Source organism: Telopea speciosissima, chromosome 11 (assembly GCF_018873765.1).
Source record: "Telopea speciosissima isolate NSW1024214 ecotype Mountain lineage chromosome 11, Tspe_v1, whole genome shotgun sequence".
In the NCBI taxonomy this organism is placed as follows: domain Eukaryota; kingdom Viridiplantae; phylum Streptophyta; class Magnoliopsida; order Proteales; family Proteaceae; genus Telopea; species Telopea speciosissima.
Window position 1 is genome coordinate 3,155,207 of NC_057926.1, and position 72,089 is coordinate 3,227,295.

The 72,089-nt window shown below is 40.8% G+C and overlaps 5 protein-coding genes across 6 annotated transcripts; 1 reads left to right on the forward strand and 4 right to left on the reverse strand.

Annotated features, from left to right (window-relative positions):
* Positions 1-13,423: 13,423 nt before the first annotated feature.
* LOC122646213 lies at positions 13,424-14,272 on the reverse strand. Its single transcript, XM_043839715.1, has one exon. It carries the CDS (start codon positions 14,270-14,272, stop codon positions 13,424-13,426), a length of 849 nt encoding a protein of 282 aa, XP_043695650.1.
* Positions 14,273-26,058: 11,786 nt separating this feature from the next.
* Positions 26,059-28,820, reverse strand: LOC122646167 (pentatricopeptide repeat-containing protein At1g03100, mitochondrial). The gene has a single exon (XM_043839659.1). The coding sequence runs from the start codon at positions 28,681-28,683 to the stop codon at positions 26,305-26,307; it is 2,379 nt and encodes a 792-aa protein (XP_043695594.1). The 5' UTR covers positions 28,684-28,820; the 3' UTR covers positions 26,059-26,304.
* A 25,225-nt stretch (positions 28,821-54,045) lies between these two features.
* LOC122646570 (14 kDa proline-rich protein DC2.15-like) lies at positions 54,046-54,489 on the forward strand. 2 transcript variants are annotated; one of them, XM_043840148.1, is made up of 2 exons: positions 54,046-54,114; positions 54,184-54,489. In XM_043840148.1, the coding sequence occupies exons 1-2, from the start codon at positions 54,046-54,048 to the stop codon at positions 54,487-54,489; spliced, it is 375 nt and encodes a 124-aa protein (XP_043696083.1). The 2 variants fall into 2 exon arrangements, with proteins under 2 accessions (XP_043696083.1, XP_043696082.1); XM_043840147.1 differs by having other exon boundaries at positions 54,046-54,489.
* Positions 54,490-55,689: 1,200 nt separating this feature from the next.
* LOC122646528 (polygalacturonase-like) lies at positions 55,690-57,380 on the reverse strand. Its single transcript, XM_043840101.1, has 4 exons — positions 56,919-57,380; positions 56,511-56,800; positions 56,181-56,409; positions 55,690-55,911 (listed from the first exon to the last, which is right to left on the reverse strand). Exons 1-4 carry the CDS (start codon positions 57,354-57,356, stop codon positions 55,690-55,692), a joined length of 1,179 nt encoding a protein of 392 aa, XP_043696036.1. The 5' UTR covers positions 57,357-57,380.
* Positions 57,381-63,643: 6,263 nt separating this feature from the next.
* Positions 63,644-67,346, reverse strand: LOC122646214 (probable LRR receptor-like serine/threonine-protein kinase At3g47570). Its single transcript, XM_043839716.1, has 2 exons — positions 64,622-67,346; positions 63,644-64,072 (listed from the first exon to the last, which is right to left on the reverse strand). Exons 1-2 carry the CDS (start codon positions 67,344-67,346, stop codon positions 63,684-63,686), a joined length of 3,114 nt encoding a protein of 1,037 aa, XP_043695651.1. The 3' UTR covers positions 63,644-63,683.
* Between the last annotated feature and the right edge of the window lie 4,743 nt (positions 67,347-72,089).

Sequence of the window (72,089 nt, forward strand, 5' to 3'; positions counted from 1 at the left end):
TGCCATGTGGCATAACTTGGAGGCTAGTGTATAGAAACCTTCTACAATCAGTGTTGTAAAGGAGCCATTTGAGGAGACTGATCAGATACTCTTATATAAAAGGAATTCATGGGTTGGTGTCGCAATTATCAATGTGGCAGGAAATGATCAACACAGATCTTCTACGTCGCGCTGCCCTGTCCTGCCTGTGCTGCACAGACATAAGGCGGCGCGCATTAACTGCCTTATCCCTGCTCGGGCAATGCGCTCGGGCAGGGGTAAGGCAGTCAATGTGCGTTGCCTTGTGTCTGCGCCGCACGGCAGGACGGGCAGCCCGCGCCGTAGAAGATCTGGATCAGGAAATGATCGTTGGTACTTGTTATGCTAATCCACACCAAAGGAACATAATACTGCTGCTTCGCTACTTATGTTGCTATTTCTTTGCAGTCATAAATAATGCTTATTTCTTCTCCAAGCCCACATCTAATATAGTCTTTGACCTGCAAACAGGGAATCATAAGAAAGAACAATTAGGTAACTAAAGATTAAATAATCTAAGGCCTAACTCAAGTTTAACTAACTACAACTCATACACAAACCCTCCTACATCAGATTAGAACATATAGATTCACTGATCTCATTCTTGAGTAATCTACAAAAACAACCTAAATGTGAAGTGCTTTGGGGATGTAGATAGAAGAGTTTGTTTCGGAGCTAAAGTGAGCACAACCTCATAAAATAGGAATTAAGCATGAAGCATTGTGGTGATGAAACATTTTTTCTCCCTAGACTTCACAAAGGTACCTTCACCATTGACCAATCAATATAGACATTATAGAATATATTGTAAGACCCAATAGAACAACGAAAATCTCCCCCCAAGAACTAGTTAATGTTAGTGAATGGAAACCCACAATCCCGACCAAGATCCAGCCAGAACACTGCTCTGATCACATACCACACACCAAAAATTAGGAAACAATCAAGGAACCACTAAGATGGGTACGAGTTCACTTGTTTACAGACCTTACAGGCATTACCCTTGGTAAGGTATTAACTTGTAATGAAACAAAAGCTAGAGGAGAAAAAGGTCAAACAAAAATCATATCATATAATACAAACTCAGAAACATCTGCTAAATTTATTACGTAATTAAATTCCATAATCCTATTCAGCTCATTCATTCAACTCATTGTTCCCTGCCAATGATTCAGGTAATGTACATAATATTGTACCACATCTCAAGTGCTTTGCCAATTGAGCTACAGATTTGCAAGACCCTAGAGCATGCACACAGCCAGGAGAACAACAACATCCCCAAATGCACATGTGGTGAGCCATACCACCTTTGAATTTTTTATAATAAAATAAAATCATCACAAATATATATAGTTAGAAAGTATACAAAGCAAAGGTACCAAATCTGGCAAAAGAAATGGGCGGGGTTGCTATTAGACTTTCTCAGATCAGTAATAAAAACTGCTAGTATAAATGATCAGCGCTAAATTTCTCAAGCTAAGAAATAACAGCTTCTACCAACAGTTTCCAATTCCTAGTATGTGATCAAATTGTAAAGGACGGAAAAGTATCTATGGAGAATGGCAACACAAGTGAATTGAAGAAGGAAGACCATGCATCATAAATTCAATAGACATGTAATATCAGAGCAAACTGCACTCAAATCAATTAGCTGTGCGCACACAAACTAAAGGAATAAAGTGAAAAATTAGGGCTGCATTATAGAGAAAGAGCCAAAAAGATGGATTCATAGTCCTTTTTGCAAGTGCAAAAAATAACTTGAGGAAAAATTACTATCACTCCCCAATCCTTGCCCTATAATTACTCAAACACGCCTACTCATAACTTCTTTTCTGATTCCTCCAGAAAAGAAAACTTCCACACTTTAAAATCCTTAAATTACCCCCTCCAAGTCCCTTAACCTTCTTCATCTCTCCCCTGCTTTGTTTCTCTCCTCCCGGTTGCTCTGTTTCTCTATATGAACTACATGGTTCACATTCCTTCGATGCAGGACAACCAGCCAATGGACTCGTAAGTGGGGATGAAAGCCGAGGAGCAGTACATGGGAAATTCTCTCTTTACGGGAGGGTTTAACAGCAGCACCCATGTCCACTTCATGCACAAACACTCTTTGATGGTCTGGCTCAAAAAAAGCATTATATCATGGACCACCATGATTGCAGGATGCATTCACTCCAGCAACTTAGATCAGGTAATGGAACTTTTGGTCCACATGCATAAAGGAGTGGCTCAAAATGAGATCACAATGCTCAGTCTGGTTTTAGGGAGTGGGTCTGTGGGAGCTTTGGATCTGGGTACACAGTTACATGACTACATTCTGAGAAATGGTTTTCACATATCTGTTGCATTTGCCGCAGCCCTGGTTGACATGAATGGGAAGTATGGTGAGATAAGAAGTGCAAAACCTCTTTTTGATGACATGGGAAGAAGAGATATCATGGAATGGACTGCTATGATCACTGCATACATGTCAGATAAATGCCTTGATCAGCCTTTGAATATCTTTCTTGAATGAGGAACAAAGGCATCAAGCGCTATGAAGTAACCATGGTTAACCTTGTTTCAATCTGTGCAGATACAGCCATACAGGAGCCTTTGATTTAGGCAAGCGGATCTATGCTTACATAGACAAGCAAGGGACCCAATCAGATGACATTCTAACAAAAGCTTTGGTACACATGCAAGCAAAATCTTTTGACATAGATGGGGTATGGCGGCTATTTACTGCATCTACTTGTAGAGACATATGTATATGGAATGCCATGATGTGCAGTTTAGTCATGCATGGTTGTGATGAGGAAGCTCTGGAACTCATGACAGAGGCGGAAGCTCTTCAATAGAATGACAATCAACTTCAGGCTGATTCCTAAAATTGAACACTATGGATGTATGGTAGGCCTCAGTCAGGTGTGTGTGTGTGTGAGAGAGAGAGAGAGAGATTGCTGCGAGAGGGGCTGTGGGAGATGCATGGAAGGTGATGTAGATCGAAGCATGAAGAAGACCACACCAAAAAAAAAAGTTACTGTTCACGTGAACAGTAACTCGCGTCACTGTTCATGCAACACTGTTCACGTCAATAGTAATTTAGGGGCTGATATGGACTGCTGGCTTAGAGAGTTGATTTTTGGTGTTATTTTTATTATTAGATATTTAGTTTCCTATTTGAGTTGTTCTTCTAATTGGGAATCCTAGTTCTACTTTGAGTCATGTTCTGCGTCTATTTCCTATGTTATTTCACTTTCCTACTAAGTTTAGGCTACCTTATTAGTTAAGGATTGGGTTAGGCCTTTCCTTTTTAGTGTAGGAGTCTATTTTTGAGTCTTTTTATAAGGTTGTAAGGAGGCAAAGCATTGAACACGAATTTTGAATAGTGAAAAACTTTTTTCTGCTCTTCTTCTCCATTGAAGAATTTTGTCTAGTGTTTGATCAAGGCTGGTGGGATTGGTGTTTGATCCGATCGACACCTTGCGGTGGGAAGCCCGGGTGATTCGTTTGAAGGAATAAGTGTTCGATCCGATTGACACCTTGTGGTGGGAAACCCGGGTGGTTCGTTCAAGCTCTCTTTGTTCTTCAACACTGTTCAAATTTTGATTTTCAAGGATCCTCCATTCAAACAAGCTGCTGCCCAAGTACTGCTTAACAACAGTAAGTTTGAATCATCCCAAACCCTAGCCATTCTTCTTCCAATCCTCAAAACAACCAAACCCTATATATCCACATAATTCCCTTGTCAACAACCTAACCCTAACCCAACCAAACTTGCTGCTGATTTTGTTTAGCAACCCTAGACTTGTTAAAACTTAACGAGACCTTCACTGGAAGACTCCCCTACATCAACTTGACCTAACCCTACCATCAAACCCTAACCCTTTTTTTTTTTTTTTAACCCGAATAATATCTGGGACCCGGGGCAGCCTCTAGAATTTTATTAAGTTCCAAAAAAAATGAATGAATACACGGGGGGGACATGCCACCTTACCCCTAACCAAATAACGAATAAAGAATAAAGAAACATGACACACTACTGCCTGAGCACAGGCAAGCCAGACCTATCTTCCCTCAGGATACGTAGGAAGTCTCCTTGGGGCAAGTTGCCTTGACGGAACGTGGTGGATAGCCTGCCATCGCAAGCATGATTTGCCAGCCAGTCCGCAGCCCTATTGCTCTTCCTATATGCAAAAGAAATGCAAGGTTTGATCAAGTCAATCAGCAACAAAGATTCCTAAAACCAGTACCATCCCTGCCATAAACCACACCTTTTGAGGTTAAACATGCGCACCGTGGAGATAGAGTCTGAGTTAATCACCACCCCAACGAGACCCAACTCCTGACATAACTTCAAACCATCCCTCCAAGCATGCAGCTCAGCAATGGAGTTTGTACAGGGGCCATAGAAATTAGCGAAGGCTGCCAGGACCACACCCTTGCTGTCGCTTATGATCCCTCCTCCTCCACCTTCACCAGGGTTCCCTCTACATGCCCCATCCACGTTCAGTTTCAGCAACACAAATGGGGGGCACCAATAAACCGGGATAGGCCGAGCTATCCTAGGTGGAGGGGCTGCAATTCCAAAGATGCCAAGAATTTGTTGCCCCCTCATCGATGAACTTCTTCCAAGCTTGGAGGGCAATGGCAGGCACCTCACCCAAGCCACTATGCTGCCAATGATACCCCGGGCCGGCCTCATCCGTTCCCCATGCCTTCTATTACATCTTTCCTTCCAAAGCTCCCACACGATCAAGGAGGGCAGGAACCCAGCAATGTAGTCCGCGAGACTTTTGCAACTAGCCGACTCATGCCACATTAAAATCCGGCTTCTAACATCCTGTGCAAGAACGACTGGGACATCAAAGACCCCCGAGAAAAAACTCCAAACCCTAGTAGCAGTCCTACCAGAGACGAGACAATGATCTGTTGACTCCCTTCTAGGGCTCCCACAACAGTTGCACTTTGAAGCCAGGGGAATACCGACCTTCATAACCGATTCATCCATAGGTATTGAGCCATTAAAAAGCTGGCAAGTAAAAAAAGCAATTTTTGTTGGCAGAGTTTACATAAAAGAACTAGGTCTCAATTTTTGGTATGTATGAAGGTTGAGATCGATTCAGGTGCTGTTTTGTGATTTGGAGACTGATATTGTTCTTTCTTTTCTGAATCGATTTATTGGAGGGTATTTATTTTGCTGGCTGGTGTATTGATTTCACTACAAAAATCAATTCCAGATTTTTTCGTGGTTGATTGAAGTTCTTATCTTCTATGGTGTATTGATTTCACTACAAAAATCAATTCCAGAATTTTTCATGGTTGATTGAAGTTCTTATCTTCTTGCTGGCTGGTGTTTGTTGGTTGTGAGTGATTGAAGATCATATCACCCTGCTGTCCTACAGTTACAGAACTGTTTGTAATTTCAGAAGTATTTGCAAGTTGAGAAGTACTTGCTGTCCTCTGTCCAAGACTGCTCTGTGAATTTCAGAAGTGTTTACAAGATGAGAAGTGCTTGCTGTCCTCTGTCCAAGACTGCTCTGTGAAGAGTCAAGGTGTTTAGTTAAGCATGGGTGATGCAAAGACGACTGTGACTGAACTGTCCTCCTCTTCTCATCGCATTACCGAAAGGAAACTTGAAGGAATTTCTAATTTTCAGCAATGGAAAAAGGTGGTTCGATTGGCCTTGACGGGGCTTGATCAATAGGATCATCTCACCAAGCCAAAGCCTGAAGGTGACACAACATGGGATACAGTGGATGCACGCATATTGAGTCAGATGTTGAACTCAATGGATAATCATATTGCAGACCTGGTCACTCACATTGACACAGTAAAGGATTTATGGGAATACTTGAATGTCCTCTATTCTGGGAAGGACAACTTGTCTCGGATTTATGACCTGTCCCAAGCATTTTATAAAGTGGATCAGAAGACTTTGAGTGTAACCCAATATTTTGCGGAATTCAAGTGACTATATGAGGAGCCGAATTCCATTCTTCCTCTCACGTCTGATGTGAAGGAGATGCAGCAATAGCAAGAGCAGCTGGCTGTTATGGTATTTTTGGGTGGACTTCGAAAAGAATTTGAACTAGTACGGTCTCAAATTCTTGGTGGGGATAGAATCACCACACTTCCAGAGGCTTTTGCTCGCCTTTTCCAGGTTTCTCGTGAGAACAGCCAAGACTCCACCCATGGTAATGAGGGTTCAGCACTTGCAGCCCTTCCCAACCGTGGGCCTAGTGGTGGGACAGGTACGGACAGCAGTGGTGGTGGCCGTGGTCGTGGGTCAGGGAACAGTAAAGCACCCACATCTGGTACTTCAGAGACTTCAGGACAGGTGCGCACTTGTCATCATTGTGGCAGAGCTGGTCACATTCAGCGCTTCTGTTGGAAGCTTCATGGTAAACCACCTCAATTTGCGAATGCAGCCAGCAGTGATCTGGTGGTTACTCCTCCTTCCAAGCCTGAGGGTAAAACAGTGACTATGTTTGATGAAGATTATGAGCGATTTACTCAATTTCAGAATTCTCAGTCATCTCAGTTCTCCACTGCTACCCTAGTTCAGCTAGGTAATGCTATTGCATGCCTATCATCTACTTCTCGTCCCTGGATCATTGATTTAGGTGCTTCGGACCATATGACTGGAGCATCAGGTATCTTTTCTTCATTTCGTGAATCTTCTTCTGATGTTGTGTTAGCCGATGGGTCTCTTGCTAAAGTTCGGGGTTCAAGCATTGTGCATGTTACCCCCTCTTTGTCGTTGTCTTCCGTTTCTTACTTGCCCAAATTTCCTTTCAATTTATTATCTGTTTGAAAATTTACCAAAGCTAACAATTGTTCGGTTACCTTTTTTCCTGATTATTGTGAGTTTTAAGATCTCCAATCGAGGAAGATGATTGGTAGAGGTCGCGTATCTGGGGAACTGTATCTTCTTGACGACGCATCCACTGTGGCGTGTTCGAGTATGGCACTTCCTCATCAGATTCACTGTCGTTTGGGTCATCCTTCATTGCAGAGTTTGAAGATTTTAGATAGTCGGTTTCAATCCTTGTCTAGTTTGCAGTGTGAGTCTTGTCAGTTTGGGAAACTTCACCGTGTAAGTTATCCCCCTCGAGTCAGTAACAGGGCTGTTCAACCCTTTTCTTTAGTTCATTCGGATGTGTGGGGTCTGTGTCCTGTTTCGTCTGTGTTGGGTTTTCGTTACTTTGTCACTTTTGTAGATGACTTTTCCAGAGTTACCTGGATTTATTTAATGAAGGATCGTTCTGAATTATATTCCATTTTCTGTACTTCTGTGCTTGAAATTCAGAATCAATTTACTACCTCTTTGAAAGTTCTTCGAAGTGACAATGCAAAAGAATATTTTTCTGCTCCCTTTAATGAGTTTATGGTTCAACATGGGATCATTCATTAGTCCTCTTGTGCGGATACACCTCAACAAAATGGTGTAGCTGAGAAGAAGAACAGACATTTGATGGAAGTTACTCGATCTCTTTTATTTGAGATGAAAGTGGCTAAAGTTTTTTGGGCTGATGCTGTTTTGACTGCGTGTTATCTCATTAACCGCATGCCTTCTTCTGTTTTGGGTGGTGGCATTCCATATTCTTTGTTGTTCCCTTCCCATCCGTTGTTTGTCTTACCACCACGTGTTTTTGGGTGTATTTGTTTTATTCGGGATCATCGTCCTGGTCGCTCTAAGTTGGATCCTAGAGCTCTTAAATGTCTTTTCGTGGGGTATTCTAAAACCCAAAAGGGTTACCGGTGTTATTCTTTTGATTTGCGAAAGTACTTTGTTACTGCTGATGTCTCCTTTTTTGAATCTACTCCATTTGTTGCATCCTCACTGCCTGCTTCGGAGATGGACGATGATCTCCCTCTTTATGTTGTCGATAATTCTTCTCCTGTGCAGGATCCTTTGCCTACGGTGCCACCTCCTACCAAACCACTGGATGTTTTTCGTCGGCGCCCACCTGATGCACCGACACATCGCATTACACCTATGGAGAGATATAGTACCCAGGCAGCACCATCTACCACGTTATCCTCGCCTTCAGATCCTACTTTAGGTACTTCCTCCTCTGTTACTGTACCTCCTATTTCTGATCTTGATGTTCCTATTGCTACCCGTAAGGGGGTTCGCAGTTGTACCCAACACCCTATTGATCGTTTTGTGTCCTATGCTCGTTTGTCCTCTTCTTTTGTTGCTTGTTTATCTACTATTGACAGTTATCCTATTCCTAAGTCAGTGGTAGAGGCCTTGGCTCACCCTGGGTGGAGGGCTGCCATTACTGAGGAGTTATCTGCTCTGAAGGACAATCAGACATGCTGCTATCGGTTGTCGCTGGATCTTTGTGGTGAAGGTTAATCCTGATGGTTCTGTGGCTCGGTTGAAGGCCCGTCTTGTTGCTAAAGGCTATACCCAGGTGTATGGTGTGGACTATCTGGATACTTTCTCCCCGGTTGCAAAGCTTACTTCTGTCCGCATTTTAATTTCCTTGGCTACTATACATCACTGGCCATTATTTCAGCTAAGCGTCAAGAATGCGTTCTTGCATGGGGACCTCCTTCAGGAGGTGTATATGGAGCAACCTCCTGGTTTTGTTGCTCAGGGGGAGTCTGGTAAGGTGTGTAAGCTGAGGAAATCTTTGTATGGGCTGAAGCAGTCACCACGAGCTTGGTTTGGCTGTTTTACAGATGTTGTACTGGAGTTTGGTTTGACTCGTTCTGAGAGTGATCACTTAGTGTTTTTCAGGCAGTCAGATGCAGGGAAGATATTTTTGGTAGTTTATGTAGATGACATTGTTATTACAGGGGATGACTCTTTAGGTATTGAGAGCTTGAAGACATATTTGGGACAGTAATTCCAGACTAAGGACCTGGGACGACTAAAGTACTTCTTGGGTATCGAGGTAGCTCACTCAAGGAAAGGGATTTCACTCTCACAGCGAAAATATGTACTTGATTTACTTTCAGAGACAGGATTACTGGGCTCTAGGCCTTTGGATACTCCTATGGATCCAAATGTGAAACTCATGGCAGAGGATGGGGATGTTCTGGATGATCCAGAGAAGTATCGAAGGCTTGTAGGGAAACTCAACTATTTGACTGTGACTAGACCTGACATCTCTTTTCCTATCAGTGTACTGAGTCAATTTATGTCTACCCCTAGGACAGCTCATTGGGAGGCAGTTATAAGGGTGTTGAGATATATTAAGAAGGATCTCGATTGTCATCTCTTGTATTCTAATCATAATCATAGAAGGATTGAAGGATTTACTGATGCGGATTGGGCATAGAAAGTCTACTTCGGGCTATTGTGTCTTTGTTGGAGGGAACCTTGTTTCATGGAAGAGCAAGAAACAGACTATAGTAGCTCGGTCTAGTGCATAGTCGGAGTATCGGGCTATGGCTCATGGCACTTGTGAACTAATGTGGATTAAACAGTTGATGACGGAACTGCGATTTGGTGATGATTCTACTATGCTGTTGTGGTGTGACAGTCAGGCTGCTATTCATATTTCTGAGAATCCGGTGTTTCATGAGTGAACGAAACACATTGAGGTCGATTGTCATTTTGTTCGTGAGAAGCTGCAGCAAGGGTTTATTTCCCCTCGCCATATTCGCACTGGGGAGCAACTTGCTGATTTGTTCACCAAGTCTTTGGAAAGTATGAGAGTGAATTATATTTGTACCAAGCTGGGCATGATTAACATCTATGCTCCAGCTTGAGGGGGAGTGTTAGAAGTAAGGGAGAGAGGGGGAGTCGTGAATAGGGAATAGCGTCAGCCCCTATTCACGATTTCCCCTATTGGGGGTATTTTTGTCTCTTGCTATTTTTTGTCTTTTACCCTATTTATTAATATATGTTTTGGGGGCAGTCTTCCTTACGACTGCAGTCCCAACAGAGCAGTTCTTCTTTCTCCTTCTCCTCTCTTCTTCTTCTTCACTTAATCTAATACAGCCTAAGGGAGAGGCCAACCTCCTCCAGCAGTCTAATCCCCAATCCTCCTTCCTCCAGCGGCCTGCACACCTTATTCCAACCCACCCAGTGCCTGCGTTTTCCCCATTCCGAGTTGCCCCCAGAGGAAATCAGCCAGAATACCATAGATCCGTCGAAAAACCGCCTTTGGGGGCTTCAGAAAAAGCACATGAAGGGGAATAGAAGACAACACATGACGCAACAGGGTAACCCGTCCACCTGTAGATAGTAGCTTGCCCTTCCACCCAGCCACCCTACCTCTCAATTTGCCAATCAAATCATCAAAGAAATTGCTCTTCAGCCAGCCCGAATGAAGTGGAGCCCCAAGGTAGGTTAGACGAAGACACCGCCTAGGGAAACCAGTTACCGCACCAACCATACGGGTTCTAGCCCCCGAAACCTTGTCCCCCACCACAAAACAGCTTTTCTGCCTGTTGACCAGCTGCCCAAAAAAACCCTCATATCTGCTAATAAAACCAATGATCTGCTTAAGAGAGGCCTTTAATCCCCTGGTAAAGATAATAGTGTCATCCGCATAAAGACAGTGGGAGATGCCAGGACATCCAAGTGGAAGCAAGAAGAAGGCTGCCCGGCCTTCAGCAAACAAGTTTGTGATGCCCCTACTAAGAACCTCCTCAGCAAGAATAAACAATGTCAAGGATAGGGGATCCCCTTGTCGCACCCCCCTTGTAGACTTGAAGAAGCCAGACGCCTGGCCCCCCAGCACAATAGAGAACCAACAATTTTCCACCGTCTTCCTTACTAAGTCTATCCAGGCATCTGCGAAACCGAATCTAGCAAGCACCGAGAAGAGGAATTTCTACTCCAGCCTATCATAGGCCTTAGCCATGTCCAACTTCAAAACCACATTTCCCCCTCGTGTCTTCCTATTCAAGTCCAAGGTGACCTCCTGAGCAATTGAGATGTTATCGTGTATGCTCCGCCCCTGTACAAAAATATCCTGCTCCTTCGCAATCAAATAGGGGAGTAAACCTGTTAACCTGGAGACAAAGATCTTGGCAATAATCTTATATGAGAAATTACAGAGGCTAATGGGCCGTAGATCCGACATTACCTCAGGAGAGTCCTTCTTTGGGATGAGAACCAGATTAGCAGATGTGTAGCTTCTTGGGAGAACCCCACCACCAAAAAAGTCCTTCACTGCCGCCCAGACATCATAACAAATTACTTCCCAACAAGCTGTAAAGAAATGCCTAGAGAAGCCATCTGGACCCGAGGCACTATCGCTAGAAAGCGAAAAAACCGCTAACCTCACCTCCTCCAAAGAAGGCGGGGCTAGCAAAGCGGCATTATCCTCCTCTGACACAACCTGAGGAATAGAAGACAGCAACTCCTCATCCATAACACAGTCTTGAGAGGTAAACATGTCCGAAAAGTAGTTTACCGCGACCTCCAGCACCCCCTCCTGACTAGTGACCCAAGAGCCATTACTAGATCTGATCCTCCGGATCTCCCCCTGCTTACATCGAACACTGACCATAGTGTGGAAAAATTTAGAGTTCCTATCCCCTTCTTTCAACCAGGAAATTCTGGACTTTTGCTTCTAGAATATCTCCTCCTGCAACAAGACCCCCTCCAGGCCTTTCCTGGCCTCCTCCAAGGCCTCCCGAGTCTGAGGGCTTGCGTCCTGGTCCGCGGTCACCTCCGCCCTACTAACCGCATCCTCTGCATCCCTAACCTTCTGGTGAACATTACCGAACACCTCCCTATTCCAGGTACGAAGGGAACCCCTCAGGCGTTTCAACTTCAAAAACAATGCCACTAGAGGAGAGCCATCAATAGGAACCCCCCCAGAGTCTTAACAAACTCCTGAAAGTTTACATGGTGTAACCACATTTGCTGGAATTTAAAGCCTGAGAAGGACCGATTCCTGGCGGAAGAGCAGGAAAGCCAAAGAGGCGTATGATCTGAGCACACCCTGTTCAAGTGGGCCACCTCACACCTAGGGAACACTGACATCCATGCCGAGTTAACCAAAAAATGGTCTAGCCTTGCCAAAACCCTGCTTGCACCCTCCTGGTTGTTAGACCACGAGAACATGTTGCCTACATAGCCCATACCAATGAGACCTGCCGCACTGACACAATCTCCAAACTCATCCATTGCCATCAAGCATGCCGGCCTCCCCCCCCCCCCCTTCTCATGAGACGCCAAAATGGCATTAAAATCTCCTCCAACCGCCCAAGGGAGCCCAGTGCCATCAGAAAACTGAGCAAGACCATCCCACAACACTCTTCTCTCCACCACCGAGCATAAACCATGAACAAAGGTGACAAGGAACCGCACCGAGTTTACCATCAAACAGTCCAAAGAGACAAACTGCCCCTCCTCCGCAACCACCTGGACTTGTATTGAATCCCTCCAGAAGATCCAGATCCTCTCTGATAGGTGTACATAATCCATGCCAATCCTCCTCTGAATCAAACACGCTTTTAAAGGCTGTGCTTTTGGTTCAGCGATGGCAACAATGTCTACATTGTGCAGATTGATTAAAGTCTTCAAACACCTCGTTGTAGGCTTGTTCCCAACCCCTCTGGCATTCCAGAAGAGACAATTCATGAGGGAGTCATGGGAAGTGAGCCGGCCGGTCCCATGGACCTTGTGACACATCGCTGGCCCCCACCATGCTTATGCCGAGAGCCCCTCTTCTATTTCACTCTCTTATAGCCAAGCTGTTCCCACCGTGCAGCAGTAGGCAACCGTCTTTGAACGCGCAAGTGCCTTTTATAAACCTTGGCGGCGGAGTCCGTGGCCCGCTGGCCCCCCCTCCATTATAGGGGAGACCAAAGGAGCAGCAGCATCCTCCGCATCAGCTCTCCGTAGCGCCCTGCAAACCCTTCCCCCAAGAGAGGCCTGGAAGGCCTTGAAACTCTCCAGCAACGCCTCCCGATCCATGTCAGGCACCTGAACCTCATCCACCTGTGTGTCATCCCTGCCAGTGGGCACCCCAGAACTCCCTTCAAAATAAGGACGTGAGTCCACATCCACCGACTGAGAACGCTTGCCCATAAGGCCTCCAGCCCCACCAGAACACACCTGCGAGAGCAACAAATCTGTCATGCCATCCAAGCCGGCCAGAGCTGACGAAGACTCCTTCTCGGTACCCAGCACACCAGTGGTACAAGCCACTACTTTAACGGCCACAGCAGGCCTCCGTCCCTCCTCCACAGCACACTCTTGAACCTCCACTGCAATGGCAGCCACAGCGGCCCCCCTCCTCCTCCACATCACTCGCCCAAACCTCGACCACAGTGGCAGCCACACCTGGCAACCCAACTCGATTAACATCAGCATAATAATCTGTATTTCTCCACCTACCTCCCCTCCCACTGGAACCACCGTAAGCTGCTAACACCCCAGGTCGTGAGGGCCCCTCTCCTGTAGGAATAAAGACCCCCAAGTCGTTGCGCTCAGCCACCTTTATCGCAATAACCACCCCCTCGCAAGGAGCAGACCCCTGAACTCCTTTGGTACCCCCTGCGGAGCATGGCCAGAGAACTTTGACGATGTCTTTAGAGCCTTCCTGCAAACCTCTTTATCATGGCCAATCTTCGAGCAGATGCAGCAGTATGCGGGCAACCTTTCAAACACAATCTTCTGATGAAACCCGCCCGAGCCACAACCAACCCAAACTTGCGAGGGGAGGGAGGCCCTCAAGTCCACTTCGACACATACCCCCGCTGCCACGGTGCGAGTGCAGCTTACCGTCGCACCATCCACTTTGAGCACCCTGCCAATCGAGCCTGTAATGGAAGCCAGGAAATTACCCTGATAGAAGTTAACCGGCAATCCAGGCATCGAGACCCACACCGGCGAAAGCGGAGACTCCCAGCCTGGGGTGAAATTCGACGTCCACCTCATAAAACGTAGCAGATAGCCCTGGATATGGGCCTGCTCCTTCAACCAGGTTTTGACAAAATCAAAGGCGATCAAGAAATGCAGCAGAACATGTCGCCGATCCAACACCAAGACCACCACGTCGCCTTGAAGAAAAAATCTCTTCTGCAAGAACTCCTTGATGACGAAAAGAGTGGGACGCCCGTAGCTGCACTTAGCGATCAGAGAAGTGAAAGCACGTTCCGAGAGAGCCACCTCTTCTTTGGAGAAGAACACTACCGGAACCCCATAAAAAGATGCGGGCTTCTTCAACTCAATTTGAACCACAGGCGGAGCGAGGGACTGTGAGACAACAGAGGAAAACGAAGGTCGAGACCCCTCAGGGGGGCCCCCAAGCCTCGTCTCAGCAGGGCGATCCTCATGAGGAGGCATCCCCAAACCAGAAACCTCGAAAAACCCCAAGACCTAACCTACGCCACGGGAGCCAAACGTGCGCACCCCATGCCTCAAGAGATGGTGGAAAGGAGCTAGAAAGCTTTGACCATCAAACCCTAACCCTAATTTCACAATTTTCACCTATTTTGAACTAGCCGAACTACCTATTCAGATCAGATCCTGGTTGATTGGCTCCTAGTTTGACTTTTCAAACCTAGGACTACATTAGAGGGGGCATGGGGGTGAGGGGATGACGGGAGATGCAGGAGGCTGAGGGGCTCAGAGGGGTATTTAGAAGTACCAAGGGAGAAAGAGAGATGGAAGTTTGCTTTTTAAGGGAAATCAAAAAAGAATTTCTAGAATTACATATAATAAATACACCCAAAAAAAATTCTGAGCAAGGAAGTTTGAGTAATTATAGGTTTAAGTATTGGGGAGTAATAGTAACTTTCCCACAAATTAAACAAAACACCCATTAAATAGATTGGATTCAATTGAAATCCAATAGATATATGTATACAGAATGCCATGATGTGCAGTTTAGCCATGAATGGTTGTGATGAGGAAGCTCTGGAACTCATGACAGGGGAGAAGCTCTTCAATAGAATGATAATCATCTTCAGGCTGACTCCTATAATTGATCACTATGACTGTATGGCAGATCTCAATCGGGTGTGTGTGTGTGTGTGTGTGTGCGCGTGTGAGAGAGAAAGAGAGAGAGATTGCTGTGAGAGGGGCTGTGGGAGATGCAAGGAGGGGGGCCTTGGGGCTGAGGAGTTGTTGGGAGATGCAGGAGGCTGAGGGGCTCAGAGGAGTATTTAGAAATTTTATGTATCAAGGGAGAAAGAGAGGTGGAAGTTTGCTTTTTCAGGGGAATCAGAAAAAATTTTCTAGAATTAGATATGATAAATTCACCCAAAAAACAAAAAATTCTGAGTAGGAGAGTTTTGAGTAATTCTAGGGCAAGTATAGGGGAGTAAGAGTAACTTTCCCACAAATTAAACTAAACACCCATTAAATAGATTGGGTTCAGTTGAAATCCAACAGATACTCTAGAAGTGGTAATAAAATCTTGCAGGGACACCAAATTTATTGTTTGATTAATTACCAGATCCTAACATTTGCTGTCCATAATACAATATTTCATTGGCACATCCAATATGAGGGATGTTAAAAGTCTCTGTTAGTTATTGTCTATTGTAACTGGATATTTACAATAAAGTTTCTGGTTAAGGTACCCAAGGGGCTGTTTGTAATATTCTGACATTTTCTTATAAATAAAGGTGCTGGGAAGATCAGTAGAATTAACTACCAATTGCCTTTCTCTTCTCCTTTCTTTCTTCTTCTTTTTCTACTCTGCGCATGTGCTGGTTGTTAAGCTAAAAAAAATATGGTGAGTCTTTGGATTTAGCTTGAAATCTAAAATTTGGAACCGATACTTGAACCCAACCAGATTCAACAAAAAGATCTCAAGGATGAACTCAACACAAACAGAAAATTATGTAAAAAGTGATAGAAGAAACAGAAACATAACCCCAACTTGTGCATGTAAGCAAGGAACAAAAGCAGAAAAGCTTGACTTTTAGCAAATGAAACCAAATATCCAACACCACCATCACACACACACACACACACACAAAAGAAAGGGGAAGAAAGATAAAGAAGGGGGAATCAAAAAAGGGGAAACATGGTCAGAGAAACACAATCAACTTTGCACTATTCAATAGCAGGAAAGGGTAAGAAATTGAGAGACAGAGGGAGAGTCCGACCATTACCTGAGAAGAAGCAAGAGGTGGGAGATTGAAGGTGGTTAGATTTCTCCTGGTAGTCAATGCCCTAGCAGAGAACACCAACAGCCCTTGCGGAAATGCTTTGATTTTGATCAAATTGGGTGCTACCTTACTCCTTCCTGTCAATTCTATGATAATTCCCTCCAGAATCTTAGAATTCATCTTTCAACCAATGTGATAATCAGGGAAATTCTGAGCTCAGTTTCTAGAATTGATACCTAGAATCAAGGCAAACATGTCTCCATATCCATCCTATTCTGGTTCTTGCCCAGAATCCAGAATCAGAATCCTACCCAAAATTGACCTACATGGGAAAAAATGAGGTTTTGTCAACCTTAGTTCTTCAGATCTCAGCAATCATACTGGTGCAACACCCATAGTAATGAGCAAACCCAAACAAACATAGACCGTAGACTAAGTATCTCTAAAAATATCATACTCCCACCCAAACCAGGATTACATTTCAAGGGACAATTTGAATTACTATACACATTTGGAAACTTAAACTCACTACATGGCCTTTGATTTGTTTAAGCCAAAATAATATTAATAGTACCACTATGTAACTAAGCAAACAAAAAGTCCTAATCAGCTTTTGGTACTCCCAACTTCAAAGCAGTAAACATGGCAACCAGAAATCCAAACATTAAAAGCATTTACTTCCCCACCCTTCCACATTGAACCTTTACTGAACTCACTACTACTGTTATTCATACTACTATCCAAAACAAGAAACAATAAAACTGCAATTGCTACAACTGTTAATGCAACTATGAACTACTAGTACCACCACCAGGAAAGCAGACTCACCTATTTGTAAGCATCTCACAAGTATAGAGTGCAATGCATTGCAAATAACTCTTCAAGTTTTCCACTCACTATAGGAATTAGAAGATTACGCTAGCTCAGTCATAAAAAAGAAGAACAATTATTCCCTGTTAGCAAGTGAGATGTAGACAATAGAGAGCCATTTTTTGCAAACATGTACATAATCTAGTTACAATGTTATCAAAATACAAATCTGGAATTATAGGAATGGGTAAAATTTATCCCCTTGTTTGATAAATAACCTTTATTTCAGGATCAAAATCAAGTACAAAAACCTGCAATATGCCAGTTTTAATTCAGAAGCTTGGAAATCCCAGTTTTCAAACAAAATGGGTAGAGATTTCGACCCATTTCGTTCATTTTGCCTAGTTTTAATTCAGAAGCTTGGAAAGCCCAGTTTTGGTGCTTTCTTGGCCAAATCACTGTTGTATAAGGTTGGAACAAATACATGGGCAGGGACATAGTGAAAGCGACAATTTGCTGCGTTGTTGGAAGATCTGTGCAATATTCGAGCGTTTCTTCCGTCATACTATGACATGGCCAGCTTTTGTGATGCAATCGGAGGATAATTTGATTCGGCAGCAGCAGGAACATTCTAGTGGTTTTGATCCTGCTCAGAACTCATTTTGGTACTAGGAGTCTAGGACTCTAGGTAGGGCAATTGGGTGACCAGCATGTATTGTTGGCTCCGATATACTTGACTCTTTGTTATGAACCATGTATGATCTATGATTTATGAAACTGTTTATAATTTTATCCTATTCATTCCTAATATATATTTAAGTTGTATTACTGGAATTACATGTGTTCTAGTACTAAACATTGTGTGGAATAGGCCATATTAGAGAATGTAAACAATGTATACTACCAACCTAAGGTCTGAAGCCATACTACCATTTTGGGTGTGATTTTATAAAGAATCTAAGGTTTCCAGTATGTTTAGAGGGTCTAAAATTGGGTTTAAACAAGTTTCAGGATCTAATTTGGCCATTTGGCCCTTCAAATCCACCATTCAAAACTTGCTGGAAAAAGTGTCCAGGTAATGACCGAAATTTCGTTTTCGGTCGAAATATTTCGGTTTCGAGCCTGGTCAAAACCTGTCTAGAAACTGAAAGCTAGAACTTTGCCCCTTTCATATAGGGGTCTATCTAGGTGATGCAGATTCCAAGTGTTGCTGTTTATGCTTCCATTGCTCATATATTATGAGAATTCTTCATAAAGCAAGGTCAAGTTTTTTCTTCTTTTTTTTTTTTTTTTGGTAGACAAGTTTTTTCCAAACAGGGGGAGGTATGCAGTAACATTTTAATTTTAGCCTTGTTAGTTTACGACATTTAGAAGATACATTAATTAGTATTTTTAGTAAATATGAATTTTACTATTTTCAGTAATCCAATATTTACTTTTCATAGTATCCCAAACTTACTATTTATAGAAACTGCAATATTTACTATTCATACAAAATTTATACCTCAAGTCACATTAGGAGTTTAAGTTAGGAGTTAAGCGCAGCCCTCAAAGCATTATGTATTACTTTTTTCAAGCATTAGCTATTAGGAGTCCATAAACAATTAGAAGTTACCAAATCCCAGATGCATTCGTACTACTTGAAATCCTATATGCAACGTAAGGTAATTAGAAAAGGGATTTTCTTATTGACACCATGGTTCGAAAACTCATCTCGACCAGGTCGAGATTCTTGAGATCTCGGCAAGACAATGCATTTTGTTTTTTGGTTTCAGAATTATGTTTCGGTGGGCATTTGGCCATAGTTGGCTCCGAAACTTTAAGGGAAGCTTGTTTTAGGCTTAATAAACATATCTTTCAAATTAGGGGGAAAAAAAAAAAACCACCCAATTTGGTGTTTTGGATTTGCACCCTTAGTTGGCAGTAAAGGCTGAATCCGTAATGTAATATTACCTATTTTACACATTATTTGAATGATATGAGACATTATTGGGAAGTAAAACAAGTAAATTATGCAATAATGGATGAAGAGACATAGTATTGAATAATTATTTAAGAAATACTTAAAAGACTTAAAGTTTCTACTACAAACCACAAGATACAGTGAAGTGTTCACAATGCTTATTACATAGACATCCAACCCAAGTACAATGAATAATACATAAGTCATAGAAACCTTACTACCCTAGTCTTCCACGTCTCAACTCCCAAGTCCCAACAATACAATACCATGAGTACTAAGGAGGTCAAGATTCTCAAAATATTTGAGATTTCTCCAAGATTCTCAAATTTTTCGAAATTTCGGTTGAGTTATTTGAAACTGTGCATATTTTGTGTTTGATATGTCATCTCGTCTTGAGAAGCTCGAGATTCTCGAGATATTCAAGATCTCGCCGAGTTTTTGAACTGTCAAATAATTTATAACCTTACATTTTTCCCTTTTAGTATAAAATATATATTTTTTTTGAATGAGGGAAAATATTGTCATTTCACATGTGTATTCGGAAAATGTGCAAGACAATGACAACTTTTGACAATAACATTATGATCAATCACTTTAAAATTATTTTTGAAAACCCCTTCCTACCCCCCTAACTAAAAGAATTTTTTGGGACTAAGACAAAGGGCAATTAAAAGGTGTCAAATTCTAAATACACCTATATAGGTGTCACTTAGACAGTACCATTAGAAAAATATACTTAAAGTAATACACCATATTTCCAAGCTTAAATGAAATGAAAATAGGACAAGTCCAACACAGTTGCCTTAATTAGCATATCACTGAATCATCAATAACAGGAACAACTAACACCAGCATTTTGAACTGATTAGGTGTCCCCAAGCTGAGGCAAATTGAGACGATTCCCTGAATTGCTGATAGCCAAGGTAGATGCCACTGGTATGTTGATGACAGCTATCAGCAGACAAAGGAAATTGGAACAGAAGGTTGGAGAGACCAGATTCACTCAAGAAGTCACTGCGGTCTTGTACACTCCTAGGAAAATACAAGAATACATTGAGGGTCTAATTGAGGCATTCTGTTGAGATGGGCTACTTTACCCGATAGGGGTAACTTAGTCCTTATTATTTTAGTTATTTTATTAGTTGTTTATGATGTATTTCTATTTATGTTCTCTCCCCCCTATCCGATCTCTATTTTAGGGATTCCTAGTTGTAGTAGGAATTCCTAATAGGAATAGGACTGGGGGGGGACTTCTACTTTGATTATGATTTGAGGTTAATATAAATAGGGGGCTGGATGATTGATTAGATCATTCAAGCTATTCTCCAAATCTCTGTCTTCTAATATGGTATCAGAGCAGGCTCTCTGATCGTGCTTGTTTCTTAGCCCCCCCCCCCCCCGCCTCCTCTCCATTGTTCTCCTTTTTCATCCTCTTCCACTATCCCCTTCTCCCTTCCACTTCCACTCGCACTTCTCAGTTTTTTTCTGTTTTTTTCTTCTCCAATTAGGGCAGATCTAATGAGGTGATCTGTGATATAGATGCTGCCCTAATTAAATCACCTCTCCAACTGATGATTTAAGAAGAATTTGGTTTGGTAGCTGCTGCCCAACAGTCTGCGATTTTTTTTGGAGTTCTCCCTCTTGAAGATCAGTCTCCCTTTGGCCTTGAAGCTGGTTTTTCTTATTGGGATCCATCTCTGCAGGTCTTGGACAGCTGCTGTCTCTTTTTTTCTCTGCCCAGCAGTGCAGCTCTCTTCCCATATCGATATACTTTCAGGGTTTTTTTGAGAAACCCTGCCAATTTTCGATTTGGGATTTTTTCTGTCTGTGTGTGGACTGATTGTTTTTTAGCGCATCTTCATCAACATTCTCAGATATTTCTGCAGTATTTTTTTCCTGAAGACCCCTAGATCCCAATCGATTTTCTCCACTAGGGTTTTCCTCAAAACCCTGCTTATCGATTTCTGGATTTAGGGCTGCTTGTTTCTGCCTTCCTAATCCCTGTAGTTTGCTGCAAAAGGGATTCATCTATCAAGTTTTTTATTACAGTTTGCTGCCACTATTTTATCTACATTATGGGGGACTCAGATCTGACCACGGCCAACTCTGGAACTGATTCTCAGTCGCGGACAGAATTCCTCCCTTATGCTGCATCTTTTAAACTTGATGGAACAAATTATCTCATATGGGCATGATCTATCTCCTTGACTGTGGCTGGTAGGGCACTCAGTGGGCATCTTAATGGCACTTCCAAACAGCCTACTGCAGAGGGCACTGCCAAGACCCGATGGGCTGCCAATGATGCTATGGTCATGTCTTTTGTCTTGAATTCCATGCCGCAGGAGCTTTCCAGCCAGTATCTTCTTCTTGACACAGCTGCACAGATATGGGCTGCTGCTAAGGGTACTTATGGCCAGTTGGGGAATGATGCACAGGTGTATGACATTCGAAAGACACTCCAATCTACTACCCAAAAGGAGTTGTCGGTTACTAAGTACTATGCTATCCTAAAAAGTTTGTGGCAACAATTGGATCACTATGCCCCCTTTCAGCCCAGTACAGCTGCTGATGTTACTGCTTATTCAGCCTATGTGGATAAGTTTCGTGTTTATGACTTCCTGGCCGGTCTTAATGCTGATTTTGATCCCATCCGTGTGCAAGTCCTTGGTAGGGTGCCTTTCCCTACATTGGAGCAAGCCTTCTCTTATGTTCTTACTGAGGCGACACATCAGGCTGCCATGATGACGGGTCCTTCTGTTGAAAGATCAGCCTTACAGACTGCTGGTTTCACCCCTGTTACTTCTTCTGACAGTATTGCTGCTACTATCACCAAAGAGCCTGTGAAGTGTGAGCATTCTCATAAACCATATCACATTAAGGCTCAGTGTTGGAAATTACATGGGAAGCCTGCGGATTTTGAGGCCAAACGTGGTCGTGCTAAATCTAAAAACAAAGCCAACCACACTGAAAGTGTAGCTCCAACTCCCACTGCTGACATCGGTTTCTCCCAGGAAGAACTCTAGGCTCTACGTCGAATGTTGAACACATCCGCTGCCTCTACTACATCTGCTGCCAATTCAGGTTCCTTCTTTGCCCGTACAGGTATTTCCTTTGCTGGACATTGTGCATCAGTAGTTTCCACTCCATGGATCATAGACTCCGGTGCTACTGATCACATGACAGGTTCTTCCAGCCTTTTTAATAAATATTCTCCTGCTTCTGGTAAGGATAAAGTCAAAATTGCTGATGGATCCCTCTCCTCCATCTCAGGGAAAGGATCCATTAGTTGTTCTCCTTCCCTTACCCCGTCCTCTGTGTTGCATATTCCCAAATTTACAACTAACTTTCTTTCCATTAGCAGTATCACTAAATCTCTGCATTGTAAAGTGACCTTTTTTCCCACTCACTGTGTTTTTCAGGAACTGAACTCGGGGAAAACGATTGGATCGGGTAAAGAGCATGGCGGATTGTACCTGCTTAATGGTGATCCTACAACTTCCCAGGCTTTACCTTCGGCATCTTTCTCTTCTGAATTACACAAATGGCACTCTAGGCTAGGCCATCCCCCTTTAGGTACTTTATCAGATTTATTTGCAGCATTAGTTAAAGACTGTAATAAGGAAGACTTTTTTTGTGAGCCTTGTGTCTTAGCTAAACAGACACGTTCAACTTATCCTATTTCTAATAAAAGATCATCTTCCTTATTTCATATTGTTCATACTGATGTGTGGGGTCTTAGTAGGAAAGCCTCCCTGTCTGGACATCGGCGGTACGTCACTTTTATTGACTGCTATTCCAGGTTCACTTGGGTATACCTTATGCACACAAAAAATGAAGTTTTTACATGTTTTCAGCACTTTCATCAATTGGTTAAGACCCAATTTAATGCCACTCTTCAAATTTTGAGGAGTAACAATGGGATAGAGTATATGGAAGGTCAGTTCTAAAAATACCTTGCTGCCCATGGAATCCTCCATCAGACCAGCTGTGTCGACACTCCAGCACAAAATGGTGTGGCTGAGAGAAAAAACTGCCACCTCTTGGAAGTAGCTAGGGCTCTTATGTTTGCTCGCAATGTCCCTTCCCTTTACTGGGGGGATGCTGTCCTTACTGCAGCCTATTTAATAAATAGGCTGCCCAGTCGGGTTCTTCTTTCCAAAGCCCCTATTGACCTACTACTTGGCTCTTCTTCCTTTATAGTCCCACCTAAAGTATTTGGCTGCGTTTGTTATGCCAAGGATACCCGGTCCCCTGGTAAACTTGACCCACGTAGTCTCCGCTGCATTTTCTTGGGTTACTCTGCTACACAAAAGGGGTACAAATGTTATTACCTTCCATCCCGCAGGACTTTTGTCAGCATGGATGTTGTCTTTCATGAAAGTGTTCCATATTATCTGTCCTCACCTCTTCAGGGGGAGAGTGTTAGCGAAGATGTGCTGACTATTGACTCTCCACCTCCACTTCAGTCTGTTTACCACGAGTCTGAACCAGTTCAGCCTGCCCTTAGTACTCCCCCTGAGTCAGGGGGAGAGGTTCCTATACAGGGGGAGCCTATTTCTATTCAGGGGGAGCAATCTACCCCTGTTCAGACTCCTATCCAGAGGACCATTAGTGAATTTCTTAGGAGGATTGATGACAGTACTGTGAAGACCTATGCAAGGAAACATAAGAAGGTTCAATCAACTGTTGCTCCAGCACCCATCCAACTGCCAAACCCGGATCCAGAATCTGCCTCTCCACCTGGTAATGTTCCTTCTCCTGAATTACCTATTGCTCTTCGCAAAGGTGTCAGAACCTGCACTCAGCATCCCATATCTCATGTTGTTTCTTATGATTCCCTTTCCCCATCCTTTCGTGCTTTTGTTTCCTCTCTTTCTTTTGTTCGTATTCCTAACACTTGGCAGGAAGCTCTATCAGATGGAAAGTGGAAGGCAGCTATGATGGAAGAAATGGAAGCCTTGAAGAAAAAAAAACACATGGGAGTTTGTGGTTCTTCCACCTGGGAAGAAAACCGTTGGATGTAAATGGGTGTTTGTGGTGAAACAGAAGGTGGATGGCACTGTGGATAGGTATAAGGCACGACTCGTGGCCAATGGGTTCACTCAAACATACGGCATTGATTACCAAGAAACTTTTGCACCTGTTGCAAAGTTGAATGTTGTTCGTGTGTTATTATCTTGTGCAGTCAACCTAAGATGGGATTTACAGCAGCTAGATGTAAAAAATGTCTTCCTAAATGGAGCACTGGATATGGACATTCCACCAGGGTTCTCTTGTGACAGAAACCAAGGAAAAGTGTGTAAACTGAAGTGTGCACTTTATGGGCTGAAGCAGTCACCTCGAGCATGGTTTGGCCGGTTCCACAAGGCCATGATTTCTGTAGGCTATAAGCAGAGTAATGCTGATCACACACTCTTTATAAAGGGGGCTGGTGAAAAACTTACTGTTCTTATAGTCTACGTTGATGATATAGTGGTTACTGGTAATGATGGTGATGAGATCAAACGATTAAAGACCTTCCTTGGACAAGAATTTGAGATTAAAGATCTAGGGAAACTACGATACTTTCTTGGGATTGAAGTGGCTAGATCTTTTAAAGGCATTTTTCTCTCCCAGAGGAAGTATGTCCTAGACTTATTGGCTGAAACCGGGTTGCTAGGCTGCCATCCTTCAGATACTCCTATGGATCCTACTGTTCGACTCAAGGAGAACGAGGGTGAGCCTGTTGATAAAGGCCGGTACCAAAGACTTGTAGGGAAGTTGATTTATCTCTCACACACTCGTCTTGACATTGCTGTCGCCGTGCGTATTGTAAGCCAGTTTATGCATGATCCCTACTCTTCTCATATGGAGGCTATTCTTCGTATCTTGCACTATTTGAAGCCAGCTCCTGGAAAAGGAATTCTTCTGTCTATACATGGTCATCTACGGATAGAAGCATACACTGATGCTGATTGGGCTGGTTCTACAGATCGCAAGTCTATTTCTAGGTATTGCTCCTTTGTAGGTGGAAATCTTGTCACATGGCGTAGCAAGAAGCAAAATGTAGATGCTCGTTCTAGTACCGAAGCTGAGTTTCGAACTATGGCACAAGGTATTTGTGAGTTACTTTGGCTTAAAGGTTTGCTACAAGATCTTGGTGTTCCTATTCGTCTTCCTATGATGTTGTACTGCAACAACAAGGCTGCCATCAGCATAGCACACAACCCAGTACAGCATGATCGTACCAAGCATGTTGAGGTGGATAGGCATTTCATCAAAAAGAAGTTAGAACCTGGGCTGATTTGCATTCCTTTTGTGACATCTACTGATCAACTTGATGATATCTTCACCAAGGGATTGTCTGGGAAATTGTTTCATCCCAATCTAGTCAAGTTAGGCATGATCGACATCTTTGCTCCAACTTGAGGGGGAGTGTTGAGATGGGCTACTTTACCCGATAGGGGTAACTTAGTCCTTATTATTTTAGTTATTTTATTAGTTGTTTATGATGTATTTCTATTTCTGTTCTCTCCCCTCTATCCGATCTCTGGGATTCCTAGTTGTAGTAGGAATTCCTAATAGGAATAGGACTGGGGAGGGACTCCTACTTTGATTATGATTTGAGGTTAATATAAATAGGGGGCTGGATGATCGATTAGATCATTCAAGTTGTTCTCCAAATCTCTGTCTTCTAATACATTCTTTTTCTGCTTGTCCCTCTCGGACTAAGTAGCGGGTACACAAATAAAAAAGCCTTTATGTACACATGACATGCAGCCACAGAACTGCATCCTTCACAGTTGTTTCATTTCTATTAATTTGATTTAATGATTTATACACTTCACTATTCACAGTCATCAATTTATCTTGGCATTTTAGTGTTAAAAAAAATACAAAACAAACCCCAGGGGGTCAGCTCAGTTGGCAAAAGACCAACTCTTCAAATAAGAGGTCATGAGTTCAAACCACCTTGGGGCCTATCCCCATCCCCTAATCCCCCCCCCCCTCTTATACAAGCTCTTAATCCACAAAAAAATATATATATACAAAACAACTTTATTGTCCAATCACAGTATCAGAATTTCAAAACTGCACCAAAATGGATCCAACCTTATCAATCACTAAAGGGAAACATAATCTAACTTATTATCACTTTCCTAAGATCTGATCACATGAGAAATTGACAGGGACAATGGGTTTTCAGTGAATGGAGAAGCTGCAGAAATTGGTACATTTTTAGTAAAAGCTCATGATCATGGCTAGGAAAGGGTTCATATTTGGTGAATTACCTATGTTAGCAAGTTCTCATGGTAGCCACTTAGCCAAGAGGAGGTAACATCTCTTCTAATATGCTAGTGGGGTTGGCAAGATACGAGGAGGTTAATTATACATTTCCACATTCTTCACCTTCAGACCTTGTTTAGGAAAGTTGACAGTAGCTTATTGTTGCAATTGAAAAAGACCAACAGCTTCATACTCGAGCAGTCCAATATAGTTGGAAATTAGACTAAGCCAACCCATTTCTTGAAGGTCAATGCTGCTTCTCTCCTCTTGCACTGGGCTTCTGTCTGGATCTTCGGAGCAGCCTTCTTCTTGTAAGCAGTTTTGTGGTACTTCAAGAAGAGGTTCCTGTATTTGTACTTATCCACAAACATCTTCCCTTCCTCCATCATCTCCACAACTTCATTTGCTCTCAAGAAAAACCCACCCCTCACAAAGGTGTAAAGTAAGGAATCCAGGAGCTCCTGATCAAACGTCATTGAGCTAGAAGCAGCAAGAACCTTCATCTCACCCCATAGCTCTGTTACTTCCAGGTACTTACCCCCTATAGCAGCATATCCAGTGACCATTGAATGAAAAGTTTGTGCATTTGGGACATGCCCCAGAGCCCTCATTTTCTTCAAAGCCTTCTCAGCATCATGCATCAATCTCTTCCTACTGAAGAAATGGATTACACTATTCCAATCATGGACCCCACAGTCTACCCTCTGCCCTTCTTTAATCTCCTCCAATAGCTTCGCCATCAACCCTGCTTCCCTGCTCTCTGCACAACCCTGCACTAGCATCTCAAATTCTTGATGAACAGATTTTGATATCTTGGCTTCTTTCATATCTTTGAATAAATCAAGAGCACCTTGGGTATCTTTCTGAAGAACCTTACATTGGATCATTGCCTCATAGCAGCTTGAATCAAGCTGGATCCCAGCTTTACGAGCATCTCTTAGAAGAGATTCGACCTCTCTTGGTCGGTTTGCTTCACAATAAGCTTTTAGGAGGGAAGAGTACAAAGAGGAGCCAGTTCTTACACCAGCAAATCGCATTTCATCAAGAAGGTCATAGGCCTGGTCTAACCACCCAAGTGAGATGCACGCATTAATCACATGAATGACAGCACAATTCCCAGTGGAGACTGGGACATCCTCTTTTGCTGCCCTGATTAGAAACTCGGCCAAATCCTTAACCCTGTCTGCCTCAAGAAATGCCTTAACTAGTTTGGCATAAATTCTCTCTGTCGGTCGGAGAATACCACCTTCAGATGTAACCAGCTCAATTTTGGTGTGCAATTTCGCTAACAAAACATCAAGTGTTTCTTTGGCCTCATTTTCGAGTTTCAAAAAATGTCTCTCTCTAGAGAACTCTTCAAAAGGTGGGACAAGGTGTTCAATTGATCTAGGATCACATAAACCATCTGATGTTGCAGGGTTATAACTCTTTCTAAAACATTGTTCAAGAGGAAAGGATTTAGCCGTGCCAGCTGTTTGGAGCACAAGGGTTGCAGCAGAAAGTGAGTTTTGTGCTTCCTTTGCCTTCCTAAGCATTTCCAAGACTATCTGAGATGCAGAAACCAAGTCCCCAAAATTCAAATGGCATGTCAACAAACAATTGTAGAACTGCTGAAACTGGACATCTCCTAAACTACACGCTTTATCAAAGTGTCCCTTAAGCTTTTTGAGTTCTTCTCGACGCCCATTTCTTTCATAAATTTGTGCCATTATGACAAGTAAAGAAGCATCAGCTTTCACACCAACTCGAGGCATCACTTCAAGAAGCTGCTCGGCTTTTCTAGTAGTCCCAAATAACAAACACCCAGCCAAAGCAATGTTATAAACAGTAGTGTTAGGCTTCATAGCAAGCAAAGATCGGTTGCTCTTCTTTCTTGGATCCACCCTGTTATCCTGGAACAAGTATCCAATCTCAAGAACCAACTCCGCAGAAAGGTAAGCCCCAGGTGCTATCTGTGACATGTGGGCAATGACAGCCGACCATGCATTTACAGGTGGGTATACTTCCATTTCTACCAATTTTCTCAAAACAGTTGATGCAGGAACCGGCAATCTATGCTTTGCAAGACTGAAAGCAAGATATATCAGAGTCTCCTTCTCTAACAAATCAGGTTTACCCTTCTCAAAAATAAGTTCCACCAAATTGTAAGCTTTCTCAAGCCATTGAAGATCCTGTCTTTCTGCAAAACATGTGAGAAGCTTGTTCAGAACAGATTTCCTAGGAAGCCCTTCCATTTGCATGTACTGCTGATGCAACTTCCATGCATCATCAAACCTGCTCTCATCAAGTGCATTTCCTAGTTCCGCACATAGTCTCGACGGGTCTCGGGCCTGGACCAGGATTCTCTCAGCCATAGAAGAGAAAGAGGGTGTGGATAGGCCAATGAATCCATTCATTAAATTCACAACAGAAGTTTGAATCTTTAAGCTGTTGGAGGGGCATGATTCCATGAACGAAAACAGAGACCTGTGGCTCAGAGAAGCCCAGGGCCGACATGGGGAAACCTTGATGCTCTTGACTTGTCCATCGTTTATCAAGGAAGCTAAAGCTGAGGAAGTTGGAGTGAAACGATACCTGAATTTCCTAACAGATAGCATTTTTCCACTTTCTCATCACAGAAGCAAATACCCAGATGTTAATTTGTTGGTAAAACAGATTTATCTTGCCAAACATGAACATCACTCCTCGGATGAACCATGAACTGTATCACTGCAACAGAATGAAATATGCCATAAGAACACAAGCAACCTTTATTGATCATTAAAATAAGAAAACAACACAAAAATTCACACAATTGATGTGTTTAGATTTTGGATTCAGCAAGAACAGCCCAACTAAATGAAAAGACGACGCACCTTAGTTCCTCTAAGAGGGTGGCTTCAGCCTTCATGTTACCATTGAAGGCTTAGAGGATTTAAGGGCACCGCCGACTCCTTGAATTCTTGGGAAAGGATTTCTTGGTTGGATATGGCTTTCCTCTAAAGATGAAGGCCGGTTTAGGTACTTGCTTCAGAGAATTGGAGTAGGTCCTTAGAAAATTTAGGAGTGCCCCTTTTTGGCTACATGGAAGTGATGGATGGGTTTAAATTCATATTTGTCACGGCACCAAGGTGACCCAAGGCAGTGGAGGGTTGCCTAAGCGCTTAGGTAACAAGGCGCCCGTATAGACGTGTGTATGAGTTGGTCAAACCTAGATGCTGATGTTCAGGGTTATATTGAGCAATTGACCTACATAATCAAGGAATTGCAAAATCACATAATCACAGAATTACAAAATAAGTGAATCGCATAATTACAGAATTAAAAAATCACTGAATCACATAATTATAAAATTACAAAATCAGTGAAACACATAATGATCATAATCACATAATCACAGAATCAGTCGTATAATCACATAATTGCATAACAAATACAAACAGATGCATTGCATAACTAATACAAAATTACTAACAATTTACTTTAAATCATAGACTTTCAACTACCATAGAATTTTAAATCATGGAATCACAGTAACAGCAGCAGCAGCCGTGGTAGCAGCCAAAGCCACCGGTCAACACTAGCAGAAGCCAGACAGTGAGCCACCACTACTGCGCCATAGAAGAAGGCAGAAGAGGAGACAATGGGGGAAAAAACAGCACGGAACAGAGAAGAGAAGAAGAATGAGAAGAATTTTTAAAAAAAAATGCAAGGAAAAAAAGGGTTTCAGGGAGGAGTAGCAGCTACTGCGGCAGCAGCCAAAGCAACCGCGGCAGAATAGGGGTAAAGAAAAAAAAAGAAACGGAACAAAAAAAAACAAAAAGAAGACGGACACAAGAGAAGGACGGAAGAAATAGAAGAAAAAAATAAGCCAGAAGAAGAGGAGAAAGAAACACATAGGACTTACCTGTTAGCGGCTAACAGCGGCAGCGGCAACGGAAGCAGCATCTGCTCCTTTAACTTCTTCTTTCAGATACGGCAGACAGCTCCTTATGAGACTTCTCTCTTCTTCTTTCTCTCTTTCTTCTTCTGTGTTTTTTTTTTTTTTGGAAATTTTCACGTCTCTCCCCTGAGGTATAAATTAATTACATTTTCATCCATGAGGTTTGAAAATTTTCACGCATCTCCCCTACCTTCCAAGCTAAGTACAAAAACACCCAGTGTGTTAGATCTACCGGGAGACGTTTAATGGTTAAAATTGTGTTTTAATTGATCAAAATACCCTCATCTTCTCCTAATCGTTTAAGTTTAAAACTCAACTTCCCTAAATCGTTTAGGATTAAAAAAAAAGGTAAAATACAAGTACCCCCTATAATGCACCCAATATTCCTCATATCCCCTGAGCGGTTCAATATTTCACGTACCACCCCTGCTTTACACCCCAAATGCCAGATAGGTCCAATCCGTTAAATACCATTGTTAGATGCCAAAATTTTGACCATTTTACCCTTTGCTTCATTTTCTTAAATCTAAAAAGACTTAATTGCCCTCACTTATTTGTTACCCTAAACTAATTGAAAATGACCATTTTACCCTTTGTTTTATTTTTATAAATGAAAAGACCTAATTGCCCTCATTTATGTATTCCTCTAACCTAATTTGAAAAGACTATTTTACCCCTAAATACTTGTTCCTAAAACCCCAAAATGCCCTCATCTTTCCCAAATCATCATCTTCTTTTACATACCCACCACCACCACCACCACCACCACCGCCACCACCACCACTGCCACCCAACTCAACAATCGATAATTACCGCCACCTACGCCGTCGCTGTTGTCATGAACTGAAGGGAACCCTTTTTGAGTTTTTTTTTTTTCCATTCCAGTCTCCGCTGTCTTTGTCCTGTATATGTGTTTGTTTTGTTGTATGAGTTGGGTTGGGTTTTTTGATCTATGGAATGAAATGGGTTTCTGTCTTCCTTCCTTTTCCTTTTTCTTTTGAGTGACTATGATTACTCAGACGCTAAGGAACCCAGATTGTACTTCTACTGAACTCGTTTTTCTGTAATCTCTCCCTCACGGATTTGGACGTTTCCCTTTCTCTCTTGTCCCACAGAGATAGTACCTACTCTCATCAGCCTTGCAAGAAGAGTAATTTATTCCATTTCTGTGTTTGCTCTCTCTTTGGGTTCAAGAGAAGAGATCTTCTTCTATCGCAAAGAGAGAAAGATCCTTGAAGATTTTGTTGGATAGTATAGATATCTTGCTTCTTTATTACTTGGCCCCCCGCTTTTGTTACTCGTGGGAGGAAGTGAAGGATAAGGATTGAGGGTAAGGGAAGGTGTTGAGGAATCTGTACTCAGGTAATGCTAACGATCTCGCCGTTGTTTTCTTCTTTCCATAGATTCTTTTAAGACTAGAGAATAGAAGGTAGACACGTTGAGGTTAGTGGTTTACTCTCCTTCTCTCTAATTCTAAAACCGCCAAAGCACCTCCTGTTATGTGCCTAATGGGGCCCACTATAGTGTATGAGCATTAGATTGGACCAGCCTAGTATGGGATAGGTTAAAGGGCTTGATTTAACGCGTTCCATCAACTTCGGAGCTTTTGGCGTATTGATCAAGTACCTAATATTTGGTATCAGAGCTGGGCACCAGGTCAAGGGTTCGAGTCACAGAAAGGGCTACCTAGAGTAGAGTGAAAGCCGTCGAGAAAGGGCTATTTGCCGCCAGGCAAAAACCTTGGAGCAGAGTGAAGCCGCTTGGAAAGGGCTACCTACCGCCAAAGTGAAAGCTACCTAGAGTGAGAGCCGCCGAGGACGACAGCTACAGAAGCGTAGTGGTCTGTTATGTGCCTAATGGGACCCACTATAGTGTTTGGGTACTAGATTGGGCCAGCCTAGTATGGGATAGGTTAAAGGGCTTGATTTAACGTGTTCCATCAGCTTCGGAGCTTTTGGCGTATTGATCAAGTACCTAACACCTCCCCCAGAAATCCCGTGTCACCAAAATCAAAATCTGGATGCACCATACCTATTTGTTTTGTTGCCTCTGATATATTAGTGTATTAGAAGAGCACAAACAGAGAGAGAAAGAGAAGAAGAAGAAGAAATCAGTACATGAAGAAATAGATAGAGAGATGCAGCAGGAGGGTGGAGGAAGAGGGAGACTTGAGCAAATGGGTAGTCTGCAACAAGAAGATCGGAGGGTGAAGCCATCAACAGGTGAAAATCAACAACAACAACCACCACAGCAGCCACAGAAATGTCCTCGTTGAGAATCTCTAAATACCAAATTTTGTTAATACAACAATTTGGCATTTGTCTTAGAACCCAAAGCCAATGGTGGGTGGCAGTGGTGGCGGTGGCAGTGGGGGTGGGTATGTAAAAGAAGATGATGATTTGGGGAAGATGAGGGCATTTTGGGGTTTTTAGGAATAAGTATTTAGGGGTAAAATAGTCTTTTCAGGTTAGGATAATACATAAATGAAGGCAATTAGGTCTTTTCATTTATAAAAATAAAACAAAGGGTAAAATGATCATTTTCAATTAGATTAGGACAACAAATAAATAAGGATAATTAAGTCTTTTCAGATTTAAGAAAATAGAACAAAGGGTAAAATGGTCAAAATTTTGACATCTAACGGTAGTATTTAACGGATTAGACCTATTTGGCATTTGTGGTGTAAAGCAGGGATGGTACGTGGAATATTGAAGGGTGGTACGTGGAATATTGAATCGCTTAGGGGTACGAGGAATATTGAGTGCATTATACGGGGTACGTGTATTTTACCCTTAAAAAAAAGGGAAGATGAGTTAGGCTTCCTGTTCGTCTCCTCCAGCAGTGCCAGCAGCATTTGTGACAAAAAAGCTCCTCAAGATAATCCTCAAAACAGATCCAAACTACCCAGCACTAGCTGTGAAATAGCAGTTAATAGACCACCAAAATAGGAGTAGAATCAGAAATAGAAGGTTAAAAAATTAGGGTTTTAACTAGGTACTGATTCAACCAACAAATATGATTCCAACCTGGATCGAGTGGAACTCTCAAAGGACCGAACCAACCCTTCAAATATGAACTGGATCAGAGAAGTAGTTGCAGAGAAGTTGCAGCTTGAAATTTCAGCAGAGAAAACCCTAAAACAATGGACCGATATGATTACCAGGAGGATATTCCAGATCAGACTGATCTGTGCTCGACAGGCCTTCAAGAGTAGGGCGAGTGCTGCTTGAATGGAGCAGGAACAGCCCTCCAAATCTCAGACCTATTGGCAGTAGGATAGCTGAGATATGGACCTTTGAATCTTCAATCAGAAAATAGGAACAACTATGGCCGACAGATCTGATTTGCTTGCTTTTGGATCAGTAATCGAACCATTGATTTGAAGCTTGACTATTGGATCTTCAGGTCATGTTGTAAACTCTAGAATGCACACTCGATGGTTGGTTGCAGATGCCAAAAGAGCAAAACAAGAAATAGAAGGATGAGTTGCAGGTTTTTTAAAAAATGGGATACAGATAAGGGCATTAGAAAAAGGAGGTGGTGGTTTCCATGAAGACTCACATCCGCTTGTCATCCACTCACATCCGCTCTTCTCCTCTTCCTCATTTTTCTTCTACCCTTCTCAAAGCTCGATACCTCAGCTTCTCAAAGATGGTTTCCATGAGTTGCAGGTTTTTTAAAACCTTAAACGATTTGGGTGCTATGTGGGCATTTTGGGCAATTAAAATACAATTCTAACGTTTAACGTCTACGGAGTACGGACTAGGTGTTTTTTTTAAAATTGAAACACAAGGGAGTTACGTGAAATTTTTCAAATTTTACAGATGAAAGTGTAATTAAGTCACACCTCTGGAGAGATTTTTCCTCCAATTTTTTTTTTTTTTTTATTTATTTTTTCTAAAACCTTTGTTTCGACTTTCGACCTTCTCTTCGACCTCGACCTCTTATGTTATATGATATGATTCAGTGATCAGTGGTGTATCTTAATATAGTATTCAATCCAATCCAAATATTAGAAATGATATCATTTTTTAAGCAAGATAAAATTAAAGGGAATCTACTAGATAGCAAAAAGATTTACAAAATCGATAGATGAAAATTATGTTTTACAAATACAATTTACTACGTTGAAGAGTATTACCAAATCCCCGTTTGAGTAAAAAGTGTTAAACGAACAACCTAAAATACCCTCATCACTGTCATTCTCTCTCTCCTCCTTTTTGTTTCTTTGTTTAATTTTCTTACTTTTTTATTAATATTTTAATACTAATATTATATTAGAATTATTAGAATTTCTTTTTTTTTTTTCTTTTTATTCTATCATTACATAGAAATATAGAATATCATTTTCTCTATTCTATCATTCTATCTATAGAATGGTATTTTATATTTTATTGATCCACCCTTCTTCTTCCTCCTCCTACGACGAACACCTCCTCAACTACTCCCTCCCCCTCCCCCATAACCCCGCAACCCCACCACCGCCACCCCCACCCATCATTTCTTCCTTCCGTCACTCTCCTGCTCACTCAATTTTCCTCTTTCCCCTGCAAACCTGCCCCACCCTATTCCTATTCCCTCTTGTCCCTATCCCCGCCTCTGTGCAGCTTACTTCGTTCTCTCTGCAAATCCCTGTGCGACTGTAGCACTAAAATCACGTAAAATCGAGTTCTAAAAATAATGAAACTCTCAAATTTTGTTTTCCCCTAAGACTTACTTGAAAATGATGGGTGGGAGTAGCATTAAAGTGAGATCAATGTTACAAATCGTTTCTCATTAGCTTCACCAGTCCGCGTTCAATGAAATTATTATCCTTGGAAGATCATGACCTCTTTAGCATAAGAGTTCACCTGGGAAAGAAGACAGATGTGAAGGCCGCTCAATGCCATCGGGAATTTTTCGCAATTGACTCAAATGTTATACCAGTAGGAAATATTTGAAGTGAAAACAGATATTTCCATTTCATATTACTGGAATAAGAAAAGTTGCATATCGAAGATAGACCTCCAGTTTGCTTTGTTCTTTATTTAAAACCCTAAGTAGTCCCAATTTCATCCTCAGCCAACCACCACTACCACCATCGCAAGAGAGCCTCGTTCAACACAACTACAGTCTACACAAACACTTAACTCGGATCCCAACATCTGTGAATTCACCTAGAGGGGGGTGAATAGGTGAAGGTTCGAAAATTAAAAGAACTATGTGAAAATTAAAACAAATTACCAATGTAAAGACAAACAATAAAAAAAGCAATAATTCAAAGAGTGATACACGAGATTTATAGTGGTTCGGCCAATACTTGCCTACGTCCACTCCTCTCACCTTAGAGAGAATTCTACTAAATCAAATCTTGAGTAAGAGCAAGAGGACTCGTACAAATCTTGATTAAGAGCAAGAGAACTCAACTACTTTTGATTCCGAGCAAGAGGACTCAACCAATCTTGATTCTGAGCAAGAGGACTCACTACTCTTGATTCCGAGCAAGAGGACTCAACAACAACTTTAAACAAAGTGAAATGAACTACTAATTAGTTTAGAATTACCTCAAACTTTAGTAGAATAGGTGCTACCTTTCAATCTATGCAGCTTGAATGCAAATGTGTATGAAGGGAGCAAGAGTGAGATTGAACTTCTTTGATCCTCTTAGATCTTGAGTGTATAATCTCACTAGGGAGTAATTGTTCTTTTAGAGCTCTTGATTGTAGATAATTGTTGTGCTTAGAACACTAATCAAGAGAGTATTTATAGGCCAGAGGCCTAGGACCAATTAGGAATCCAATTAACATTCGGATTCCACAGTTTATAAATAATTTGGTATGCTGGATGGGAATTCGGTATGCCGAATCACCTAACTTCCATTTTAAAACACAGGAGTAACGGTTATATCATAATAGTAATACAGTAATCCGGTATGTTGGATTACAATTCGGCGTACTCCAGAAGGCTACTGTGAGCATTTTTCTGAGATCAACAGCTGATCAGGTATACCGTTTCATGATCCGGTATGCTGGATCATAAAATTTTTGCTGACATTATTAAGTCCTTTATTGGACTTACTTGGGTCGATTCCATTGGATAAGTCCGGGCCAATTTTTTTGGTTTTAGTGCAAGTGAGATGTGTCTAAAACAACCTCCTAGGGTCACACTACATGTATGCATGCGTGAGTGTGTGCATTACATATGGACTTTAACAAATGAATTTACAACTTAGTACAATTCTAAGTCTTCAAACTTCTTCAAGTCTTGAACTTCACTTCTTTACATGAGTATCTTCAAAGTGAGTTCCTCTAACTTGTCTTGATCTTTGACTTCAAAAGTTGTTCTCCATTCTTCATGATTCTTTGATGTCTTGAAAGATTGGACAAGTTCAATTTGCTTTGAGCATTAATCTCTTGAATTGAGTACTCCCCCTCACTTGATGCTCTGCTCTTATCTATGCATCTTTTAGACAAGAGTTAGTACAACTAACTTATTTGTTATCATCAAAACCATAATGGGTAATGTGTGGAATTTACCCCAACAACATCTTCTTCCACTTTTAAATGCTTCCTCCTACACATATTCGACTCCTTCCTTTCTCTTTTCCATTTTTTAGTTAAAAAAATACATTTTAAAAATTGAAATTAATCGATTTTCGTTATTTTCTGTTTCTTCCTTAACAATTCCTTCACCATTGTTGGATAGTTTCCACCGAATACTAATCATCTCTAGTCAAATTGAAAGTGCGGCTACTCTTTTCCTCTGTATTTTCCCACCTTTTAATTAAATAAAAAAAAATCCTTTTCTCAATGAATTTTGAGGGTAAAAATGTTTTTGATGGGCTTAGCGAGGGTGGAGTTGCAGGGAAGAGAAGGGGGGCAGTGGCAGGGGAGGGGGGGAGGAGGGAGGGAAGGGGTGGATGTCACACCCCCATTCCAACAAGGGATAAAATACTATAAAAGGGGTATGACTAGGATGCTTTCCAACATCCTAACCACTACCAGGATCTCGATGCGGTGGTTTACCTCACAGTCCAACAAACGAGAATCAGAACTAATATCAGAATAGAGGAAGACTCGTAATAAATACTGCTGATTCTCATTTAGGGAAATAACTACGATGATAATAGATACATAAGGTGGATTATCTTTACATTTAAAAGTTATTACAATAGAAGCTGTTTGATAGTACAGAGAAAGGAAGGACACATACATTAAGGAAGTACAATATTAAAAGCAACAAGAAGAAAAGAAGTATCAACGGCCATAGACCAACTTTCACATCCATATCTTTTATCGGGTCCTTTATGTTAGTCCATTGGAGTGTGTGGAATGTTGTTGTCATTGTTGGCAACGTATTTGGTCATAGTGGTGTTGTGGCAGAAGCTATTGGTGGTTTGGAAGAGCTGAAATGGTCAAACAGTCTCCTACACAGCTATAAGGGTATTTTGGTCATTTGACAGGGTTATAAGGGTATCCGCACTTGAAGAACACCATTTAACAGCATATTAAGTCCTTATATAGTGTTTGGCAAAGGGGCAAAGCAGCAGGTGAAGGTTTCATACTATTAAAGTTGTGATTTCACAGGTTCATGTAATGGCAGTGACTTTAAGGTCATTTTTGAAAGACTTAATGGCAATTCTGGATGAAGTGGTCTTCACAAGAAATGAATTTCGTCAAGTCACGGTTCCAACGCAACTAGTCTTGCATTATTTGAGTATTGGACGAGAAAGTCACAGATATTTTCGTGTCGATGTACAAAAATAGAGCAAATCTGGAATAGGCAAAAGTTTATATACTTAGCCAAAATTTTTGGCTTATTTTTAAGTGCTATACTGTAGACAGACATTTTCCATTGTTTTGTTAAAACTCCAAAATCTCCTCGAGCGTCGGATCGATATCTTGCATCAGATTTGGTTCATTAAAAGAAAAAGAAAGAAAAAGGAAAAAAGGAGGAAATAAAAGAAATAACTAATGTGTAGTGAAGTGTGATGTTGGCATGACATCACCCCCATTTCTTATGAAGGAAGAGACTGTGAAAATCTTTGACGCATTTTTCCTTTTGTGCACGGTTTGTCACGAAGAATCTCTTCATTTATGGATTTGCCACTAGTTATCTATTTTTGGAGCATTCAACTTTAGAAGGCCCTATATTGGTCATCCGATGTCCAAATGGGATGAAGTTTTTTTTTGAAATTGGGTATTTTTTTGAGAGGAAGCCATTGGAAGGAGTTGTAGCATCGTTTGAGCATAGAAAGTAGACGATATTACTATTTGATGCTCGATGACTCCGTATTGAAGATGGTTTGAGCAGTGGAGCGTACATAGACACGATTTCAATGCGTCAGAGGCTTCATGATTGTTGGATTACTCTATAAGAGGTAATCCTCGATTGTAAATCCCCATTGTGAGTTTCTAGGTTGCATGTTTAGTTGAAAAAAAACTTAGTTTGATTGTAAGCCAATATTGGCCATTGTATTGGGAGATTTGGTTATGTTATTTGCAATTAATTATTGTAACTCTGTCAAGTGGGGGCTTGTACAGAGATTGGGGTAGTTGCCCTCGTTTGTGTTGTTGCACAAACCGAAGCAGGGATTATAGTTCCTGGGCTGTTATTGCAGTCAAAAATTTGAGTAGCGTATTGAGCAATATATGAAACCCTGGGTAGGGTATTGCTTCGTGGACGTAGGCAGTTTGGCCGAACCACGTAAATTTGGTGTCTTGTCTACTTTACTTTCCATTGCATATATTGGAGTGTGTTTGATCTGCAGAGTGGGGTGCACTGTCTGGTAGACCTGACCACACAGTGGTTGTGAGGTGGACGTGTATGTGTGTTGTGGGATTGGTAATTACGGGATTGCCCCGGCCAATCAGGTTTGCTTGAAGTCTTCTCCATCGACATCAACATTGGAATTTAGGAATTATTTTTGAAAAACACTGATTCACCCCCCCTCTCAGTGCCAACCTGGGATCAACACTTTATCATCCACCGGCACTGTACAACCTGCATCACAATCTAAAAAGAAGGGTTCCCCGAGGGATGAGCTTCCACTAGCCCAATGAGCAGGAAATTGAACTACACACACACACAACAAATATGGGACTGCAAGCCGAACCTGATGAGCGAACATCCTTGACGTCCCATACCACCAATGATGACTTGCACATCAGATCCGATTTATAGTCATGCGACATACATAATAGTACAATATGCAATATGAATAATGATGAATATTGTTGATGATGATGATGAGATGCAATGTATGCATGAATGTTATACTGTGTAGAGTAATGGAATTGTATCCCTGATACTGGAACTTACCCTCGATCCCCAATGATACAACACCATTAATCTACGACATAGTAGAGTCATATCCCTGGTACCGGAACTTACCCTCGATCCCCAATGATATAACCCTAACTACGTTTGTGGAAGCCTGCCGGTCCCGGAACACACCATCGGTCTCCCAACAAACCTTCGATAATCCCAACCATGGTACTGGAACACACCCTCGATCCCCGAGCTGGATTATCAATAAGGCGATCACGGTGTAGGAACTTACACATCTACCACCCGTATCCCTTTAACACAAATTACAATTCCAATATGCAAAATGCTATATGAATCTATCTTATTGAGAGGTATTTCGGGTGCATCAACGTCCCATTCCATCTATCACCCGGGTACCAGCATGACACGGCACATGACAGGCCAAATATAATACATGATAGGAAACATTAAATAACCATATTACCATCTCATTCATTTCCAACACAATTACAATGTATAGCCATCAATTAACATACACATGAACATAATCATAGGTAAATAATGCAAATATGCGTTATGCATGAAGTATGACAAGTAACTTGATTGCAACAAAATATAGCATAGAATCATGTAATGATCAAACAAAGTCCAACCCCCACTCACTAATGATTCGTATGATGTTCGGGGTGTCTATTAGTATTTGCTTTGGTACACGCTCTCCCATACGAACTTGACAGCCTAAAGGTGCAAGAGCAAGTATTAGAATATGTGCGGAGGGATCCCATTAGGAGTTCCCAAGTGTTACTATTGTATATAGCAAAACACAATACGAACGGACTAAGGAGTGTAGGCAACAGCCTAGGTCCATTCCTGGATCTGTTCAGGCTTGAACAAGAAATTCTTAAGTCTCTCTCTTCCAATTTTCACCATTAAAGGTATTGGGACCATAGGATCCAAAAGGATCACTTCAAGGTCCAACAAAGCTACCATGGCCTAGCCTAGGCATTAGTCTTGGGGATTCAAGGCTTTGGAATCACCTTAGGGGTTTTTCATTTCTAGGTTGAGGTCACAAGTCCCTTAGGACAGCAAGGGGTTTTGATGGCATCAAGGGTAGACCTTGGCACCATAATAGGTGACTTGATTAGTATATTTAGGGGGCATTTAGGTGTTAATTAGCCCCCAGTAAGACTTTTCAAGTTTTACACAAGCAGCCATGACGTGGCGAAGTCATCGGATTACAATCATGTTCTAAAGTTACTGTCAAAACATATCAGCTAGGTTTGGGTCCACTTTTGAGGGTCTTTTATTTGGATTGGGTCCAAGGTTCCTTCATAGGAAATATATCCCTTTGAGTCTATTTTATAACGCAACTTGAATCGTATAGATATGATATGTATAGACAAAGTTATGGCCAAAACACTGAGCAATAGTTAAGCTGTCAACTGCGGACGGATTCACGAACGGATCCACTTGTGTGAATCCGCCCGTGCATCCGTCCAAACCCTGAGACACACCCGAGAGGGGCGGATCCACGGGAGAATGCACGATGGTGAATCCGCCGCTGAGTCCATTCACAGCAGGAAGGAGTTTTTCAACTCCGAACTTCATCCAAATTGATCCCTAGGGCCCCCAATGGCTTCAAGGGCTTGTAGGGATGGTTCTTAAAGTTAATTAGGGTCCTAATAACCTTAATGGCACAATGCATTAAGCCATCTATGGTCTATACCCAATTACCTAACCCAAACTTGGGTTTTTGGGTGAAAAACCTAGGTTTGCAAGGTTTGGTTGAGTAACACTTCAAAGAGAGGTGCAAGGGTGTGCAAAGGCATCCCAAGGGACTAGAATCATGTCCCCAATAAGAGCATTAGGTCCCAAATGGAACCCAAGCCAAACCCAAATTCCAAAATCCAAAACCCTAAGCTACTAAATAGAGAAATGGAGAAGGAGAGATGGCTTACCTTCAATGGAGGCAACAAGGACAAGGCTAGGTGAGCCCTCTTTACCCATTCCTTCTCCCTCTTCTTCTCCTCTTCCTTTCTTCCCTTTTCTTCTTCTTCTTCTTCCTTCTTTTCCTTCCTTCTTCTTTCCTTGCCCGGACAGCAAGAGGGGAGGGAGGAGATGAGGTATAGGAGGGGAGGACAGTAGCTTCCTCTCTTCTCCCTTCCCTTCTCTTCTTCTTCTTCCTCTCCTTCCTTCTTCTTCTTTTCCTTCCTTTTCTTCCTTTCTCTCCCACGGTTTCTGATTTGGGAAATGAGGAAAAGCTTAAGAGCTTCCTCCTTTATAATTAAAATGGACCTTAGGGTCCGTTTGCCTAGGTCCTTAAACCCCAAAATCTATTTTAACTTAAGTTGGGCCTTAGGGTCAGTTTGGTTTCTTCTTTAAGACCCCAAGTGTTAAGGTCCAATAAATTAGGGTGTGTTTGACTTAGCTTAAGGCCCAAAAATATGTTTTAGTCTAGGGCTTGTTTGGCTTGGTCTAATTAAAAGAAAAAGCATTATTTGTTTTAGTTAAGCCTTGTGGGCCCCACGACATAGCACAATCAACATTCAAAGGTCAAGGGTAGGGTCCACCATGTCCGGGGGCATAGCCCCGAGGTCTGGGACATAGGGACGTGGGTCCCACACGGAAAACACATAAAACCAGCATGATAGCATGGATGGATTATTGGACGGATTCACCAGCAGTGGATCCGTTCCTGCTGTCAAGGCCGAAATCAACAATAGAGGATGTGGGGCTTTGGCCCACACATCAAGGACTTCGAGGGGTATGTATACCACACATTTAGGGTCCAAAGCTTACCCATTGTGTGGTCCACTCGTCCATCAAGGTGTGAATACAATCCTTGCATTTGAGCTTTCCCTTTGACTGTTACGGTCCAAGGTCACAGGTGTTGACCGTTGTCATCGTGGCCACACCCGTCAGTAACAATTTAATTTGGCCTGGGATATTAGGGTGTATTTTGGGCGCGGGTGTAACAGTGGATGACGGTGATGGTGCGGGGCCGATTTGCAAGGAGGAGGGTGGGATGGGGTTGTAGGGGGAGGGAGGATTGAGTGGTTGCAGACGTGATCATTCATCAAAGGAAGAGGAAGGAAAAGGCCGGAGAACGAGACGAAAGAAAGAAAGGTGGGGATTAATTAAAAATAAAAAGATTGAATGAAAAAACAAAAGAAAAAATAGAAGGATAATGGGGGTATTTTTGGTTGTTCATTTAACTATTTTAACTCATGGGGATTTAGTAAATCTTATTAAGGTTGTAACTTGTAATTGTAAAACATAATTTACATCTATCAATTTTGTAAATCTTTTTTCTATCTAGTAGATCTAGGCAATTTCCCCTAAAATTAAATGCATGTGTAGTGTATTGAAACTATGGCCAAATGTTCTCTGTGTGGGGGTGCAGGCTATGCCCAGACACATGGGGTGGGCAAAATGACCACCTTGCCCCCTTGAATGGTAGGAATACCCAGCCCATGTGTCTAGGTGCGCTGCACTGCAGCACAGAGAACATCAGCCCTAAAACTATATACACCATTCAATAAAAACATTAAAAATAGAATCAAATTAATATAAGTTTTTTTTTTAAAAGGGAAAATTATGTTTACCACCCCTATAGTTTGAATCTATTACGTCTACCATTGCTGTAAATTAATTTATTATGTTCGTACCCCTGAGTGCTAACTCTGTTAGTTTTTGGGAAGGAAATGACAATTTTACCCTTTTTTAATACTTAAAGAAAAAACCTTTTTTTTTAAATTAAAAGAATAAAAAATTAGAGAGGGAATATTCCCTCCTTCCCCAAATCGTGAAACAGAATAGGAAAAATCGGGTAGTTCTATTTTTTTGAAAACCCTAAATGGTTTTTTTTCCTTGATTCACAATAGCCGATCAGTTATATCGGCATCTCAGTCTAGGGGACATTGGAGGTCGTTCACTGATGTACTAATATATGTTGGAGAGAGAGAGAGAGATGACCACCGCCCTTAACATCTGCAGGGAAGAACACCAAGTCTCCAACTTGTAGACTTATTCACATCGATTAATCCGTCCCAGAGAACAAGGTAGCGAAGGTTTTCACAGTTTCTTTCTTTTTTAAGATTTTAAACTAAAGGGGCTATGGACGGTGCAGACGATAAACACCCAATCGCAAGAGAGACTAACAGAAACACTGGTAGCAGCAGCAGTAGGAAGTGCAAAGGGAAAGGGGGTCCCGATAACAATAAATTCAGATACAGAGGAGTAAGGCAGCGAAGCTAGGGTAAATGGGTAGTTGAGATCCGTGAGCCTCGTAAACGAACGCGCAAGTGGCTTGGTACCTTCGCCACTGCCGAAGACGAAGCACATGCTTATGACTGTGCAGCCATCATCTTGTTTGGTTCAAGAGCTCAACTCAACCTCCAACCTTTCCCTTCCTCTACCTCTCATGCTTCTTCTTTTTCTTCCTCGTCTTCCACTACCCTAGGGCCTCTACTTCCTCGCCACTCTAGCTTTACCTTCACCCTCTCTTCTCCACCAGATTACACACCTTACGGTATTTATCCAGTCGTTGGTACGGTGGCTCCACCGTGTCCACCAAACCTTGTTCAGGGTTCACCCTCTCTTTGGCGTGAAGGTGACTATGATCAATCCATCTCCCAGCAAGGAGAAGGAAGCCATTGAACAACTTGGGGCTGATTCGTTCTTGTTGAGCAAAGACTCGGACCAAATGAAGGTGAGAGAGTTGGGTTGTTGGCCATACGGCGGTGATGGTGGTAATGGCGGGTGGTGGTGGTTGCGGCAATGGTGGGTGGTGGTGGTGTAGAAGAAGAGGAAGAGGAAGGAGAAGGGGGCATTAGTGTCATTTTACACCTATCAAGGGTACAACAACAACAACAACAACAACAACAACCATAACCTTATCCCAACTAAATGGGGTCCGCTACATGGATCCGAAAGGGCCAAAAAAAAAAGAAAAAAAAGAGGGGGTTTAAGCATTAGTCAAAGCAGCATCCCAGGAACATCCCCCTATGCGGGATCGGCTACACGGGTCCTTGACCTCCAAACAACTCTATCCGCGGTCATACTAGGATCTAGCCCTACCATATGCATATCCTTTCTTACCACTTCTCCAATAGTCATTTTAGGTCTGCCCCTACCTCTTTTAGTTCCTTCCAATTGAATCTGGTCACTCTTTCTTACTGGTGCATCCGTGGGTCTCCTTTGTACATGAACAAACCATCTCAAGCGGCTCTCCCGAAGTTTGTCCTGGATTGGTGCAACTCCCAATTCGGTTCTAATACAAACATTCCTTACTCTATCTCTCCTGGTCTTGCCGCACATCCTCCTCAGCATCCTCATCTCCGCTACACTCATCTTATCTATATGACTCTTCTTAACTGTCCAACATTCCACCCCATAAATCATTGTTGGTCTTATTACTGTCCTATAGAATTTCCCCTTAAGGGTAATAGCATTTAAATTAAAATTGGGCGATGACATCATCACTTAACTGTTCTAATCTAACGGTAAGGGTACGGTTGTAAGATTTTTTCAAAATATAGGGGAGGCTTTTGAAATAGATGAATTTTTAGGGGTAATAGACATAATAGATTCAAACTATAGGGGTGGAAAATGTAATTTTCCCTTTTTAAAAAAGAAAACATGATGAGCAACGCCTAGGGCACCCGCCTTATTGAGTTAATAAAAGGCGGCCAACCGTCCAGCCCATAAAAAACCGTTTGAAACGCCTTTGACAACTATGTTTAAATTTGTGAACAAATACATATAGAGTTTGAATATCTCGAGCATAATTAGTTAATTTGCGTATAATATGGTTGTATCGTATTATCCTGTTTAAAAGGTGTACTCCCGAACCATGTTTAACTATTCGAAAAAAAAACAAGTTCGGCTTGAGGATCCGTTTCTTGTAAACCTATAAAAACATTATTCATATTAACCCTTTTTTCAATGGCATCATCTCTGGTCCCCATTCCCTGCTTTCCTCATAATGAAACTGAGAACCTGAGATTAGTTAATTTGCGTATAATACGGTTGTATCGTATTATCCTGTTTAAAAGGTGTACTCCCGAACCATGTTTAACTATTCGATAAAAAAAACAAGTTCGGCTTGAGGATCCTTTTCTTGTAAACCCATAAAAACGTTATTCATATTAACCCTTTTTCAATGGCATCATCTCCGGTCCCCATTCCCTGCTTTCCTCATAATGAAACTGAGAACCTGAGATTTTTGATTTTCTCTTTCTTTCAATATCAAGTCTCAATTGTAGTTTCTAACGACCCTCTGTCTTTGTGTCGTTCATTCATTCATTCATATGACACTGGCAAACTCAAAACTCTTAACGGCACAAAAAAGAAGAAAAATGGGAGAAAAAAGAAGAGAAAGAGAATCCAACTTACCTACTTTGTTTTTGGATGAAAACCCATGCCGCCCACCTAAGAAAAGTGTGTGCCGTTAGGGTTTAGAAAGGGGAAAGACAATAGAGGAAGAGTCTTTGTTTGTAACCAAGCAGAATTGTAACCTTACTTTAGAGGCTCTTTAGTATAACATGAATTCACTTGAATTAAAGGACAGATGTGATAAATTCAAAATTCAGTCTGATTTCTTCACCTTCAATCACTAGAAGTCAAGCTTGAGCCAGCGTACCATGAGTTGGAGAAAAAAATTAGTTATAGTATTACCCCCAATTTGTTTCAACTTTTCACATCCATTCCATTACGCCTGAAGCTGGAACCAGAACATTTTTTTTGGCTAACGAGGAAACCCTTGAACCTACCTAGGTACCCCGTGAAGGCCGTGATCAAAGCATATCATCCTAAACCAGCTAAGCAAACCCACGTGGGGTAAGCTGGAACCAGAAATTACATTTTATCAGCTTGAAATTTCATCTGTCATTGCTAAAGCTGGAACATTTTTTGTAGTTGCTGATGTTGGACGAATTGATACTGCATGGATGGCGTTTACAAACCAAGTTGGAGAGGATTCTCAGGAAAGGAAGCCATTTGTAGCACATTGTCAAGAAACATTTTTATTTTTGGGATAAATTGCATATAAAATTAGGGAAAAAGAACACTACTCGGTCATGTGCCTTGTGTGGTCTCCCACGCCTTGACACACAAGGTGCTTTGATTGCCTGGGATATCCGCTTTTGCATGGGGCAAGGCAGTCATTTCCAGTCGATCAAGGTGCCTTGTGTTTCTAGGTGTGGGAGCCATGCAAGGCACACGACCAGGTAGCGTTCTTTCTCCTAATTAATTGTTAGTTGTTATCGTGCCCTAGTGTGGGTTCTCTTGGGAAAATTAGTAGCTTTGATAGGTTGGATGGGACTAGATGGGGTTACCTTTAGAATTTAGATTGCCAACAAACAAGCTTTGGGGAATAGGGCCTTTGGGGAATAGGGCTTGAAATTTCTTCAGTTTTGTGATTCTGATTGTTGTCTTGAATTACCTAGACCAATGTTAAGGAGAGATATATAAAAATCTCTTGAACTTGAACACAGCCTCCCCAGCTTCCACCATTAAATTCCTATATTGAATCTGATCCTGATATTAAGATAGGAAGTTGAGGAACCTAATGTGCATAAAAATAACTGCTCATCGGGTGAACGACATGTAGACAAAAACCACGCAATGTAGGAAGTCAAAGCACAGTTGAAAAGAATTGTTGGGAAACAGACTCTTGGGTGTCATGGCCCTAGCAAACCTTGAACTCCATGCAACAACCAACTACCGACTATGGAGCATGATCCCCAATTCGAGGGAAGGACTACGAGGCTGACTCAAGTTCTTGTATGAGAACCATCTCGTATGCCCCTAAGCCGACCTGATGGAATCCACATAGTGGATTCATTAGGTCGGCTCAGAGGCGTACAAGATGGTTCTCGTACAAAACCTGAGCCGAGCTCAAGGACTACATCTACTCTGACACGTACAGAAGAATATCCGAACGAGGAAAGGCACCAACCGTCGCATGGACTCTGCATCTGCCTTGGTAACTGCTTCTGCAACCACCCCTCCTTTATATAGTAAAGAAGGGGCCCCAATTATGGTTCATTCAGAATTATTTGAACATACTTCTATCTTCGTACTCCCTTTACAAATTTACTATTGCGCGGATCTAATTTAAGCATCAGAGAGCCCCCCTCTCGGAGTCCGCTTCAGGTCTCTTCAGTGCTCTTATCCTTTTGCAAGCAATCCCAATTATCCGAGTAGATTCTATAGGCAACAGATCGACGCCATCTATGGGAGAGAGAGAGAGAGAGAGAGAGAGAGAGAGAGAGAGCAACCCATCATGACAACAACGAGAAGTGCAATTTCAAAAGCTTCAAAGTGGGGTGAAAGGAATCAAGATTACCCTAAACACAGCCAGAGAACCCAATACCCTGAACGAAGCCCTACAAATCCATCACGAATCCCTTCACCTGCACCATGCAATGCCAACAATAGAGGTGGGACTTGAAGCCAAGGTACACGACAGATGTACCATCGGTGTAGCCAGGTCACCTAGGATGCATAATAGCTTGATCTACAGGCCCAGTGACCCATGAACAATTCAAAAACTAATGTAGGCCATCCAACAAAATTCCACAATGTCGGATCAAGCTCATTTGTGTGGGGCTCCACCCCTGTGTCTCTGGCCAACAATAGTAGCAAGCGTATCAATTCTAGATCAACCAATTTAGGTTGTAGTCCACGAAACCGTGCCAGTGACAAGGGGTCAAAGCTTAATGAAGACATGAATGATGCTGTCTCAAAACGTTAGTTGAAAAAACCTACAAAAGGGGTCGTCAACCCTATTTGAACCATAGTTGACTTGGTCTTGGGCCTTTAGCCCCTTTTTGACCCATGTTTGACTCGGTCTTGGGTCTTTTCTAACCCCTGTTTGACTTAGTTTTGGGGTCTTGTAATCAATGACGACCCAGTTCTGGGCTTGCTAAATTTTAACTTGAATGTTTCGTTATCGACCGAAGGGTGTCGAACCATTCTCGAATTATCCTGTGATCGACCAAAGGGTGTTGAATCACTCCTAAATCATTCTGTGACCAACCAAAGGATGTTGAATGACTCCTGAATCATCCTATGATGGACTAAGGGTGTCGCATCAATCTCGAAATATCCTATAATCGATTGAAGGGTGTCGAATCACTCTTGAATCATTCTGTGATCGACCAAAGGGTGTCGAATCACTCCTGAATTATTCTCTGATCGACCAAAGGATGATGAATTCCTTCTAATTCATTCTCTATTCGACCCAAGGACGTTAGATCATTTCTAAAGGATGTTGAATCATAACACCGTTATTCCCAAGTGGAGCAATCATATCCCAAACAAGATCGATCACTCCCCAATTTATCTCTCGGTCGAAGGGTGTCAAATCATTCCAGACTTTACTTATCCCCAGTGAAGTAATCACTCTCACATCCCTAGTAGAGTAATTGCTCACCTCTTGGTCGAGTGGTACCAGATTACCCTCACACACTTGAGTGGTACCATATTAACCTAATACTATTGGTTGAGTGGCACCACATTACCCTCACACATTTTGGTCTAGCGGTACTATATTAGCCTCACACATTGGATGAATGATGCCATATGACTGGTTAAAAAAATGTCGAACCACCTATGCTCAACTACGAGATGCTGGATTTTCACGTATCACAATTTGATGATTGTTTTTGATGTGACTAGCATTTATATGGTTTCAGCCGTGGGATAGGCAACTTGCATGATTTATCGATCGATTTGTCGGATTTGGTTTTATTGCTCGTGTTTTCCAACTCGTCACCCCTGAGCAAGGTTCCGGTAGTACATGCTCATGGGTGGCAATTCCAGACGATCTTTTTGTCTTTGCCCTTCGGCTGTGACATAGTTCTTGACTGAAGAGGGGCAATCTATAGACGTTGGAAATCGCCACTCTCCCATGACGATGACGACAACTAGACACGAACAATGCAAGAATCTCACTCACAATCAAACCCATAAAAAAACCCCAAGAAATATAACCAAAAAGGACCCAAAGACCAAAAAACTCACCAAAAAAAAAAAATCAAACAGTATTGTCTGTCAGTGGTCCGATTTGGCGGGGCCGCTAAATTGACCATTCGTTCTCAGTGATGCCGCTGAGTACTTTGGCAGCGCTACGGTCCATACTCTGCGCCGCCGTTGAGTCTCGGATCCCTCTATCTTCCCACTATGGGAAGCGTATCCTTGGCCTCGGGAAGCATGATTTTATCCCTTTTGCTCATTTTCTTGGTTTTTGTGCCTCCATTTGGCCTCCCATCCATCCTTTGTTCATCACCCTACTTCGTTTCTTGATTTACCATACTTTGTCTACATTTCGAGAGTTTTGAACCCATTATCTCACTGTCTCATACATTCGTTTTATTATTATCCGTTATTATACCCATATAGTGTCGTCATTCTGCCCGAGTAATAAGCACTAGGCTCGTGAAATCCTCAAAGATGTCATTACTCTACCTAGGGGTGTAAATGAATAGCCAAAATCCATTTCTGTATCGGTGTCCGTATCTGTTTAGCACTATCCGAATCAGTCCGAAAGCTAATGGATGCGGATACGGATAGGCTATAGCTATCCAAAAAGATATATTTACATGTAAACAGATAAAATATCCGATCTATATTCGTGTCCGTATCCTTGTAGCACTATCCGAATCCGTCTGAAAGCTAATCGGATGCGGATGCGGATATAGCACTATCTGAGCCAAATCTGATCCGTTTACATCCCTAACTCTACCCAAAATTCAAGTCAGACAAGCTTTCATTACAGCCGTTACTCTGCTCGAACTTTGAATCAGAAAAACCTCCATTACAGCCGTTACTCTGCTCGAGATTCGAGTGATGTGAAGCAAACCAATTGTCCGTCTCCACCTAAGCCGTGGAATACATACCATTTTGTATTATCATTTTCTTCCCATTGTGTTGACATCATTTGCAGGTATACGTTTCTAGCTTCCTCTTTACATTTGACACCATGTAGAATATTAGAGTGCTTTACTTTAATGGATATAGTAGAATCTCTTCCAAAAAATGCATGATTTAACATATTTATCTCACTTCACATCTTTGTTTATCAAAGTAGTTTTTTAGCATTTTCACTTTCAAAGAAATATCATGTTTAATTCCTTTTCATATATTTGATTTATCATATAGCTTTACATGTTGGAATAGAATACATCATTTGGTAGAAAAATTTGAAATCAAGTATCTAGTAGAAAGATTGGTTCAACTAGGCAAGATGGGGTGCTAATACTTTCACACGTTCGTAACCTGACCACTTACCCAGACTCTCTGACTAGATCATATGGAATCAAGTAGCCCTATCCCCTCATTCTGGACGGGGTTACAATTTTTTGGGCCCTAGGCCTGAATCTTAGGTGGCGACTCCTTTTATTTTTAAATGTGGCATGATCTCAAACCCCATTTTAATGAATTCCAATAACAAATGAACCATCCAAGATTCCATGTCGCCAAGGGACCGCGAATCCAATGGATCCCGCCCACAGTAAGAGTTATGGTTTGAATGTTGGGCACATGCGTGAGTCTCCATTAGGCTCATCCGTTGCTTGGTTGATATACATATCTAGTTTATATTAGCGATAGGTCGGTGATCGAGCTGATCTATGACTACCCTTTTAAGCCCAAAATACCCTTTCTTAGTCCAATCAGAAGGCCAAATAACATGGATTGAGCAATTCTCTTAGTCTTCACCATTGGTGATGGGAAACTCGATCGGTAATATAGATTGTTAACCTAATTTTGACTTCTAAGTAACATTACTTCTCCATCTCGATCCTATAAAATTGCCTTTTAATTCCATTGTATAATTGCTAAAGTCCATTCCTATTACGTGCGTCAAGTATAGGATATTAATATCAGTTTAGGTGATTGTTATTGGGTATGGGTGGGTTACATAAGATGGGATAGTGTTTATCAGTTATTAGTAGTTATGTAGAGTGGAGATGATGTGGAGTAGTTATCTAGTAGAATTGGTGTAAGAGTGGGGTTATAACCACACGGTAGTGGGTTACTTGTGTCCAGTTATGTAATGGCTAGCCTTGACAGCCCTATTTAATAGTGACTATGAATGAAAAGGTTACTAGATTATTATCCCCTAAATTATCTCTTAAGAGTTATTTTGAGAAGAGGATTGACAATCTCCCAATTGTGCTAGGATGCCCAGCTTCGTCCATAAAGTCAAATCTCTATTTTCTCTCATATCTTTTCTCTTATTTTTCTATTGTTTTTTTAAATTTTCTCTCCACCAAGATCCGCGCATGTATCAAATGGAATCAGAGCCAGGCACGACGAAGAAAATCGATCATCCCTGATCTATATGGAAATATCCTCATTCGTTTAACGACTTGAAATTGGCCATGACACGTTACATCTCAAACCTTAGAGCTCGTGGGCACAAAGTCCAATTCATCAATTCTTGAAAGTGGTCGTGAGGACGAGCCCTGCAGAATTTCAAATGAGGTTTAAAGGTAGAGAAGACTCCACCAAGATTTGGGATTCGAGAGGAATTATTTAATTTTATTTGTACTTTATTTCGGCCTTGAGGACAAGGACGTTTTTTAGGAGGGAAGAATTGATACGTTCGTCAAGTATAGGATATTAATATCGGTTTAGGTGCACTGTTTCTCTATTGGAGTGGATGCAAAACCCTTTTTTTCTTTAGTTTTGATGCCAATTGTCGATTGCCAAGTCAGGACCTGGGGGACTCTACGTGTTGCATGTCACAGATACAATTGACGTGACTACACGTAGGCGCGACATGTTTAGCTTTGTGATCAGTATGAATTAGCTGAGGAAATCGCCCAGCAATTCCTCTATATCAAGAGCAGGCTCTGCCATAAGGAAGTCTTTTGATATCAACACTTAGATAGAGAGTTTGTTGTAAACACAAGTACACGAGAAGGTTTTAGTTGGGGTACCAAAAAGAGTTAATTTAGGTTGACGGTGGAACCCCTCTTGTTAGGGAAAGAATTACTAATCCATCCGGAAAACCAAGCCAAATAGAGAAAGGTAGTGGTATGATTCCACCAGGTGAGAGGGCCACAAGAACATGACGGAACCAATGCCGGCCACTTGTATCCGATGGATCATTTTAATCATCAACAAATGGTGTTGGTGGTCAACCAAACCACTGACCCTCAAGCATGACTTATCTAAGGTCGACGTTAATTGTTTTGACCCCGAATACCAGGGGTCCCCTCATCAGTAATCAAGGTTTTGAATAATTACCTAGAAGGCCTCCACTTTCCGGACCGCGTCACCAATCGTTGTCGGGTATGGGTGGGTTACGTAAGATGGGATAGTGTTTATTAGTTATTAGTAGTTATGTAGGGTGGAGATGATGTTGAGTAGTTATCAAGTAGAATTGGTGTAAGAGTTGGGTTATAACCACACGGTAGTGGGTTACTGGTGTCCAGTTATGTAACTGCTAGCCTTGGCAGCCCTATTTAATTGTGGGGAAGCAGTTTTTTGTATGGGAGTGTGGCCTATGCCAGCATTCCCACGTGTCTATCTCTCTCCTCCTTAAAACAAGGGGGCAGAGATGTCTTCACATGAGGAGGAGAGAGATAGACTCATGGGAGTGCTGGCGTAGGCCACACTCTCGGACCGAGATATTTTTCCCTTAATTGTGATTGTGAATGAAAAAGTTATCAGATTATTATCTCCTGCATTATTTCTTAAGAGTTATCTTGATAAGAGGATTAACTGCCTCCCAATTGCGCCACGACGCCCGGCTTCGTCCGTAAAGCCAAATCTTTATTTTCTCTCCTATCGTTTCTCTTATTTTTCTATTTTTATTTTTATTTTCTCACCACCAAGATCTGTGCACGTATCAATTCCCTGCAAACACAAAGAGGTCAAGAATGCTTGAAGAAGTTGTTCCCCTCTTTCCCATCTGGAATAAAAAAAATTGACAGCCCCATGGTTACAGTCATCACATTGGCCTAGCGTTGTTTACTCTCTATATTCTTAATGAAGGCATTATTGGTTTCAAAAAAACAAAAAAGTCATAGATATGCCTTTTCTAAAATCTCCCATGCCATTTTGGAAATAACTTGATTAATTGGCATTAATTTGGCCCCCAAAGAACAAACTGTGTTCATGTAACTACAAACGCCTGAGTGTTGAAAGTAAGTGAGGGAGCACATGATCTACAATATTCCGGCCTCCTTTTCAATTTGGAGTACTTCTAGCTGGATCCAAATTCTCATGCTCTGGTTTGAATTGATTAATGGCAAGGGACATCTATAGATATCCATGCCCATGTGCTCTTTCATCCTTACCATATATATATATTATACAAATTGATATTCTTCCATTCCTCTAAGCAAATCTGTGTTTAGATCTTTATTGAAATTAATGCTAATCCACACGTAATTCCAAACAAATTGATGATTACTGTTTTCTGTTCTCTATCCCCAATTCTCAAGATTATAATAAAAACACCATTAGAACCAAAACCAGCTCCTTGGCTGTTTAAGGCAGTGATTTTTCATTTTCTGAAAAAATTTCTAATCAATCAAAACAAACATACAGAAAGCTCCAAAGCTTGCTGTATCTCTCTATCTAATTAATAATAAGGTCCTTCCACTTGCAAGCACAGCTATGTAGTGTTGGGTGATCCAATCCAGTGTGCTTTCACATGGGTTCTATTGTAATATTAAATTCACACTCTCCATCTATAAAACCCAGACTAACCCTCACCATTAATCTCACAGAAGCACCAAACTCACAAGCATTTTTGAGTACTTGAGATATGGCTTCCAATAAGGCACTTGCATCAACTGCCATTCTCCTGACCCTCAACCTTCTCTTCTTCACTATGGTCTCTTCCCAATGCCTAATACCTCCACCACCACCACCAAAGTCATCGTCACCTAAGCCAAGCCCTAAGCCCACACCACCATCACCTAAGCCAAGCCCTAAGCCTGCAGGTAAGGGAAGTTGCCCAAAGGACACCTTAAAGTTTGGTGTTTGTGCCAATGTGCTGAAGAACTTGGTCAACATAGTATTTGGAAAACCACCCAAGACCCCTTGCTGCAGTCTCATCAAGGGTCTGGTTGATCTTGAGGCTGCTGTTTGCCTTTGCACTGCCCTCAAGGCTAACATCTTGGGCCTTAACCTCAATGTCCCAGTTTCCTTGACCTTGCTATTGAACTACTGTGGAAAGAAGGTCCCATCCGGCTTCCAGTGTGCCTAGGTAGTGTTGTGCCATGCCACCTTATATTGCTACTCTCTAACTCTTACCAATTTTTTGTTGCGTTTCTATTCCTTTCTTGTTGTGTTTATTGGACTTTTATATGCTGTGGCTTGAGTGATCAGTACTACTGTTGTAATTCTTAGTGTACTCCATTGATTTGATGGCTGTAAGGATCCTTATTTTCATCCTCTACATCTTCCCTATATCTTTTATATATAATGAAAATAAGTGAAGCTGTAACAACTTGTGGGATTGAAGTGAATCTGTGTATTTTATAAAGGAAGTGACTTTCTTCATTCTTTTGTTAATGAGAAAGAATTCATCTTTTTACAAGTAATGGATGCGGCATTGTGTCTTTGATATAGAGGGCAGATCTCGGCCCAATGGTAAGGTTGCTCCATTGCGATCTGGTGGTTGTAGGTTTACGTCGAGAAACAGTCTCTCAGCGCAGCGGGGTCTTTGTTTTTTTTTTTTGGTTGAAGAAAATTTATCAAACAAGTGTGAAGAGCTCATGGATGGAGGACAACATTGTTCCTATATCCATGGATCAGAAAGGGGCTAAACTGTCATACATGCCAATGACAGGGCTTTCCGGCCTAGCCAGGGAGTCAGCTATGCTGTTAATGTCCTGTGGAACATACATGAAATTGCAAGTATCAAAATAAGAATGTAAAAGCCAGATATCCTCAATTATCGATCTGATAGTAAGCACCTGAGCGGAGAGGCCTTGGATCTATCTTGCAGGTAGGAAATCACATCCTTGTTGTCAGACTCAACCTTCAGATATTGCTTCAATTCTAGTATTCCGGAGTGAATGGCCTGTGTTTCACCCACAGTAGGTAATGAGAATGAGATAACTTTTCAAGTTACGACATATATAACCTAGACCACCCTTATGATACTCCACAGACCCCGCAGTGAGTAGATATTGGCTCCTAGTACTATCAAAGAACTAGGCAAGTGTTTCACCATTTGGTATATTTTTTGGTTGGACATGACTAAAAAGCACATTTGAACATGATTGATTGAGAGAAAGAATTCAGCCATTTGATGTTCCATTGCATTGTATTTCAATAAAAATATTTTCTCCCTTTCTAATCCTTTTACAATTTTGTATTGGTTTCCAACAAATCTGTAACTTGGCAAATAAAATTGCAGATGACACTTGTTGCAAAATCCAGAAAATGTCTCTATAAAACATCATTTTAAACAACTTGATGGTTTAATTAGACCATAAGCATAGCCAACTGCATTGGTGCAAGATGATTGTGCTATTTGATTTTGATAATTAAGATTCACATCTTCTAATTCTATCCCACTGCATGGATTCTGAGAACTACAATCAAATTTCACAGCTACTTCAGTCGCCGACGTTCCTCGAACATTCTTGTAGGTGACCTGACTAATTTTCACCCCTGAAACCTGCAAATCATATCTTTGTTAGTGAGACTAGTTGAATTTGGAAACTTCAAATTAGAGGAGAGAAAAGCCATAGAATGATTTTAACTCTTTCCAAACAGTTCAGGAAAATATCAACAATTAAAGAGGCCCAATAGGCCCAAAGTCCAGCTTAAGGGCTGAAACCTGAAGTGTAATGGGGGCCCAGTTCAATTGATCAACATTTTGTTATTTTATGGTCAAGTATGATAATTATAAACTAGTTTTCCAAATTTACCCTCATATTGCTGTACCTGTTCAGGGCAATCTTCAGTATGTGGGCAGTAATTTTGGTCAATTATAATAGGATTATCGACATTTCTCATGATGCCATCTTGGAAAAGGACACCATTGACGAATCCATAACTGGGCTTTCCCCATGACTTAATTCTGAACCCATTCTGGCTACCTGTGAAAGCAACTGTTTTAACTGTCACATTCTGCACGCCTGGTTCTTTTAGAGCCCGGCCCAGACTTCCAATGCTGCAAAAAACACACATCTACATGTTTAGTCTTCTCTCTAGCTATTTGATATGAAGAGATCCATAGAAACCAGATTCAACAAATTTAAGAACATCACACACCTGATGCCATGCCCGGGTCCACAGGCAATGCTTTCGATCCACAAGTTAGAGGTGCCTGGACCGATCGAGATGCAATCGTCCCCAGTCTTGATGTTGGCACCCTTAATCGTGACATCGGTTGACATCTCTATGTGAATGCCATCGGTGTTGAGGCTGTTTCCACCAGCCATGACCGTCACCCCTTGTACGTCGACGTTCTTGCAGTGATCAATGACAATGTGAAACATTTGACTGTTTAGTGATGTTAATCCATTGATAACAATGTCTTTTGAGTTTGTAAAGCCTAGATTCTGCATAAACATAGAAGAAGGAAGGGAAGGGAAGAGAAATGTTATGACAAGATATTTATTTGCTAAGTGGGCTAGGCTCAAATTCAGTCCAAACTATTGGGCTGACTTTTTAACATACCATAGCTCCTTCTGGGCAATTGTTTCCGGAAGCCTTGCAAGCCCACAAAGTGCTCCCTTGCCCGTCAAGGGTCCCACCGTAAATTGAAACCCCGATGACTCCCTCGAACATAAGCCAGGTTCCAGCATTGCCGATGACACGATAATTCGATGGAGCAACAAGGGTCCCGTCGATCTGTATTGTAATATCAGTGTTCCTGCAATTCCCAACAAAATGGGCCTGGCCCATATAATATCGTCCCGGGGGTACATAGATTGTGGCCGGGCTACTAAAGCCACAAGCTTTAGCCCATGCACGAAGGAACGCAGGGGCTGAGTTTGTTCTGCTGTTGGGCCTAGCCCCCAAGCTGACCACATTATAGATTGCAGTACCAGTAGATGGGCTAAAGAAGAGGAAGAGAAGTGAGATAAAAAAAATCATGGGCTTCTTCATTTTCATTTTTGGGTGAGATAGGGAAGTTAATGGAAGTTTGGGTGATCAATCAGTCAATCAAGAAAGAAAGAGGAAATGAGAATTTGATGGGAGAAGTGAAAGTGAGGTTATGGGCTATTTATAGGATAGAAAGATAAGAGACAAATGGATAAGGCCATAAGGGTATTATTTGTTTTCTAAAGTCTAATGAAGGGAGTCAGGGAGACATAAAGACTAACCCTTTTGTTTTCACGGCGCATTTAGTTGCAGGAAATAAGAATTATCATTAAATGAAACATAAATTCCGCATCACCGGTTTAAGGTTTCAGTTAATTAATAATTAATGGAAATGGAGTGCTCAAGAAATCAAATAGGAGGTAGGAATCTATCTATAGCTATAGGGATGAAGTTACTATATAGCAAGGGCAGGAAAAATGCCGGTTTGTCTGCAAGGAAACCTGCCCTCTTTATGGTTTACATTAAATCCAAACTAACTTACTGGTTAGTTAACCCATAACAAAGCTTTATATATCTCTCTCTCAACCCAGTTAAACTGTTCTAAAAATATTGACCCGGTTGGTTGGACCATCAATGACCCACTTTAGATGAATGGTTTTATCTAAAAAAGGGTTACTGAGTCAACCGTTTGTTGGTTTGACCGGTTAAACCATCTGGGTCCATCATAATAACCCACCTCCTTGATCGGTTGGTCCGATGGGTCTTGGAACCAAGGGTTTAAAGAATGGTATGGTTGGCCACAGTCAAACATATTAGTAAGACTAATATTCCATAAATCATATAAAATTAAAACTAAATGGGTCAGATGGGTTGTAAACTTGTAGTGGGTGGGTTGAGAATTGAGATTGGGAATGTGTTTAGTTTAGATGATATTTTAAATGGGTTACGGGTCAACCTACCCACCCACCCACCCACCCACCCACCCAATTGCCCACACCCAGTTTTCAGTTATCAGTTATGATCAGTTGTCGGGATACACATGGAATTGAAACCGTTAGTTGTGCTACGTAATTGAACGGCTAATTTCATGAATAGACATCGCCTTGTCTTAAGGAAGTTTTGTCTTTCGAAAAGATCTGCAAGTACTCTCTCTCTCTCTCTCTCTCTCTCTCATTCATTGATTCCTTCGTTTATTATTCCAAGTGTAAGTTGGGGTGTTCGCTCCAAGATCCATAAGACTGCAATGGTCCACCATATTTCTAATTAAATTGTTAAGTTTGATTCCCCATTCTTTCTCATGCCAATCCAAGTATGAGTTGAAGTCACCGACACAAAGCCATTCACCATGACGAATGCTTCCCATAACCATCAATCTGTCCTACACCCTTTGCATGCTGATTAGCCCTTACTGGATCCCCCCCCCATATACACAAGTCAAGAAAAACTTATGATTCTGCCCAAAAGACTCCCTCACCATCTATCATTCTGGCATCTGAAAATAGAACTTGGAAATGGATGCCAAAGAATTGCAAGGCCTCCTGAAGCACCATTCCAGTTAACTGAGAAACTATTTTGGAACTTAAGTCTTCTGCTGATTTTTTTCTGATTGACTTTTGGACTCAATGAGAAACTACATATTTGGAAATTCGAACTTGGAGAGCTTATGAAGAGCGCAAACTGTCTGAGGGTTCCCACTGCAGATCTCTTTCATATCCTTCCTCCCATTTCGAGGCTTTTTGGCTTTTCTAAAACTCCTGGAGGATCCAGATGCTGATCGAAGTTGCCTCCCTTTGGGGGATTTTATAACTTCTCTTAATTTGAGAGTTCCGCACCTTCACAAAACAAGGTCCCATCTGTGATTTCTGAAGAATTAAATGAATTCCTTTTTCTGGATCGAGGAGATATCTTTGGCCCTTAATAGCATGCATGGGACCTCTCAAGTCCCCTGATCCGGACAGGTTCCCATCAATCTTCTTCCAGAAGTTCTAGGAGATCACACAACAAGATCTCTTCCATTCTATCTTTGACTGTTTTTTTTTTTTTTTTTTCCTACAGTTATTCGCCCTTGGGAGCTAAATAAAACCTTTGTTTGTTTAATTCCAAAGACCCCATCTCCAGAGTTTGCCGACCAATTTCACCCCATAAGCTTGTGTGGTGTTGAGGATGCTGAGAAGGATGTGTGGTAAGCCCAGGAGGGATAGAGTAAGGAATGATTGTATTAGAACTGAACTTGGAGTTTCACCAATCTAGGACAATCTCCGTGAGAGCCGCTTGAGGTGGTATGGTCATGTACAACAGAGACCTATGGATGCACCAGTAAGGAAGAGTGACCAGTTCACAGTTTGACAGAGCTAAAAGAGGTAGGGGCAGACCTAAATTGACTATTGGAGAAGTGGTAAGAAGGGACATGCATGTGGTAGGGCTCGATCCTAGTATGACCGCAGATAAAGCTGTTTGGAGGACAAGGACCCGTATAGCCGGCCCCTTGTAGGGGAATGTTCCTGGGATGCTGCTTTAACTACTGCTTGGACTTCTTCCTTTACTTATTTTCTTTTTTACTTCCTTTTACTCCTCTCACTTCTTTTTACTTCTCTTATTTTTATTATTGCTATAGCCTCTATCGGATCCATGTAGCCGATCCCATTTAGTTGGGATAAGGTTATGATTGTTGTTGTTGAAAGCTTGTGCGGTGTTGCGGTCAAGCTAATTTCTAAAATTATGGTAGATTGATTGAAGGGTGCATTGCAATAGTTCATCTCTCCCAATCAATCAACATTTGTACCTGACCATGTGATCTTCGACAATAATTTTATGGCGCATGAGTTCTTCTATTACATCAATTATATAAAAAGGGGTAAGAAGAAATTTTTGGTTCTTAAAGTACTAGATATGCGAGAAGCCTATGATAGATTGGAGTGGTCTTTTATTAAGGCGATTTTAAGTATAATGAGTTTTTATACTAAATGGGTGGATTTAGTGATGAGATGCATACCTACCATTTCTTATTCCTTGCTTGTTAATGGTTCGGAGAGAGGTTCCTTCCTCCCCACTAGGGGCATCCGTCAGGGGGACCCCTTTTCTCCTTTCTTGTTTATTTTGTACTCCTAGGTTCTAAGCTCCATTATTTTGTGCTCTAGTTTTCATCCATAAATTACACCATGAGTTGAACCAAGAATCAACCCAACTTCAAACCATTGGTTCAAACCACCTATTGAACCAAAATCATTCATTAAAATCAATCATAGACATTGCATCATATAATCATAAAATACAGCAAAAATGTTAAAATACATAATTACCTTACAAAAAGCCTCTAAAACACCAGTTTCCATAACTGTGTATCAAATTTGCTGAACTGACAAATAAATAGAATAAATATTAGCAATCATGAATCAGTGTATTACATAAGAAGTCCTTAATTTAAATCTTGGATCGATAACGTAATTTGGTCGATTGAGTATGTAAACATTTCAGCTGATTTGGATGTTTTCATGGAGTGAATTAGATCCTGATGCCAGCATCACCTGGACTTCCTCACATCCGAATTGTTGGGAATTCGAGTGAATTGTTGTTGCAAGGATTAAGAACTTCTTTTGATAAGCAAAGACGTCCTTTAAATCTTGGATCTATTAAGTACTTTGGTAGATTGAGCATATTAAACATTTAAGCTTATTTGGACATTCGAACATAAAGTTTACAATTTACACCTAAACTAGGGATGTCAATTTGCGATAGGAATTGGAACCGGACCAATTAAAAATCAAAATCGATCATAAACGATTATTAATAGGTTGGTTCTAGTCTTATTAGTCATTAGAGTGATTTATGTTTTAGAATTAGAACTGGATCAAATCAATTAACTGGTTAGAAGCGATTAGTTACTGATTATGGGAGTTTATATATGGGTGTTTAGGTGTTTCAATCATTATTCACTCTCTTGAGCCAGGCATATTCATATTAAAATGGGCCACTATGTCCATGGGATTTATATTATTTCATTTTATTATAAATTGTTTATGAGGTCAATATACTAAAAACTTTTTTCTTTGGCTCTATTGAGTAGCGTTTTGGTCTTCGGACTGATTATGATCTTGGACCGATTAGGAACCATAATCGAAACCAAACAATCCCATTATTAATTGGTGCTGGTTCCAAGGTTTGGCATCATTAATTAGAATGTTTTTGGTCCTGGCTCTAGAAAGATGGAAGTTGACACGTGTCCCAATTAATCGAAACAATCCCTATTGACACCCATAACCTAAGCCACAAATTCTATTGCCATTAGAGGGAGGCGAAATCCCATAATAAAAATTCAAAAACTATATTTTCCTCCTTTCTATTCATGTGAAGACAATGATTTCTATTATGAATACAGAAATTAAGAACTCATATATGCAAGCCCTCAAATTATGAAATAACACATCACATCAAAAAGCTCGAAAAGCAAATCCAGACCATTAAAAAACCTGAGATATGTTATCCTTATGACATAAGGTAGCTAACAAAGTGAGCTACTCATATTATATACAAAAAGAAAATGAAAAGATGATAAAAGGCTCTTTAACAACTAAGTGATGAGGTTAAAGTAGAGCCATGGCCAGTCTGTATAACTGACTTCCATCAAACTAATTAGTCATTGTCTCCATTAATTGTATCAGACCCCGCCAGTTTCTCATTCAATATTTGTGCTTTTGACTTGCTGCAATCTTTATTGAAGAGCCGTAATTTCCACTCTTACAGATAATCTTGAACCTGCACATTAAATTCCACATACTGCACAGCCACAAAACAGCTCAAGTGAATTTTTGTAATCAAAATATGATGCCTTAGGTTGTGTTTGGTATATGTTTTCGGAATCGATTTTTTTTTTATTATCTAAAACGCATTCTAATGTGAGAAAAACAGTATTTTTTTTTATCACTTTAGAATGTGTTATAGACTAGGAATTCATTCCAAAAATACATACCAAACACAAACTTAGTTTGTCAAAATGCGTCAAAAGTTTCATCAAAGTTTAGCTTAAATCTGCCTTTTTGAGGGGCTCCCAAGGGCTGACAATATCAGGTCTGCTTCTCATAATACTCATAGGATGAAAACCTGTTTTGCTAAAAACAAACAATATTCCTAGCTCTCCATATTTAATAACATCCAGTTGTAACATAACTAAGCATGCTAGAAATCATAGTTTTTTCAACTTTAGAGTTGATGATGTATGAGTAAGGAATAATCACAGTTTTGAAATCAAAGAAAGAGTAAGAGCACACAATGTTAATATTCAATCAACATGCTATAAACATTTATCACAAGAGTTGTAGATGCCAAGACCATTGTTATCCATTATCACCAAATACTTGAAAGGCTACTAAGATATAGCATAACAACATTTCTAACAGATTCCTATCAAAATATTAGAATCATAGGGTGAAGAGGGAGCTTCAAATAACAGATGACATTGCATCCAATAGAAGCAGATCATTTACAGTGACCAAGAGGCGTTAGAAGAGAATCTAGCCTCAGAGGAATGAAATTGGAAAGCTTTTTCTTTTAGATACTTTGAATCCAAAGAGAGTGCTACTTTGTGAGGAGTCTCCAACCTAATTTCAGAACCCTGCCTTCATTTTGAATTTTTTTGCTTTCATAAGCTCCCCTCCCCCATAGGGTGAAGAGGGAGCTTCAGATAACAGATGACATTGCATCCAATAGAAGCAGATCATTTACGGTGACCAAGAGGCATTAGACGAGAACCTAGCCTCAAAGGAATGAAATTGGAAAACTTTTTCTTTTAGATACTTTGAATCCAAAGAGAGTGCTACTTTGTGAGGAGTCTCCAACCTAATTTCAGAGCCATGCCTCCATTTTGATTTTTTTTGCTTTCATAAGCTCCCCTCCTCCCCCCCCCCCCCTCCCAAAAAAAAAAAAGAGAGTTTGGAATATAGGTACTTGTCCAGATAACCTTGATACAAATTGGGCTCAGATAAGATTGAAATTCAGTCTTAAACTCTTCTAATTTCCAACTTAACTATCATGTGTAAATCATGGTTTTAAAAAAATGGTATAAGATTAGGCCTATCGGCCAATCTGTATCAGTATCAGTTGACATGCCTAATCTTGGTTAGTGAACTGATTCTAACTGAAGGTAAATCTGTCCAAAAAAATGATTTTTTTAAAATAAAAATTGAGGGCAAAACCATATTTGTATCGATATCAATATCGCTTTTAAAACCATGGTGTGAATAACTCTAGATCAGCCTACCATTACTGAAATATTTAGAACTTTCTTTTCCCCAGTTTTTCATGAGCACTAAGCAGCTGAGAGAACATAATAAATATAAAAATAAGCAATTCAGAATCACCTTATTATCAGACGTAATTGCTCTGTATTGATAGATTCTTGCTTCAAGAAAATTTCCCTTTGATTGAATGTAGTCCCCTCATAACATCATTCATGTTCATACGTTCTCTTGGTGATTCCACGGAGCACTGGATTGCAATTTCAATGATTGATGTTATGCAATCTTGTAATTTATCTGTCCTATGACTAACACCTTCAGTTCTGTTGATAGCGCCCTCTTTAATTCCTTCTCTGTGTTCTTCCTTGGATAGGAGTGTGGGATCTAAAATTTGCATCACATTTACAGGTAAAGCTGCCTTTGCAAAGTTATGGAGATTTAAGTTACCAGTAAACATCTGATTTGTTGGTCTTTTTCCTGTGAACATCTCCAATAAAAGGATCCCATAGCTAAACACATCCCCTTGTATAGTTGCCCTTCCACCCATGCCATACTCTGAAATTTAGAAACCTCTTGCTGTTAGCATAATAATATTAAGAGATTTGCATATTTTTTTCATATAATACAAGAAATTATAGTTTGAAATATGAAAATTGTGAACACATTCTTCGAAAGTAGAAAGTGAAATGGTCATTTCTTCGACTTAAGAACCATAATTCTTTTGATTATATTAAAAAAAATCCAATCTAAATTCAGTCCAATTAGATACTAGGTTCCAATGTGTTGGTAGTATAATGAATTCTTAATTTAAATGAATATGAATAAAACCACGATCCAATCTAATTAAGATAGAAAAGTATATTGATATACTAGATCAATTATTAAGAACATGATATGAAAATCCAATAATAATTGGATTAAATATTAACCTATAAATAGGATCTATAGATTTGGACCCTTCTCTAAATCATCATTTGGGTCATGTTTAATAGCCAACAATAGATTCTGATTAGGATAGACATAAACAACTTAGTAACTGGTATTTAGAACTATAGAATAAAAATTTAATATATCAATTGATAACTCTTACAATTTTATTTTTACCTGGAGCAACATAGCCAATAGAACCTTTTATCCCAATGGTACTAGTTTGAGCCTGGGATGACTTGTCATCAGGTTCTAAAAGTAGCCTCGCCAAACCAAAATCACTGACATGTGCAGTCATATCACTGTTAAGTAGAACGTTGCTTGGCTTCAAGTCACAATGAACAATTGACACATGACAGTGGTAATGAAGGTGATCCAATGCAGAAGCCACATCAATTGCAATGTTTAATCTTTGAAGAAAGCTTAAATTCCTTGAATGATCATGTGCCTCCATTGGCAGATGCAACCAGTCATCTAGACTCCCATTGGGCATGAACTCATAAACAAGGGCTTTGAAATCATTGCCTTTTGAATCAAGACTTGAACATGAAGTTAAAATCTTGACAATATTTCGATGACGAATGTTTCTTAATGCTTTGCATTCAACCATGAAGCTCTTGTAAACTCTTGGATTTTGAAGATTCAGTACCTTGACTGCAACAATGGTTGCATCTTGCTCGATAATCCCTTTGTATACAGAGCCAAAACTACCAGAACCTATGAAATTAGCTGAAGAAAATCCTCCAGTAGCTTGGAAGAGCTCTTTGTAAGAAAGCTTGAAGAACATGTCATGGATTGATGATGTGGATGGAGGTTTACTTTTTGATCTCCTTTTCCAATAAAGAATAAGAAAGGAAGATATCAAAAGAAAACCAAGAACCACACTGATTATCACCAAATCTATTCTAAAAGCTTTGGACTTCTTTCGTTTCGTAAATCCATGGTTTGTGCATGTAGGCAGTTGTAACTCTGCAATTCCCCCACAAAGCTTATCATTTCCATTAACAAAAATTTCACTTGCATTTCCAAAGATTCCTTTTGTTGGTACCTCTCCCTCAAGATTATTGAAGGATAAATTCAAACTCTGCACTCCTACAAGTTTCTCTAGGCCTTTTGGGATTTGCCCCGATAAGTTGTTGCGTGAGAGATCTATATCTCGAATCGCCTTCAAAAGAGTCAAAGATTGAGGAATGGTTCCTTCAAACAAATTACTCCACATATAAAGATATTCCAAACTATTACAGTCACCAATGGAGGAGGGGATTTTTCCTGACAATCTATTTTTGGAGATATTTAACATAGAGAGACTCTTCAAGTTACCGATTTCAATTGGTAAGGAACCAAGCAAAGAATTATAAGATAAATCAAGAGACGTTGATAAAGAGGAAATAAGAAAGAGTTGTTTAGGTATTGGCCCTTGGAGAATATTATTAGAAATGGTTAGGGACTGTAGCTGTTGACAATTTCCAATGTTAGAAGGAATGCTTCCATTCAAGTTGTTGGCTTCTAAACTGAGTTCGTACAAAAGAGTGAGATTGCCTATAGAGGAAGGTATTTGTCCTGAAAGTCTATTTTCACCCAAGTGTAATTTTTGAAGCTTTGGAAGTTTCCCTATACCAGACGGAATATTACCTTCAAGAAAGTTCACATGCAGGCCCAAATAGGTTAAGTTGACGAGATTTTCAATCCCAGTAGGAATGGTTCCAGATATTTGATTCCCTGCCACAAGAAGTACTGAGAGCTGTGTAGAGAGATTGGCTTTAAAGTTGGGAAGGGGACCCTTAAAACCATTAACTCTTATGTCCAACATCTCTATACGTGTACAATTGACCAAAGAATTTACAAAATCTAAATCATTAGCTTCCCCTATTCCAAGTTGATTTTGACCAGCGAAGAATCTTTGAAGATTTTGAAGATCTCCTAAATTGTTAGGGACTGGTCCAATAAAACTGTTTTCATCAAGACCAATTATTTCAAGTGCTGAAAGATTGGAGATGGAATTCGGAATGCTTCCATAGAGAAGGTTCGCTGCAAGATTTAAATGTTTGAGATTTGGAAGAGTGAGGCCTATGTCTTTTGGAAGGCTCCCATGCAGTTGATTGGTTCGGAGTGAAATAATTTCAAGAGATGAAAGATTACAGTGTGGGATAGGGAACATACCAGATAGGTTGTTGAAAGAAAGTGATAGAAAGTATAAGTTTGGTAGGTGACTAAAGGATTTTGGAATGCTGGACTGCAGTCCATTTCCAACCAAAGAGATAGCTGTGATGGAGGAAATGTTACCAAAAGAAGCTGGTAGCTCTCCTGTTAAACCATTATAATTAATAGAAAATATCTCCAACTTTGACAAAGATGTAAATAGTTCAACAGGAATCTTCCCTACAAGATTGTTGTAGGAGAAGTGAATTTCTCTAAGATTAGTGCAGTTGGCCAACCTGGTAGGGAGTTCTCCTTCAAGTGCATTGCTATAAAAAGAAATGTACTGTAGTCGAATCAGATTACCAATTTCTTGGGGGATTTTGCCATGGAAGCTATTGTTTTCAATGCTGAGGAAATGCAAAAATGTGAGATTCCCAATGGAAGGAGATATGTTTCCTCCCAAGCCCTTCCCATCTAAAGCCAAGCTGATAACCCGTTGTTGATGACGATGGCCACATGTGATCCCTACCCAGTTGCAGAAATGGATAGAAGAAGTATGGTTCCAAGAACTTAGTGCTCCGTAGGGATCTACAATTTGTTTCTTGAACTCGAGCAAAGCAAGTTGATCATCTGTCTCGTTGTTCCCTCCACTGGCGGTGACTGAATCTAGCAGACTCAATGAGTTCCCAAAGAGGAGAATGAAAAGTAGAAGCTGATGAAGTGCCATCAGAATCAAATATTTGGATGCAAATGCAGAAGCCATATATGCAATTTTGATTGAGTTGCAGTGGGTATGTATCTACTATTCTGTTAATGTCTTTGAGAAAAGTATCCTATTTATAGGATAGTGCTAAGCAACAACGGTAATATTTCACCAAAAGCGGACCTTAATTAGAAGTGATCTTTAATTAAGTATTTCCTCTTATTACCATCATATTTACTTAGACAATCAATCGTACTAGACTTGGGACTTTAACGCTGGGCCAGACCTTATCAGCCAACCATGTTGATGATGATGATGACTCTGACCGAGTCTACAAAATGAGAAAGGAGTTGGGTTGAGAGAAACCTACATTTATTGTTGGGGCAATTACTATCAGTACCCTACACGTAGTCTATATTTACTAAAACTATCTTATCTTAAACTTCTTTTCTGATACTACCCTGCTTTTAAACTTTTACATCTTCTTCTACCCTCATTTTTTAAATGTCCAGATTGCCCTTCCTTTTCACCTAGTAACCTGCTAGTCTATTAACCTATCATTCTTCTTCTATTTTTTTATTTTTTATTTTTGTCATTAAAGTAGTAAAAAATGAAAGCACCCACCCGCTTCTTCTCTCTCCCATTTTTTACTCCATTCGTTTTTTTTTTTGTTTTTTTCTCAATTTTTTTATTTAATTAATTTTTTATTCAACATTTCATCCTCATCATTCTTCTTCTAACAAATCACGGTTCTAAGTATCGGTACCGTATCACCCATATCAGGGGATACATACAGATTTTGCTTGTCACCGATACAGTGCCGATATCGTATCGGTAGCACACGATACTCATTTTTAAGGAGATTCATGGGTGATTTTGTCCGATACAGCCGATCCAAGCTGATACCGTATCGGTATCGTATCGGTTTTACAGGTTACAAATACCCGTTCCGATACCGTGTACTAAAACCATGGAACAGATCGACTCTCTTCAAAGCACCCCACTTTTCATCCAAAAAAAAAAAAAACCACCCCACTTCTCTCTCTTCCTCTTTTTATTCAATTTACATTTCTATGTTTTTTATTTTTTATTAACCTACAATGCGATTCTCGAGTCGTCACTCTTCTTCTCCCTCTTTATATTCGCAGAAGCAAAAGGCAGCCCTCCCTCTCCATTACAATTGATCTCTATACGACCATCTTCATCTCTCCTCAGCCTCGCAGCCATGGGATAGAACGGCAATAAAAAGTTAATTAGATAGAAAAATTGAAGAAAAAAAAAAACCGAATGGAGTAAAAAACGAGAGAGAGAAGAAGCGGGTGGGTGCTTTCATTTTTTACTATTTTAATGACAAAAATAATAAAAAAAATATAAAATGAGAATGGTAAGTAAATAGATTAGCAGGTTACTAGGTGAAAGGAAGGGCAATTTTGGTATTTAAAAACATAAGGGTAGAAGGAGATGTAAAAATTTAAAAGCAGGATAGTAATAGATTAGAAGTTTAAAGTAAGATAGTTTTAATAAATATAGACTAAGTGTAGGGTAGTGATAGTAATTGCCCCTTTATTGTCATGTGCCCCCTTGATCTAAGTCAATGTGGCGTTTAATTGATCGACAACAATGTTGGTGGAAATTGCCTCCCTCAATAAAGTGACGCGCAACCATGCAATTTCTTGCAATAGAAGCCATTACGTAGTATGGGTACATTGTAGTGTTTGATGGTTAAGGTGACATGCAACCATGTAATAATTTCTCTTAATTTGGTGTTTGTAGATTCTTTTTGTTCTTAATTCACCTCATCTCAACGAATCCGTTTAACGTTGAAATATAGAATTACATAGATTCCGTAGAATCTGATTCAATTATAACCAAACAATTTTCGAAAGTTAGAATCATGATTCTACGAAATCTAATTCTTCTAATTTACGTAATTAAACGCTTCCTTCGTAGTTGCATACCCCATACAATAGAGATCTCATCCAGTCCTTTCGTGAAGAAAGTGCTTTTAAAAGACGCTTAAATTCCACATCTATACATCTCTCTCTCTCTCTCATAAAAAAGTCTTCATTGAAATGGATGTGTTTAAACATATATATTCTTTCCCTCTCTCATAAAAAGGTCTTCAAGATGAGCAGGGAGTCACCACTTAGATCAAGGTGTAGGATCCAGTGCTCCATACGGATCTTCAATTGATTTGTTGAACTAGAACAAAGTTAGTTGATCTGTCTCGTTGTTCCATGCTAACTACGATCATCCTTTTATTGGTGGTGACTGATTCTAGCAGCCTTAATGAGCTCCAAAAGAAAGGAATGAAAACTAGAAGCTCATGAAAGTGTCAACAGAATCAATTTTTTGGATTCTAATGCAGAAGCCATGCAATTTTGAGTTGCTTGTCTTTTGGAAAAGTTTTCTTTTTAAAGGATAGTGCTAAGCACCAACGGTATATAATATTTTATCAAAAGCTAAAAAGCTAGACCTTAGAAGTGATCTTAAGTCTTCTTTCCTCTTATTTCCGTCAGTTACGTCGAGTCCATACAATTTGTCTCTCCTCCAGCTGTGGCGGGAGCTGTAGGGTCCAGCCCAGCAAAACAGGGGTTTTTTGGTCATTTCATAGATTTTGGTCATTTCATAGGTGCCCCCCCTAAAATGACCAACCCCCCTCTCTGTTTCTACTGGGCTGGACCCTCCAGCTCCCTCTACGGCTGGAGGAAACCCAAGTCCGAGTCCATGAGATATGCGGTTTCATTGAAATTATATTTATAGGTGACCTTATTAATTGGCAATCATCTGAGACTGATTGAAGCCCCTCTTTGGATGGGTAATACTTCTTAGCAAGTCATATTTCCAATACTCAGACATCGATCATCAAAGTTACCATTTACCAGTTGTATACTTCTAATTGGTCGTGTTGAATGGGAAGATATATCAACGAGAATGGATCATTTGCACGTACCAACAGGTGAACGTATATCTTAGAGCCAATCACATTTTAATTTTATTTTCAGAAAAACCACTCCTCCCCTTGTAAATGGCAAAAATAGGACAAGTAGTTGGTTCTCACATGTACATTCACCTATTGATACGAGCAGAGAAACTGAACTCTATATCAACCATCCCAACAATCTTTAAGTGGACCGAAAACTCAGACTCGGACAGTCGTGCAGACTAGCTAGGGACTTTAACGCTGGACCAGACCTTATCAGCCATGTTGACGATGTCTCTGTCCGAGTCTACAAGATGAGAAAGGAGTTGGGCCGTCGTTGGGGTGAGAGAAACCTACCATTTATTGTCATGTGCCCCCGGTCTACTTAATTTGGATGAATATATGGAAATTGATTTTATGCATTAATTTCCGTTGAAATTGGTGGTTAATTATAACCTCTTTTATGAGTTAAATCTTTAGACTAAATCAATAAGAACGACTTGCAACCCATGCGATGCAGTCGAAACCATTACTATCTACAAGGACTCATTTTGCAAGTTTTTTTTTATATATTTTTTTATGATAAAGAAAGTAGATAAATTAAAAGGAAGAATATACAAGAGAGTTAGAGTTCAGGACCTTAATGGCCAAATTAGAAACTACTGCAGAACACAAAGGATCTACTATCGTACTAAATTTGAAGTCCAAGTCCTGGGCTACTGAGCTGATATACAAAAGATACTGAAGGAGATGCCACGGCCACGGATTAATGTTTGGAGATGGAAGAAGATCGGAGATCTGCTGATTCGAACACCAAATTTCTTTTATCTTCAACCCTAAACCGGAGGCATGAACAAGCCATGTACGAATACGTACAACATAGTTCTGGCTCCAAATTGTGAGAAGATTTGATCGAACCTGTGGCAAACAATTTAAACTTGCCATCTGCCAACAAGAGATAAGTCCATCCTACTTTACTTGATCCTGGGATTTGAACTTCTGCACATATTAAAACGTGAAATTTAAAGTTAGGTAAGTGAGAAAGAATAGATAACTGACACACCTCCTCAGGCTGGTCAGAAATTTCAGGGGGGTGAGTTGCAAAATGAATGAGGACTCATTTTGCAAGTTGGCAAGTTGTGTAGTGTTTGATGGAGTCATAAGTGTGTCCAATTGTCCAGTGGGCCAGATCCAATTACATTCCCCTGGAAATATCTTGTAACCTGCCCCACTTACCTAGATGCATGGTCCTTTAGTAGTTGGCCTCGCTTTATATCTCCCGTTCCACTTGAAGGGTGATTGATTATCTCTAGAGTGTGTGTGTATCAATGTCAACCTACCATTTGTTGTCATGTTGTCATATATGTGTGTGTGTGGATCAACCAAGAATGTTAGAAGAAAGAAAACAATGGCTTGTAGGTGCAATAGATCGGAAATTATCCAAGTGCACCTGAACGGGGGTGAGTGGGAATGTTGTGATTGTGAAAAGGAATCATCACCTAGATCAGGATCTAGGACTAGTAAATGGTGTCCTTCCTTCGTAGAAAGGGAGTTAAATTAACTCCAAGTCTCAATGGCTAATCTGCCCCAGATCTCTGGGTAAATGTCAGGTTACAGGTTGGGAGGTGTTAAACACCTAGCAATCTTTCGGTCAACGATCGGTTTTTCTAAATCACACTGTTTGCTATATACTTGTTTATACATGTTATGCACCTAATTAAACTAATTTTGAAAGATTTAATTTGTCTTGGTTAAGATTTATAAACCTAATTAGACTAACCAAAATTAATATCTTAATCCTATTTACTAATTCTACGTTAGATTATTAAGTACATTATGGATCCTAATTGATCTAATTTTTTTTTTTTTGCTAAAGGTCA

What these genes read in the sequence shown, in the direction of transcription:
- LOC122646167 (XM_043839659.1), bottom strand. Translation starts at nt 28,683, where the DNA reads ATGCTATCTGTTAGGAAATTCAGGTATCGTTTCACTCCAACTTCCTCA.
- LOC122646570 (XM_043840147.1), top strand. Translation starts at nt 54,046, where the DNA reads ATGGCTTCCAATAAGGCACTTGCATCAACTGCCATTCTCCTGACCCTC.
- LOC122646213 (XM_043839715.1), bottom strand. Translation starts at nt 14,272, where the DNA reads ATGCCTCCTCATGAGGATCGCCCTGCTGAGACGAGGCTTGGGGGCCCC.
- LOC122646528 (XM_043840101.1), bottom strand. Translation starts at nt 57,356, where the DNA reads ATGAAAATGAAGAAGCCCATGATTTTTTTTATCTCACTTCTCTTCCTC. An exon ending in GGACCCGGGCATGGCATCAG is followed by an intron (nt 56,410 to 56,510) that starts GTGTGTGATGTT and finishes TGTTTTTTGCAG; the next exon opens with CATTGGAAGTCTGGGCCGGG. An exon ending in CTGAAGATTGCCCTGAACAG is followed by an intron (nt 55,912 to 56,180) that starts GTACAGCAATAT and finishes TATGATTTGCAG; the next exon opens with GTTTCAGGGGTGAAAATTAG.
- LOC122646214 (XM_043839716.1), bottom strand. Translation starts at nt 67,346, where the DNA reads ATGGCTTCTGCATTTGCATCCAAATATTTGATTCTGATGGCACTTCAT. An exon ending in TATTGGCTATGTTGCTCCAG is followed by an intron (nt 64,073 to 64,621) that starts GTAAAAATAAAA and finishes TCTAAATTTCAG; the next exon opens with AGTATGGCATGGGTGGAAGG.